The 72089-nt window shown below is 34.5% G+C and overlaps 2 non-coding genes across 2 annotated transcripts; both read left to right on the top strand.

Moving 5' to 3' along the window:
• Positions 1–19852: 19852 nt before the first annotated feature.
• LOC121216642 (small nucleolar RNA R71) lies at positions 19853–19958 on the top strand. The gene has a single exon (XR_005912822.1). It is a non-coding gene; the product is annotated as a small nucleolar RNA R71 (small nucleolar RNA).
• A 17824-nt stretch (positions 19959–37782) lies between these two features.
• Positions 37783–37889, top strand: LOC121216672 (small nucleolar RNA R71). The gene has a single exon (XR_005912852.1). It is a non-coding gene; the product is annotated as a small nucleolar RNA R71 (small nucleolar RNA).
• Positions 37890–72089: the final 34200 nt, after the last annotated feature.

The following is a 72089-nucleotide window of genomic DNA, read 5'->3' as shown; positions in this document are numbered from 1 at the left end:
CTTAAACTTTATTTTCTTTGTTAAACCGAACCTATCCATTCTCCAAACCAAGCCATTTTTGAACCCTTTTAATTACTTCTGCTTAAAACAACTCCATAAAGTTATCTCCATTCGACATCAACCAATACTTCTCGTCGACGATCGGGCAACTTAAGTGAACTCGACTCCATCAACCGAGCCGGATCACATCACATAAGCATATAGTGCTTAGTAAGTTTGTAAATCATGAACATAGCTTACCATTTCAATGAAAAACCTTATAAATTTAACATGAATCAATCCAACATAAGCTTGGCACAAGCCTAAGCATCATCAACAATAAAAGTTAGTGCTTTAACACATAACTCAACAAAATCATCACTTGGTAAGATAGATTTCATGAACATAGTACATTTGAATTTATACTTTCCATAACATAGTTATAGATACTCTGATCATTATCAATCCATACTCTGATAGATTTCATGAACATAGTACATTTGAATTCATACTCTGATCATTATCAGTTCATAACATAGTTAATAGAACGCTTACCATTCTTTCCCTTTTCATGCTCGTTCAACCACTTAGAATAATATCGAATACGCGAGAAGCTCACACCAAATGTGCTAAACATGTGGTCGAAACCATTACTTTCCTTTTCCTTTACATCATTGCTCACTCAAGCCATAAATGGTTTGCTCACACAAGCTGACAAGTATCTGCAACAAATAGCAGAACTCAGCCTTCGGTAGGACATTCAAGACTAGCACCCGAAACATGGTAACCCTAATGACATGCCATTTGTATCCTATATATTCCTAAGGTTCAAACAGGGCTCGATAATTGTCGTACATCATTGGATTTCCATCGTTTCGTGAAATGATACATAACACAATAGCATGCATATATCAAATAACATTAAAATGTTATTTAAACATATGAACTTACCTCGATTACAAAAACGTCGAAATAGGACCACTAATCCGAGACTTTAGCTTTTCCTCGATCTAGATCCGTACAAGGTTTATCTTGATCTAAATAAGAAAATTCAATCTATTTAATCCACATACCATTCAATTTAGTCCAAAATTAATACTTTTGAAAATTTATATTTTTGCGCCTAATATTTTAACTTCTTTACAATTTGGTCCTTAATCTTGTAAATGGAAATTTATGCAATTTGATCCACATATCATGCTAGCCAATTTACCTAAGGACACATACTAACCCAAACAAATCATCATTTCAAAAATTTATCATGATATTTTATGATTTTTACAAATATATCCCTAATTGATAAATTCATCAAAAATCACTTTACAAAAGTTGTTTATTTAACAACAAGGACTCATAATATTTCATTAAACTTCAAAAACCATACAAAAATTTCCATGGAAAAACCCTAATCCTTTAAAAAAATTTCAAATTAGTCTCTAGGCTAGTTAGGTTAAGCTACAACGACTTAAAAAACATAGAAATCATTAAAAAACGGGACAAAAACCGCTTACATGCAAGTAAGGAAAAGTAGTCGAATGTTTAAAGCTCTAAAATGGTGTTCTTGATTCTTCAATTCGGTGGAGAGAAGAAGATGATTGAAAAATGGGATTTAATTTTGTTAAATTTTAACCTTAATTACCTATTTACCAAAATAACCTTTAAAATTATTCATAATTTCAATAATACCAAATTCATAAATGTCCACTACCACATAAATGGTCTAATTACCACTTAAGTAATCTTACATTAAAGTTTTATAGCCATTTAAAACTTTTAGATACTAGAACTCTACTTTTGCACCTCTTACGATTTAGTCCTTTTCACGAAATTAAGCATGTAATCATTAAAATTTCTTAACGAAAATTTTATACGACCTTACTAATATTCCATAGACATTAAAATAATAATAAAATAAATATTTACTTGTCAGATTTTTGGTCCCAAAACCACTATTTTGATTTTACCGAAAACTAGCTATTACAACTCTCTCCTATAAAGAAATTTTTGTCCTTGAAAATCTTACCAGAAAAGAGGTTTGGTATTGTACTTTCATAGCTTCTTTCGAATCCCAAGTAGCCTCTTTTATACCGTGTCGTTGCCAAAGAACTTTCACTAAAGTTATGCTTTTATTTCTCAATTTTTTAACCTCTCAAGCTAGAACTCTGATCAGTTCTTCACTGTACGTCATTCTGGCTTAATCTCAACGTCAATAGGTGAAATCACATGTGATGGATCTTATCGATACCATCGTAACATCGACACCTGAAAAATATTGTGGATCTTTTCTAATTTTGACGACAAAGTTAATCTGTATGCTACTTCTTTCAATAATCTCATATGGCCCAAAAGAGACTGTGGACTTAGCTTTCTTTTACAACCGAATTGAAGAACTTTTTTCTAGGGTGATACTTTCAAGAACACTTTTTCATCGACTTGAAATTCAATGTCTTTTTTTTTTTAATTCGTGTAAGATTTTTGTTGATCTAAAGCTGCTTTTAAACTATCTCAATTACTTTAACATTTTCTTTTGTTTCTTGTATCAAATCAACCCTGTGAAGCTTTTTCTCACTGAGCTTAATCCAATACAATGAAGTTCGACATTTCTGACCATATAAAGCCTCATACGGAGCCATTTTGATGCTCAATTGATAACTGTTATTGTTTGTAAATTCAACTAACGGTAAAAATCTCTCCCAGTTACCTTTAAACTCTAAAACACAACATCGAAGCATATCCTTGAGTATCTAAATCATTCTGTCAAATTGACCATCGATCTGAGGATGAAACATGGTGTTAAAATGCAAAAGAGTACCTAGAGTATCATGTAACTTGCTTCTGAATCGAGATGTAAACTGTGGATCCCTATTAGAAATAATAGAAACTGGAACCCCATGGAATCTGACAATCTCAGCAACATATAACTCTGCTAATCTCTCAAGTGAAAAATTTGTTCGCACTAGAATGAAATGCATGAATTTCATCAAACGATCAATAATGACCCAAACAACATCTTTCCTTCTCAGAGATAGAGGTAGTCCCAATATGAAATCTATCATGACATGTTCCCATTTCCACTCTGGAATCATCACTGGCTGTAGCAAACTAGAAGTTACCTGATGTTCAGCTTTAACTTGCCAACAAACTAAACATCTCGATACGAACTTAGAAATCTCTTATTTCATACCTGGCCACCATTACATTTGTTTCAAATCACCGTACATTTTATTGCTACCAGGATGAATAGGCAAGCTACTACAATGAGCTTCCTACAAAATCTTTTGGATGAGATCAGAATTTCTCGACACACAAATTCTGCCTTTAAAATACAAACTATCATCGGACCCAATCTGAAAGTCTAAATCAGCAGTTGTCTCAATCCATTTTCGTTTAGCTATCAACACATCATCGCATTTTCGAGCTTTACAAATCTCTTGCAACAACATCGGTCTAGCTTTTAACTCAGCTAAAATAGAACCATTATCAATCAACGTTAACTACATGTTCAAAGCTCGCAAAATAAATAGAGATTTTTCACTCAACGCATCCGCAACAACGTTAGCCTTTCCCGAATGATAATCAATGATCAAATCATAGTCTTTTAATAACTCGAGCTATCTGCACTGTCTCAAATTTGAATCTTTCTACGACATTAAGTACTTCAGAATTTTATGATTTGTGAAGATATGAAATTTTTCTCCGTACAAATGATGTCGCCAAATATTCAAAGCAAATACAATTGCTGCAAGCTCTAAATCGTGCGTCGAATAATTCTTTTCGTGTAGTTTCAACTATCTAGAAGCATGCACTATTACTTTTCCCTTTTGCATCAAAATACAGCCCAAACCATTTAATGAAGAATCACTATAAATAACAAATTCTTTATCCGAATCTGACTAAAATAACACTGGTGCCTCAGTTAGCAATTCTTGTAATTGATTAAAGATTTCCTGACATTTCTCAGACCATTCAAACTTAATATCTTTATCCAAAAGTCTCATCAATGGTGTAGTAATCATCAAGAATCCTTTGACGAATCTTCTGTAATATCTGGCTAAACCTAGAAAACTTCTAACTTCAGATACATTTCTCAGAGGCTTCCAATTTACGACAGCTGAGATTTTGCTCGGATCAACTCTAATGCCATCTGCCGATACAATATGTCCCAGAAACGTAACTTCTCGAAACCATAATTCAGATTTGCAAAACTTAGCGAATAATTATTTTTCGCGCAAAGTTTGCAAAACAATTCTCAAGGGCTCAGTATGCTCTGTTTCATCCCATGAATAAATCAAAATGTCTTCAATGAATACCACCACGAATCTATCTAAATACAGTCTAAAAATTATGTTTATAAAATCTATAAGTACTGTAGGTGCATTAGTCAAACCAAACAACATCATAAGAAATTCATAATGCCCATACCTAGTCTTAAATGCGGTTTTCGACACATATGAGTCCTTAACTCGCAACTGATAATAACTAGTATGAAGATCAATATTTGAGAACACTATCACACCTTTCAACTGATCAAATAGGTCGTCAATATGCAACAATGGATACTTATTCTGAATCGTAACTTTGTTGAACTATTGATAGTCAATACATAATCGCATAGATCCATCCTTTATTTTAACAAATAGAAGAGGTGCACCCCTATGTGTCAAATCTTGCAACTACGCTTTCAACTCTTTCAATTCTGTAGGTGCCATTCTGTAAGGAGATATCGATATTAGAGATGTTCCCAACACTAACTCAATAGCAAACTCAACCTCTCTGATCGACGGTAACCCGGGTAACTCCTCCGGAAACAGATTTGAATATTCACGTACCACTGGAATCGATTCTAGCTTCAACTTAGAAACTCTTGAATCAAATATGTAACAAGATACCCTTCACATCCTTTTCTAACATATTTCTGTGCTAACATAGCTAATCTCACATTAGATACATTATCCGATCTATCTGATTCAATCTGAAGATTTTCACAGTTCTAGCACTTTACCACAATAAGCTTTTGTCTATAATTCATAATGGCATCATGCAAAGTTAACCAATTCATACCCAAAATCACGTCATACTCATCAAATGATAGTAACATTAAATCAGTTGGAAAGTTACAACCCCGAATCATCAAAGGACAATTTTTACAAACTTTATCAACTAACAGATACTGACCTTAAGGGTTTGTTACTTTAACCACAAACTCAGTAGACTTGAAAGGCAATTTCTTACTTGACACTAAAGTCGTGCATACATATGAATGTGTTGACCCCGGGTCAGTCAAAGCAATAACATCAGTATCAAAGATAAAAAATGTACCAGTGATAACATCTAGTGTTGATGCTTCCTCTCTTTCACGGATCGCATAAGCTCTAGCTGGCGCTCATGCCTTAGATCTCATAGTAGGGTCTTTTGTCCCACTGAGCTATCTCCGATATTTCTAGTGTTCCTTGGCAGTCTACCTTTCGCAGTAGTGTTGCTGAGTCGAACAGTCTAAGCCTTTTCTTTTTCAGACCTCTCCGATCAATCTCTAATTAAATGTTCATACGAACCACATTAAAAAAATGCCATGTCTTTCATCTTGCACTCACCAAGGTGTCGATGTCCACATTATTGACATTTAGGTTTGTTACTCTTCGCACTACCTACGCTCGCTACAGACGTAGCCTGAGGTTTTGAAGCTGTATGTTGTTTTCCTCGATCTCTACCAGAGTAACCCACTGAAGCTGACGAACGGTTATGATATTCTTTTGGCTTCTTTGATGGAAATTGATATGATTTTACCACAAATCTCTTACTCGAATCACAAGCCTCATAATTAGCGTTTCTTTTAGCTTTAGTTAATTCTTCAACTTTGTGCACTCGGTCAACTAATACAACAAATTCTTTAAATTCTAGAATCTCGACTAACAACTTTATGTCTTAATTCAGCCCATCTTCAAACTGTTTCCACATGGCAATCTCGCTCAATACACATTCTCGGGCATACTTGCTCAATTGAACAAATTCTCTCTCATACTCAGATACTGACATCCGACCCTGTTTAAGCTCGTGAAACTCTTTGCGTTTCTTGTCAAGGAACCCCTGACGCACATACTTCTTTCGAAATTCAATTTGAAAGAATTCCTAGTCTACTCGTTCTCTTTGCACAACATAAATCAATGTGTTCTACCACTGATAGGCTAAGTCTTTCAATAAGAAAACAATACATTTCATGCATTCTGCAGGTGTACAAGATAACTCATCAAAAACCCTAATTATATTTTCTAACCAGAACTCGACTCTCTTCGGATCATCTTTAGACGTAGCTCTAAAATCTTCAGCCCCATATTTACAGATTTTATCGATCGAAGGCTTGCTCAATCGTACTGGATCCAAACCCTGAGGAACTACGGGGATCATTTAGGGGATAGGTGGGAGTGGAGGTTATTGAGCCATCGGATTCGTTCGTATGAACTCGGTTAACCACTCATTCATCATCTGGAAGAAGGTTTCCTTAGCCTCTCCTCCCTAACCCTCAGATATGGGCATACTACAACTTGACGCTACACCATGAATGAAGGCTTGCATGTTACTTTCACCCGCATCGGAATTGGCTCAGTTGGAGGACATTGTCTATATAAAAGCATAGTTCAAATTGAGTTAGGAGTTATCACACTATCATAGGTTATATAATGGCATGTATTTCTAGACTAGTATATGTTACGTTCAATCAGAGAACAAACTAAAGCTAGCTCTGATACCACTAAATGTAACACCCTTAACCCATATTCGTCGTCAAAATAGGGTTACAGAGCATTACCGTAAAATCATAACATAAAACATACATCACCAAACATTGATATATACATAGCATAATTCATTCATAAATATACGTGTCATCCCTTAATCGAGCCATCGAGACCTTAAAAACACTTTAGAAATGATTTGAGACTAAATTAGAAACATTGAGGAAAAAGTTAGCAAAATTCAAACTCCAGGGGTCACACGGTCGTGTGACTCACACAGCTTAGAAACACGCCCGTGTCTCAGGTTGTGTAACATTCAAAATAGGGACACATGGTCGTGTCCTAGCCCGTGTCTGTGCCCGTGTAACTCTCTGACTTGGATCACATGGCCAAGCTACACGCCCGTGTAACTTTCAAAATGTCTCACACGCTTGCGTGTCAGGCCGTGTGTTAGGCCGTGTAACTACCTGACATGCAACCCTGTTTTAGGCCATGTGGATAAGAAATTGCAAAAAATCAAGCCATTTCTTTCACCAATTCAAACACGTACCCACAAGCCATTTGCACATATAACCAAGACCTTAAAACATGCCCAAAACAAATATAAAATGACTAGTTTCCCATACCAATAATTCATACAACCAAGATGCCAATAAGGCACCCCAAATACAATCCACCAAACCTATCTAAACATATGCATACATGGCCATTCATCAACCTTACACATCTAAAATATTTGAACTCAATAAATACCTTAATTGACCACATTGAAAATACACCATCACATACCAAATTGGTCATTCAAAACATGCATCATCTTGACCATAATAACACTAACCATCAAGGCATCAAAATACCATACGTACATCAACCATAATAACACTTATACATGCCATACACAACTAGATCATAACACAAGTCCACCTATACATGCAATTATAACCTTAACCAAAACATCAAAATCTACCGATATAATCGTTGGATAGTGTGATAGGTCTCTGACGAGCTTCTAAACTGATCGAGCTCTCGATAATCTATAAAACATAGGAAAGAAACTACGTAACCATATAATGCTTAGTAAGTTCTTAAATCATGAACATAGCTTACCATTTCAATGCAAAACCTTATAAATTTAACATGAATCAATCCAACATAAGCTTGGCACAAGCCTAAGCATCATCATCAACACTAGTGCTTTAATACATAACTCAACAAAATTATCACATGGTAAGATAGATTTCATGAACATAGTAAATTTGAATTCATAGTTTCCACAACATAGTTATACATACTTTGACCATTATCAATTCATACCTTTCCATAAGTTCATAACATAGTTAATGGTTTCCATTCTTTCTCGTTTCATGCCCGTTGAAACACTTAGAATAATATTGAATACGCGGGAAGCTCACACAAAGTGTGCTAAATATATGGTCGAAATCATTTGTTTCCTTTTCCTTTACATCATTTCTCACTCGAACCATAAATGGGTCTGCTCACACAAGCTGAGGGTCGAAATATAGCTACATGATGCTGCTCACACAAGCTGGCGAGTAACCGCAACAATTGTCAAAAACTTAGCCATTGGTAGGACATTCAGGACCAACACCTGAAACATGGTAACCCTAATGACATGTCATTTGTGTCCTATATATTTCTAAGGTTCAAACAGGGCTTGATAATCATCGTACGTCGTTGGATTTCCATCGTTTCATGACAAGATAAGTAACACAATAGCATGCACATATCAAATAACATTAAAATGTTATTTAAACATACGCACTTACCTCAATTACAAAATCGTTGAAATAGGATAACTAATCCGAGACTTTAGCTTTTCCTCGATCTAAATCTATATGAGGTTTATCTTGATCTAAATAAGAAAATTCAATCTATTTAATACACATACCATTAAATTTAGTCAATAATTAATACATTTGCAAATTTAAATTTTTGCCCCTAATATTTTAACTTATTTACAATTTGGTCCTTAATCTCGTAAATGGAACTTTATGCAATTTGATCCACATAACATACTAGCTCATTTACCTAAGGACTCATATAAACCCAAACAAATCATCACTTCAAAAATTTATCATGATATTTTACGATTTTTACAAATATGTTTCTAATTGATAAATTCATCAAAAATCATTTTACAAAAGTAGTTTATTTAACAATAATGACCCATAATATTTCATTAAACTTCAAAAACCATACAAACATGTTCATGGAAAAACCCTAATCCTTTAACATTTTTACAAAATAGTCCCTGGGCTAGCTAGATTAAGTTACAACGACTTCAAAAACATAGAAATCATTAAAAAAGGAAGAAAAACCACTTAAATGCAAGCAATGAGATGTAGCCGAATGTTTAAAGCCTTAAAATGGTGTTCTTGTCTCTTCAATTCGCTTGAGTGAAGAAGACGAATGGAAAATGGGATTTAATTTTGTTAAATTTTAACCTTAATTAGCTATTTACCAAAATAACCTTTAAAATTATTCATAATTTCAATAATACCAAACTCATAAATGTCCACTACCACATAAATGGTCTAATTACCACCTAAGAACTCTTACATTAATGTTCTATAGCCATTTAATACCTTTAGCTACTAGAACTCTACTTTTGCACCTTTTACGATTTAGTCCTTTTCACAAAATTAAGCTTGCAAAAATTAAAATTTCTTATCAGAAATTTTATACGACCTTACAAATATTCCATAGACATTATAATAATAGAATAAATATTTACTCGTCAATTTTGTGGTCTCGACTACTGTTGATGCAACCTTAGCCCGGGAAATTACTACCGAATCCATTGAGCTGCCACGAGGACCAATAACTCGATCACGAGCTAAGAGATTTCGAAATGCAATAGGAAGCTATGTGGAACGAACTTGGGAAGAGGGAGTGGCCGGATTTGATAGTCGTGCTTCAAACCGTTCAAAAGGCGTTACTTGCAATTTATTGCAAGCTGAATTTGTTTCTTTTAATTAACTTATTTTAGTTTAATAAATAAGTTGCTGATCAATTAATTTAACTTATCTTAAAGTTTTAATACATGAGTTAGTTATTGAACTTTATTAAATAAGATGCTTCTTAATTGATCTAGTTCCTAGGATTATTTATTGATGCATAAATTAAGTTCTTTAAATTATGCTTCTTTAATTAAACTAGTTGCTGGAATAATTATTGCATATATGTTTTAGTTCATTTATTTAAGTAAGTTTAATATGTGTTATGATTAATAAGTGTTTTAATGTGTTTAATAAACTTATTTTAATGTGTTTATTGCAGGTGACTTTTTAGCTTATTGTGGTTACAATTCAAGGCTGTTACACATTTAATAAGTGGCTGTTCAAGTTCTTTTGAGTTACAATTAAAGGGGCTGTTAAAAAAAGGAGCTTAAAGATCATTAAAAGGAGTTTTTAAAGAGCATTTTATGCCCTTTAAAATTCAGCAGCAACTCTTCCACTTCCAGCCGTTTTTGGAGCTTTTAAGAGAAATTAATCAAGCCTTTGAATGTCATTAAGGAGCTGGTAAGAGATGGTGTCTATTCAACTAGCCAAGGACAACTCAAGAGTCATTTTCTAAGCCATTAAAGACATTCAAATCAGCTGAATTAAAGTGATTTTATGGAAGGAGTTATTTGGTTCAAAGAATAAGAAAAGACATCAGTTTTTATGGCACATTAAGTGGATGTTTTTGACCATTCGGTTACCTTGTTCTAGCATTATAAATAGATGTAATCAGCCATAGAGGGAACAACTTTTTGCTGAATATAGATGAAATATTTGAATTGTGAGCTATCCAATTCTCTTTGTTCTTTCGGAATTGATTTGACTTATCAAGCATAGCTTGTGGCGTCTATCTTTTCTTTGTTGCTGAACTTATCACCTTTGGTGTGGCGTTCAATATACCTTTGGTTCCTATCATAGTTGATAGTGAGTCAAGGTTCCTTTCCTGTTTCCTTTAACCGAAAACACTTAAAGACCATTTTGAGATTCGGGTCAACAATTCGTTATTGTTGGTTCATTTTCGGTCTTAGCCAATTAATTTGTTATTGTTTCCTCTTTATTTTGTTTATTACCTTTGTTTGAAGCCATTATCTCTATTTTGTTTCATTTTAAAACCGAAACGAATCCATCCTTACTCAATTCACGATTGGGCAACACATACGACTCAAAACATCATGAGACGAGTTCGTATCAACTGTTCTGATTTTACCGAAAGCGAGCTGTTACAATACATATATGGCCAAAAGACTCAAACTGAAGGTAGTGTAGAACATACAACCAAAGAAACACCCAAATAGAGGAGTATAGAAACTTACTTGCTATCATTCATCCTTGCTAGCTTAGCTTTCCCAAATGCCAAAGTCCCTTTCTTGGTAGTTAAGCATGACAACCCATATACCAATTAAACCCAATGTATTAAAACTTAAAAAAAAACCAAAAATCCAATATTAAGAAGAAGCTTTTTTTTCAAAGATTTCAAAAATCTTTACTTCTTTTTTCTCAAATTCACGAATACAAAGAGATTAAAAAGTTTATCAGCTCACCAAATTCTCTAGTTTTCAGACTCAAACCTTATGCTCGCTGCCCCATGCAGAGTATTCCTCAACTTTCTCTTCTTCAAAGCAACTAAAGAAGATGATGCAGGAGAGAAGAATATAAAATAGAAATGAGAAGAATGCTACTTACATGCACAATCACCAAAGTCCCAAATAAACCATTCTTCATTATTCATTTTGTTTCCCACTAAGGATTTAGCCAGTCCCAATTTAACTGAACCAGTTAAGATCAATCCATGCTCTAGATAGCCTTATGGTTATGTAACGACCCGAAAGTCAGTGGAGTAAAAAACGTTGGTTTTAGAATTTTGTTTTCCAATGATAGAGTGAGTAAATATTATTTATTAATATTTACGATGGTATTATAGTATTACACTAAAGTCTAATAATTTTGGTTATTTGGAAAGTTAGACAAGGTATAAGTGTATCGGTTCTAAATTTAATGGTTTTGAAAATTGAGGTATTGAGACCTAATTTTCGTAAATTATACTCATAAATATTTTTATTAAATATTTACAGAGTTCTATAAGATTTGAATTAAATTTTAGTTAGATAATTTTATCGAATAAGTGATAAATTAATGTACATAGACTAAATTGTAAAAGTATTAAAAGTTCAATTCATATGGAATCTTTAATTATATTAAGACTAAGGACTTGTATAGTAATTAAACCGTCATAATAATAACACTGGATGATAATGCATCTTATTATAAATGAAAATTTGATAATTTATAATAAAATTAACAAAAAAATCAAATGATAAGCAATAAAAGATACATTAGTGGAATGGGAGAGAAAAATAAGTATTCTTTCAACCTTACATACTGCTAAAGTTTGAGGATGTTAACATTGTTGAATAGTTGAAGTTTTAGGGACCAGTTTGATAAATTTCAAGTTTAGTATTAAAAAAGGAGTAAATTGTAAAGTCAATTGATGATTTTGTGCAATAGGGGTTAAATTGCATAAATTTTGAAATTTGTGGTAGAAATGAAAAATAGAAGGTTAAATTGGCCTAGAGTGAAATTGAAAAAAAATTGAGGCTAAATTTGAAAGTTATCTTTATTTTAGGGACTAAATTGAATAAAATGTAAAAGTCACATAAATTAGCAATTGAATGTGAAAATGATTATATATTGATAAGATAAAGTCGTCGACAAATGATTGAATGAGCTTTGTTTATTTGGTTTGTTAGTTTGAATTTATGTTAGTCTCTATTTGGTTTATATGTACCTGAACCTTTTCAATTGCTACAATTATGAACTGTGTTGCATGGTGATAATATAAGGTAAGATGGAAATGATTGAATGAGCTGAATTTAATCAATTTGAATTAGTTGGTTGTGATAATGACTAAATTGAATAGATTTGAAAATATGATATATATTTATATTTGTGTAATTGAATTAAGTTGTTGTTGAATTATGTTGTCACGTATGTGATTTGGTGATTTGGTGATGAAAATATGTTGTGGCATTGAGAATTATGATATAAATGAAATTGGAATAAGGGTGGATAGTGGGTATTAGTTTATAAGCTCGAAATTATGGACTTGACATTGTACGATTGAAATAGGGAAAAAATGTATATGCTACAACTATGACAGCTTGGTTTTAGATACGTAAATAGATTTCATATTTAGGTGATGTATTATGACTTGTAGATTGACATGTTAAAATGCAGTATAAACTTTATATTATGTTTTAATGTTCGATTATAAAAATACCGCTTAGTATACACAACGTACGATTTTGTTTTTGATCGCCTCCGAACGTACCAACGTCTAGAGTAGAAATCCTACACAAAAGATATAAAAGTCAGTATCTGCAAGTATATGGGTCAGGTTGTAATATAGTTACAATAGATAGGTGAGTACTCCGAGGATCATACCCAAGGGAGGCAAACACTAAATTAATTCTCACCTAAACATAAATATATCTAATTATTACTTTAAATGGATTATATTACGATGAATAAAAAGAAAGGTTTTAGTAATCTATACTAATAATAACAATAAGAGAAATAGAATAAAATAAATAAGTAAATCACAAGAAATCAAATAATAAAATATATATCAAATCTGGGCATGGGTGATTAGATCACTTTAGTAATCATAACAAACTGTTATTTTGGGTTTTCTTGTTCAATCAACTAGTCAATACCCCAATAGGATCTTCCGATATTCCACTAAAATACCGAGTCGATAAGAACTATTTATCTCTCAACCTCAAAGTCCAGACCGATTCAGGGTTAAGGCATTTACGGATAAGCCATACCAAATTTGGGTTAATTCCCACATTAATGACTTCTTAGGGTTGTCAAACCTAGGGTTTAGGTTCTTCCTTTCCTGAACAGCTGATCTGCTTAGAAAACCTTACAAAACAATTAATTAGCCATACCTCTACTCCCTAATCTGCAACAGAATGAGTAGTTCCTTATAGATCTCATAAATAATATAAACTTGATAGAAAGTATAGACATGATGAATAATTCAAGAGAATAAAGTTTATAAGAAGCCTAATTTGTATTAGAATTAAGCGTAAAATCCTCACAGAGTTTGGTTGTGTTTCACAAATTTGATTTCCCTCACAAAAGTAAATAATAAGAACTGAAATAAAACCTAAGCCTTAAAAAGAAAGAAAAACTAAAGACTAAATCTAGGAAGAAAATTATACAATATGAAAGTTGTCCATCACATGTGTTAAATGAGCCTATTTATAGACTTTTGAGTGGTCGTTGTTCTTAACCCTAGGTCAGTTGTCATCCTCGTGCATAACATTTGATTGTGTGGGAAAAAATGCCCAGGGATCATAATTATTTCTTGTACAGAGGTGATATCGTGACACACCAAGTCCTATCTCGCGACATCGAGGGCAATATGCTCATCTTTAGGGTATCTTTAGGGTGTGTCGCGACATCCTCAGGCTGTGTCACAACACCAAAAGTAGTCTTGGAATTCTTCTATTCTTCTCACTATGTTGCGATATCCCATGCTCCATGCTAGAACACCACAACAAGTATCGAGTTAGCACGCCTTCTAGTGGTCTCTTGTACACTTATCAAGTATATTAGCTCATCCTTATGCCTCGTTTGGCCCCTAAGGGCAATAAAAGACTCAAATTAAATACTTTATTAAATTTAACTAAACTTAATAAAACATAATTAAAACTTAACTAAAATGTTTATGTTCAAGCTCCTAAAGTGCGAAAACTAGTTTAATCTACTACACTGAATTATGATAGATGAAACTCCCCCACACTTAAGTCATTAATTGTCCTCAAGCAACGCAAACAAAAATAGTAAATGAAAATATCACCCTTGAGCAAGTATGGTACAAATGTTAGCTTTGGAGCATATGAATAATCATTTCATATTCAGACATAATCTTGGCCTGATATATATCTAACTTACCACTTTTCGTACCAAACACCTAAGTTCAATATATTACAAAGCTTACAAGTATTAAAGGTCTCAAATGTAGGAGCTCATTAATAAATTATACCATTAATTTTATTATCCTCGCAGAATACAAATAGTCATAAATACAATTATTCAATATGGTTCCAAATTGTGAATAAGTCCACTTAGATCACATAGGGCTTTTCGACTTGTAATGTTCTGAGGCTTAGGACAGGTATGGAAATCAAGAATAGTAAGCATCAAATGGTTTCAAGTACGAAAATAGTTTGGCACATCAAATTGTCCCCTATTCTCCCCCTTAGCAACCCTTTCCCACTCACCGCCTTATTTCTTATTCCCTCACATTCCTTTTATCTCCTTATAGGAAATCTCAGCATCATTTATTAACTACGGCTAGCTCACGAATTTTTGTTACATTGATGAATGAAGTTTTCTATTGTTGTGGGTTTGTCACTGTTCTTTATTTTTCTACTCGTGTAATTTTCCTTTTTGAATTTTTCTTTTGCAATTTTTAAGCTAACCTATAATCACTATACTCTACTACTCTTTCCTATCACTCTGTTTTTACAAAACCACTGTAATGTATCTACTTAACCCATAATGTGTTTGGCTAAACGTCTATAATCATGCAATTTGGAACCAAAGAAAATGGTAAGCACAAATTATCATTTTTAGTTCGGGTCTTGCCTAGGGGTTCATCAAAAAGTGTTTTCTAGATCAAAATAGGTACTAAGGATGAATAAATAGGGTTAGTTTTTTGGCTCATGGGTGTATACCAAAAAATGCATTAGGTCATCCCTAGGTATCCAATATTCACAATTAGAGTCAACCAAACAATCACAAATTCAACAATTTATCATTCCTACTAGCATGCTCGTTTCCCTGTATTTTCTGTATCATTTGGTACATTCAATTGCTTAATAACTATATACAATGTAATGTATAGAACTTAATAGTCTAATAAAAAAATTAAAATCAACTATCCTCATGCCAAATTTACTATGAATACAATCAATCTATGTACATGCTCCTAACCAATCACTTGTATTTCTACAAGATCAAACACACAATTGACAAGAAAAATCAAAGAAAAGCATACAATTTAAAAAAAAATTCTTTGTTACCCTTCACACTTTAGATAACACATCGTCCTCAATGTGTAGCCCTGTAAAAGATAAGGAGCAAAGTTTCCCAATTGATCATGATAGCGTCCCAAACTATTGGTGGTTGCCTCTTTTTATCATTGAAAGCTCAGAATCACTGTGTTTCTTCCATATGGGGTCCTACACAGAAAATTTAAACACAAAACAGCTACTAGTCTATTATTACTTCTACTCCTAACAATTTAAATAAATTAAAAATCATCATAAATGTAATACAATCTTTAAAAACAAAAACTAAAAGTTCCATAATCCTCTTCAAAATCCATCTCATCATCTTCTTCCCCTCCTCAGTTCATTCTTCTTCTTCACTCTCCTGGTCCACTTCTTTTTGCTCTAGATGTGTCGGCCCAAACATATCCGATGTATAATTACGCACCCTAATATTGCTTTATTTCACAAATTCTTGAAAAATTGGGCCTGACTCCTGCATCCAGTATATCATCCAGTCTAACTTGGGATGACTGCTCTCGCCAATTTCTTGTTAAGTGATCAATTTTACTTTCCTTTGCGATGAAGCTAGAGCGAACATCATCTCTTGCTGGCATTTGTTCCACTCCTTAATTTGTTTAGCCCGAAGTTTGGTGTGCTGTGTATACAGAGTGTCGCCAATTATGCTTCATGATGGCTTTATTGATTACTCTGTAGATGCGATTGGAACACCTACTATTTTGCATAAGGTTGCCACTAAGTGGGGAAATAAGACTCCCACTATCTAGCCACTAACACATCACTTCATATTTTGGTATATCCATGTTCCAATGCATACCTATTTTTTCTGAAAAATAGCGTAAAGTAAAAATGCTCGAAAAATATTGGCATTAAAAACATTCAAAGTAGAAGCTATTTTAGTGCACAGAAATTGAATCCACATTTTTGCTTTAGGAAACATTATTTCTTGCTTAAAGGAGGTTGGAATATCAGTACCTGGGTGACATTTCCATTCACCCCTCCCCTCTATTAGGAAGTTTATAATGTTGTCCATATTTATATCTCAAAAATATTTCAAATAAGTTTCTTCTATAAAATATTTTTCATAAAATGAAACATTATAAAGTTCACAAATAACTCGAGGGTTAATTTGTACATCTTTCCCTCGCACAGGTATTGTTTCCTATGTACGACCTTTAGCCTTTTTAGACTCTTGGACCCGTAAAGATGCATAAAATTCCTGAAGTAAAGGGACTATGGTAGAGTCTTTTAGGATCATACAAAAACGTTTCCATTTATCATATCAAACTAAAGCCATATCTTCTGACAGAAAACCATCGATGGTTCAAATCCTCTCTCTTGAATAAATGTTTTTCCCTCAAGTTCTAGAAAATATTTCTCTATGTTGGGATTTGGGAAATTAGAGGGATTGGAAACTGTGGGAGGTTTTGGTTCATAAGTTCTTCTAACCTTTCGTTGAGGCACTTTGAATGTTGTTTATGTTCAATAACTAATGAACTAACAAGCAAAGTTTCCAATGGAAAAATAAAAATAGGAGTTAGGAACCCTTAACCTTAAATGGAGATTCGTTAGATTCCCTTTAGAAATCTTATTGTTCTATCTATAAATCCTTGCACCGAGTAAGTTTATTCTGAAAATAAGATCTGTAAAACAAAGATTTGGAAACAAAAGGAGATTTGGAGGTTTTAAGAATTTTAGGATTTTCAAAATTTAGAGGATTTTGAGAGAATTAAAGGTTAAAAAGGTTTTAAGTAATGGTTAAGAGTATTTTGAAGTTTGAAAATAAAGATTTTTGAGCTTACAACTTGGTATAATTAGGTTTAGTGATTCGAGCTGCGTAATTGGGTTGGGTCAACCTTGTAGAAAAATGCAACGATGTCACGACACAGGGGTTCTGTGTCACGACACCCCTGGCAGTTTACTATTGTTGTGACATTGGGGTTCGATGTCGCAACACAGTCTAGAATTTTAGAATTCTGGGAATATTGTCTTTGGTGTCGCGATACACAGAGTCCGTGTCATGACATCGAGTTGTTTTTCTCAATTCCATTGATTCTGGCCTTGGTGTTGTGACACAGGGTTACCGTGTGGTGATACTGGCTTTGTTTATACCCATAATTCCAATTTATTGAGTGTCACGATTTCTACAAAATATAAATTTGATAAAAATTAAAATCTAGACTAAAAAATTAGCTAAATATAAAATAATTTACAAAGAGTTAAATATCAATTTAAATAATCAAGTTTTATTATTGGATTTATCTGACAGCACCATTAATTCATATAAGGATGATTCTCTGGTTCTTTTAGTATTAGTCCATCGCCTGTCATGCTACTCCACCTTCTTCCGTTTATCTTTTTCCCTAAACCTGTTCATTTGACCTACATTGATTGTAGGAAGTATGTCCTTTGATTTGAGATTATTAAGGTTAAAGATAGATAATTCATTACAATTCTCCCTAAGTCCCTTTTATTTTTCCCACTCTGTTAGTGACCATATTTAAAAAATTTAGTTTCATCTTAGTCATCATTGTTAACTCATTATTTTCCAGATAAATGGTGTACATTGAAGTGGCTAGAAAAGGTCTACTTAACAGGATTGGTATCTCTCGATCTTCTTCAAAGTATAAAACTACAAAGTCCATCGGAATGATAAAGTTGTGCACTTTGACTAACACATCTTCCAGTGCCCCTTTCGGATGCACTGAAGACCTGTCAGCCAAATATAGTGTAATTTATGTATTCTTGAGGTCCCCTAACCCGAGTTTTTCATAAATAGATAAAGGCATTAGATTGATACTGGCTCCTAAGTCACATAAAGCTCTATTAAATGAATTTTCCTTATCTCTAGGGGAATTGTAAAGCTTCCCAAGTCTTTTAGCTTTTGGGGAACCTATCTAGAAATAATAGTGCTATAGGAACTGCTCATATTAACTTATTCTCCTACCGTAACTTTCTTACGCCTAGACATAATTTCTTTTAAAATTTTGGCATACTTACGAACTTTCTCAATTAGTTCAATTAAAGGTAGGTTAACATTTAATGTTTTGAACAAGTTTGGAAAGCTTACAAACTCGTCTTCATCCCATTTTTGTTTATCTTCCAACCATGAAGGGAACGATCATCAACTTCTAAGGTTTCAACTACCGGTGCCACTACTTCCTTTAGTTCTGGTTCATCATCAGGTTCTAAGGGTTCTTCGTGAAAATCATCAATATTCTCCTTATTTACCTCTTGAGTTGGGTTCTCTGGGCTACTCAATACTTTACCCAATCAAAGAGCAATTTCTTTCACGTGCTCCTTCCCTTCTCTCCGAGGACTATCTTTGGTGTTGCTAGGAATACATATTCTAATTGATCTTTTTATATTACCCATCATGCTCATCAATTGGCTCATCTGATCTTTGAGCTTAGTAAATGTTTTTGCTAAATTGGTGCACTCAGAGTGCACTTACTTCACGTCTATATTCATTGACTTCATTTCCCCCATTAATTTGATCCAACCGTTGAGCACATACATTATGGTCATTTGGGTTGTCCCTTTTCTGAGGTTTCTGTAAGTAAGGAGGTTGATAGTTAGTATTTTTAACCTAATTTGAGGTATTACCTCCTCCTTCATTTCTTCCCCATCTCAAATTTGGGTGATTTCTGTATCCAAGATTATAATAATTCAATAAGGGTTTCCACCCCTATTCCCTGTGTAGTTCACATCCTTAGTAGGATTGTCAATAAAGTGGAAGAACGATTTGTTTCCTCCATATATAGAGTGTACATTTTTCTCAGGCTCTATTCGTTTAATTCTGTCCACTAATTGTTGATATCTATCATCCTTCTGGACGGGCTTTACCGTAGATGGTCTTTGGCCATATGTGTGTCATTCAATTGGCCACTGGTCAGACTTCATTTCCATATTTTCAATTAATTTGTACGCATCCTCGTACGCTCTGTTCATTAAGGAACCTCCTGCTGTACCATCTAATCCTAACCTTGAATGCACATCCAACCCATTCCAAAAAATTTGTAGTCCTAACCATACAAGCAATCCATGGTGTAGGCCTTTCTAAATTAGCATCTTAAAACGCTCCCATGCTTCGTGAAAATTTTCCCCTCCAATTGTTTTATCTTGGAAATTTCCCTTCTTAGTTGGACTGTCTTGCTAATAGGGAAGAACTTTTGTAGGAATTTTCCTACGAGTTCATCCCATGTCGTGATTGATCCTGGTGCCTGCGAATCTAACCATAAAAGGTGTTATCAATGAATGAAAAGGGGAACAATCGAAGAATAATTGCGTCATTAGTGACCTTATTATATTTGATGGTATTACAAAGTTGGAGGAATGGTTTTAGATGTTGACTCGAATCTTATGTCATCGTTCCTTGACACTACAATTTATTCTAAATCATCGTGATCATATCTGGCTTGATCTCAAAATTATTGGTCGTGATGGTCGTCCTCGTTATACTCCTTTAAACCATATCTAGATTTGGAAGGGCATATTTCCTCAGAGTCCTTTCACTATGCGCCATGAAATTGTTTGTAGGTAGTTGTGGCGGTGGTGATGGGTCTTTTAGGTTTTATTGCTAGCTTCGTCGAATAGTGGATTCTCGCGTGGTGTTAAATTACCTTCAGCAGGTAGCTAATTCTGCATTGGCTACTGCTATTTCTGTTGTTGTTGCTGTCGACTATTTCTTTGGATTATTCTTTCTAGCCTTGTGACTGGGTCTATAGGTGTTCCCCTACTACAAGTCATACACTAAACCCAAAGACACAAGATTAGTAGAAAGTAAGAAACATAAATTCGTAGCTATAATCCAAATATTTCCTAATTATTCTATTAATATGCAAAAATTACAATTCATATAGTGACATTGCCTCCCCAGCAACAGCGCCAACAACTTGACTGCCTCTAGATGTAGCAATGTCCAGAGTAGAAATCTTGCAAAAAAGATATAAAAGGAGGTATCCACAAGTTTATGGGTAAGGTTGTAATATAGTTACAATGGAGTAGATGAGTACTACGAGAATTGTACCCAAAGGAGGAGATCACTAAATTAATTCTAACCTAAATATAAATAGATCTAATTAGTACTTTAAATGGACTATATTACGATGAATAAAAAGAAAGGTTTTAGTGATCTATACTAATAATAACAATAAAAGAAAGAAAATAAAATAAAGAAATAAATCAAAAGAAATCAAATAATAAAGTATATATCAAATCTGGGCATGGGTGATTAGCTCGCTTTAGTAATCAAAACCAACTATTGTTTTGGGTTTTCTTGTTCAATCAATTAGCAAATACCCTAACAGGATCTTCCATTGAAATACTGAGTCATCAAAAACTAATTATCTTTCGACCTTACAGTCCAAATCGATTTAGGGTTAGGGTGTTCACGGATAGGCCGTAACAAATTTTGGTTAATTCCTACCTTAATGAATTCCTAGGATTGTTAGGCCTAGGGTTTAGGTTCTTCCTTTCTTGAACAACTAATCTACTAAGAAAATCTTATAAAAAGTTAATTAATCATACATCCACTCGCTAATCCCCTACAGGAGGATTAGTTCCTCATGGATCTCATAAACAATATAAACTTGATAGAAAGAAAAAGACATGATGAATAATTCAAGAGAATAAAGTTTAGAAGAACCCTGATTTGTATTAGAATTAAGCATAGAATCCTCACAGAGTTTGATTGTTTTTCACAAATTTGATTTCCCCCAAAAAAGCAAATAAAAATAATTGGAATACAACATAAGGCTAAGAAAAGAGAAAAAACTAAAGAATAAATCTAGGAAGAAAATTACAGAATATGGAAGTTTTCCATCACATGTGTTAAATAAGTCTATTTATAAACTTTTGAGTGGTTGTCATCCTTTACCCTAGGTCAGCTGCCATCCTTGTGCTTAACATTTGATTGTCCAGACCAAAACGCCTCTGGCTCGTAATTATTTCTCGTATAGAGCTGTTATCGCGACACACCAGGTCTTGTGTCGCGACATCGCGGGTAGTATGCTCATCTATAGGGTATCTTCAGAGGTGAGTCGCAACATCTTTAAGCTGTGTCGTGACATCAAATAAATTATTCTATCTTGCTCCCTATGTTGCGACATCCCATGCTCTGTGTTGCAACACTGCGACAAATATAGAGTTAGCACTCCTTCTAGTGGTCTCCTGGACACTCGTAAAGTATATTAGCTCATCCTTAGGCCTTATTCGACCCCTATGGTCAATAAAAGATTCAAATTACACACTTTATTAAATTTAACTAAACTTACTTAAATGTAATTAAAACTTAACTAAAATGCTTATGTTCAAGCTTCTAAAGTGAGAAAATTAGTTTAATTTGCTACACCAAATTACGACAAATCAATTTTCCATGCGCGAGTTAGGTACTTAAAGAATTTATTGTTGATCCAGCTTCTAGTGACATTCTCGAACTCAAGTGTTGGTGAATTGTTCTTTTTGGCATGTACCTAAGATGTTTTAAACTTAAAATGGCCATTTTGTGGCTTGTTAGCATTTGAAGACTATGTATTTATGTATAAATGTAATGGCTTTAGTCATGTTGTTAATGACTTGATAGGTTGCTTGGATTACATGTCTAAAATCTTTATGGTTGAGGAAGTATCATGCTAAGTGATATCTCTTGAAAAGAGTTATATTTCATGCCTTTAGACCTAGCTAATTGTTTGTATTCAAGTACATTTTGTTGCATTTTTAGACATTTTAGTTATTATTTGTAATATTGCATTAGGACTTGGATTGTGTGGGAATTGGGTGCTTTTTATGGTAGAGTTTTTTGTGTTGGTATGGTAGGACCCGGTTTTGGAACGAGGAAATAAAGGTGTAAAGTTGCGTCAGGCAAAGTGCAGAAAGTTTGCCATCACAGATGCCATGGCAATATCGGGCAGACCAAGTTAACATTTTTTGTGTAGCAGTTCAAACTTAAGTTCAAACTTGTACTAGATAAACCCCTAAAAGTGGAGAAGATAATCACGAGCAGTTAGCCAACCCTAGCCTAATCTTTCTATAAAAATTGATGAAGGAGATCTCACAAAGGGCGACAAACAAGTGGGAGAGATCCTTAGGCGTGAATAAGGGTTAAACTGCGCAAAGGAAGAAAAGTCGAAGGCAGTCCTTCTTAGCTATCACAAGGACGTTGTGCTGCTGAATTGTGGGCTGGGCAAGCGAAAAATGCTTCCTGAAGTTCTTAAATTATTTCCTTTGAAAGATTGAATTGTAATAGTTGAACGCAATGTCAAATAATATTTTGGTTTGGAATTTTATTCCCCAGCCCATGAGCTAAATCTCATTGGGTTGGGATTACTTTCAATGAACCCTTAATTGTTTTATGAATGCCGTATATATCTCATTTACTTCAAGGTTTCATTTGATTTTTCTTATTTCTTAATTAAAATGCAACGATCTCTAGATATAAAAGGCTGTTTGCATTTTAAAAACTAAGTCTAATCCTAGAAGGGTTGGATTGGTTGGATTAAAATTAAATGAAATAAGCAAGTATTCAATAGACACTTGTATTCGACTTTAGAAATAGAGTCACAATTATACAGAAGGAACCCATGCAAGATATCTAAAAAGCCTATAGACACGGGCAAGGTAACTTGAGGTTTTGTCCTTACGAGAGGCAGGCCATTTTAGAACTCTTATGTGCAGTAAAGTAGATATGGTTTTGCCAAGGCATTGTTGACAGTAAAGTTCAATTCTGGGTAATCCCAACCTTTCTAAATTAATATCACTCATCCTTATTCTTTGTCGTAGTAACTTTTCCACAACATATTTTGTTGTTTATTTATTTGTTCACAGTCTATTCAGATAATCACTCTCGTTATTGCCATTAAATTTCTGCTTTCACTGTTTCCATAGCATTTCCAAGTATTCATTAATTCTTCATATTACATGCATCACTATTTCTTTAATTGCCACTACATACTTATCATTGATTTTGCAATTAAGGATGCTCTTGCAGTGGACTCTGTGCTACGTAATTGGCGTATCCTACATTGTCCCTAAATGCAAATAGTAGGACCAGTAAGTATAAGACGTATCCAAGAGTATAAAAGTAAGGTATTTAAAATGATTAAGATTTGTACAGGATATAGGAAATTAAAGAGATATAGCAAAGTAATGAAAATATATTCTTGAAGTGAATGTAAACATAGTATTTTCTAAAGGAAATATCAATCATCTATGTATGGGTCTCTTTCTGAAACCCGATGGAGCCATGGCTTAGTGATTGAAGAATGTAGGTAAGGTCTCAAATATACTAAAGAGATGGAAAAAGGCCTTAGGGTCAGGTATAGAAATGAATATGAGTATAAGAATGGCAATTGAGGAAGTAATTGTAACAACCCGTTTTTCAATGGTGTCGAAAATAGTGGTTTTGGAGCCACCAAATCTGACGAGTAAGTTCTTAAATATTATTATTTAATATTTACGAGTCAAACATGGTTTAAAAAGGCTTTTGATTTGATAATTTATGTTATATAAATGATTTATTAAGTTCAAGTGGTATGACCCTAAGGTCAAGTGATTTCAGAAAATGAGGTATTAGGATCTCGTTTCTATAAATCAAGCCGTAAATATTTTAATAAATATTTACGAAGTGTCATTAAGGTGGTATTAAAGTCTCGTTGAAAAATTTTAACATTTCGATAGTTAATTAATTAAAAAGGACTAAATCGTAAAAGATGTAAAATTTGATCACTATTTGATTGAGTGATTAAATGGTTATTTGAATAAACGAAAAGGGAATTAAATGGTAATTATACCACTCAAGGTGTTAGTGGACAATAATGGACATGAGTTTGATGTTTTATTTAAGTATTAACTAAGGTTAATTTGGTAATTTGATAATTATATTAAAATAAAATAAAACCAAAATGTTTTATCATCATCTTAATGTCTTCTTCACCGGTTTTGAATGGATAAAAACTCCATGGAAGACCTTGAAGCTTCAGCTTACCTTGTAATGTTGCATGTAAGTTCGTTTTAGTCTCGTTTTCAATAATTTTTATGTTTTTGAGATTGTTGCAACTAGGTCAAGCTAGCTCGTACCTTCGATTTTGAAACTATTAAAGATTTTTAATGTTTCCATTGATGAACCTTGTGGTTTTAGATGTTAAATGATGAATTTGAGATATTATTTGTTATTTAAAAGTATTTTATTAAGTGATTTTTTGATAAACTTTTTGATTCGGGACTAAATTGTTAAAATAGTAAAAGTAAAAGGATTTGATGTGAAATTATTGCATGAATGGACTATTTTTGATGCCATAAGTATTCAAATAGGCTCAATTTTGGGTAAAAATGGTTAATTTGCATGTTTTAGGCTCAGGGACTAAATTGAATAAAAGTAAAAGTTTAGGGCCAATTTTGTAAAAATGTCAAAAATGACCAAATTCCATGAAATACATTTTTACTGTCTAAATTGATAAATTGAATGAAATTATTAATTTAGATCAAGTTCGAGTGGAAAAATCAAGGAGAATAGAAAATTACCAAAATCCTCTGAACTTTAGTATTTCTGCAAATTATCCAAGTAAGTTCGTTTGAACTATAAACACTTAAATGTGAGTTAAATTGACTGTTTAGTGTGCTATTCTATTGTACATGAATTAATATATAGATGCTATTATGCAATTTATTATGTCATGAAACGATAGAAATTCAACAATGTACGATGACTACCGAGCTTGTTTGAACCTTAAGAATTCATAGGATACAAATGAACTGTCATTAGGGTTTACATGATTCGGGTGCTGATCTTGAACATCCTACCGATGGCTGAGGCCCGGCATGTGTTGCGGATACTACATAGCTGGTGTGAGCAGTATCGTGTAGCTATGTTCTGACCCATAGCTCGTGTGAGTAGGCCCATTTTCACAGCTCATGTGAGCATTCTGATTCACAGCTCGTGTGAGCATACATGCACAAGAATTGACGGATTACAATTATATGAGTTAGCACACTATGTGTGAGCTATCCCGGGGTATCCAACAGTATTCTAAATGGTTCAACGGGCATGATTTGAAAGAGAATGGTAAGAGTTCCATACAAACTAAGACATGAACACATGTGAATTACATTAAATTGGTGATACATTGTAACACCCCGAACCCGAGACCGACACCGGAGTCGAACACGAGATGTTAACAGACTTTAAACCCTTTATAAAAATATTTCTCAGACACTGCCAATCTGCATACTAGTCGCTTTAAAAATCATATCTTGAGTTTCACAACTCGAAAATCAGTTTCGTGATTTTTCCCTGAAACTAGACTCATATGCCCATCTACATATTTTTTTCTAGAATTTTTGGTCGGGCCAATTAGTACAGTTTATTAGTCAAAGTCCCCCATGTTACAGGGATCGACTACACTGACCTTTGCGCATTACGACCTCGATATCTCCCTGCACAGAGCTTCAATACTGATGACGTTTATTTCTATAGAAACTAGACTCAGAGAGGAATCTATCCATATATGGTATGACTCCTAATTGTCTCTGGTTAATTTATAATGAATTTCCAAAGTCGGAACAGGGAATCCAGAAACCGTTCTGGCCCTGTCTCACGAGAACCTGAATATCTCTTAACATACTGTCCATATGATCTTTTCGTTGCTTCTATATGAAAATAGACTCATCGAGCTTCGAATAAATAATTTATTCATCAATTTATTCCACTCCTACTATTTTTAGTGATTTTTCAATCTCACGTCACTGCTGCTGCCAGCATCTGTTACGAAAGCAACTATGCCCATTTCGTGATTTCTCCTTGATCTAACTAGTAATTCGTCATACATATCACAAATTATGATCATGACTAGCCATGCCAAAGGCTAATCATTGTCAAACATCCCCCTACTACACTATTGCCATATCATGAATTTTAACACCAAAATAATCAACCATGACATATGGCATAAAAAGGTCGAATTATCAAGATTTACGACCTAACGTTATGAAACCAAACCCAACCGAACATTTATGCCATTTTCGCATGGCTAAAAGTTTACATACAAAGTTCAAACACAATATAATAGCCTATACATGCCGAAATGTTCTCCTAAGCCGACTAAGAAGAAAGTACCAAAACTTGCTAGCCGGTGTGATGACTTCGACGACGGCACGATCACGCAAAAAGAGACGAGTCCAAGAAACCTAGAATAGGTGACAAGCAAACACCGAATGAGTATATAACTCAGTAAGCCATAAGCATTCCACAACCATCCATTAATAAAATTATCACAACAGGAAACAATGAAATGAGGTTAAGTACTCCATCCATACCAAACTATACCATAGTTCCTTAAACCCTATGGTTCAATCTCATACCAAGTCCTACATTGGCCTTTCATACATCATTTTATTTTCGTTATAATCATACAATTAAACGAACTTTCACCTATTCCACAATGAACCTTATGTACGTGACTTCAACTATAATCGTCACATAGGTTCAAAACTTACCAAGCTCAACTCCAAATATAAACATAGCGCCTATTAGCCATGAACTCAAGGTACTTACCTTTTCCGCTGTCCAAAATTGACTCGGTAAAGTCGCACCCTTCATGTAAATAATTTATAGAAAATATATATTGGGTTCGCACACATAGTGCTTAATAATTAACCGTGCACACTTAGTGCCATGCACTTTAAACTCACACACTTAGTGCCATGCATTTCAAGTTCGCACACTTACCTTTTCCGCTGTCCAAAATCGACTCAGTAAGGTCGCACCCTTAATGTAAATAATTTATAGAAAATATATATTGGGTTCGCACACATAGTGCTTAATAATCAACCACGCACACTTAGTGCCATGTACTTTAAACTCGCACACTTAGTGCTGTACAATTTAAACCCGCACACTTAGTGCCAATCTCATGACCGTGAACACTTATTGCCCGCACACTTAATGCCGAAAACCAGCCACTCAATAGGCTTCACTTCCTTTTTACATTCGACAAATTTCATCTCTACTTACATATACATTTGTATACATTTCATCTCATTAAACACAATGGTATAGGTATTACGATCCTTTAAATCAATACCAAAGATATGCTTAATGACTTACTTGTGTTGGGTAAGATGGCTCCAACTCGGCTACTCGATGATCTTTTCTTTGCCTTTGCTCGATTCTCCTCCTTTAACTCCTTGAGCTTAATCAATAAATCAACTAGTTTAACCGCCTTGCTAAATATTTACAATCCAATGACACATGCATATGTATGTTAGTATATTCGGCAATCACCCTTACTAATCACCCACTTGATCAATTATGGAGAATCAAAGTTAATATCACAATGTGTACCCTATATGGCCCATTATACATAATCAAATTTAACATCATCTATATATTTACTCATATGGCCGAATATACCTAATCATACATACACCTAAGCAAAAATAATTTCTAAAATCTTTATATCATTTATACACTAGTAAAGCATCCTCTCCCTTTCCATCAATTTAGCACATGCATTACTCATTAACCTACAAAAATTATATTCGGCCTTAGCACACAACTTGCTAGCTGATTCTTCCCCATCTAGCAACCAATGCACATATGTGCTCACTCAAAAATGCTAAAAATAAAGAGATTCAAGAATCATCAATCCACCATCACATGCATCATTAACAAGCTTCATATTTAGCATGCAATGGCATTAACACAAACTCCACCTAGGCCGAATCTTAACTCATCTTCATGCCTCATCACCACAACATCAAACATCAAAATACCAACCAAGAATGTAACATGCATGGCCGAATATCATCTCCATCATTTAACAAAGTTTGAACCATGGCTAGGTAGATTTCAATCTTACAACTTAAAATATACATGAATCTCAAAGAATAATATCAAACATACCTCAATCTAGTTACATGCATGGCCAAACTTCCTCCTAATTCTCTTCCAAACCAAACATGAAGCAAGAACTCCTTCCTCCTCCCTTAGAATTTTCGGTCAAAAGAGGATGAAAAAGGATGAACAAGTTTTTCTTTTCCTTCCTTTAGCTCACGGCAATGGGGGGGGGAAACAGCCACTCATTTTTTGTTTTTCCTTTCTTTATTACCCATACTCCTTATTTTATTTTTTCCTACATACCTCACTAGGCCAACATGTTCCCAACATGTTTCCACCCATAGCATGGCCAACCACTAGCTCAAATTTTGGGTAATTTGACATGCAAACCCATCATTTTCACAACATGCATTAATAGACCATTTTAAATTAGCCTATCATATTTTCACCATGTCTCATATCGATCCCTATTTAATAATTTCTCATACAATTGGCAAAATTGGAGAATGAAACTTCCACATACTCATGTACACACATAATAAGCATAGAATATGGAAATTAATTATTTTTATGACTCGGTTTTGTGGTCCCGAAACCACTTCCCGACTAGGGTCAATTTTGGGCTGTTACATACATGGATAAATGTAAGTGAGATGGATGATATATTCATATGTTACATGTATAAATGTTGTGATCATCCATGAGTAAATTGCCTATGTCTTATTGTTATATTACTAACATGTTTGGTGTGTATGCTTAGGCTTTGGCCAAGCTATTGGATGAATTTTATTATGCTTACTTATAAGTTATGCATTGAAATAGTAAGTGCTCAAATGGAAATATGCTTGTGTTCATGAAAGAGTGGTAAGGTATAAATTATGTAATTTCTTATAAAATGGTTTATCATGTGGTTAATTTCAAAGGAATTATTTAAATAGATTTTAGTAAAATTAAACACAATTTGCAACAAGTATAACATCAATAAACTAGGACAATTACTTTAATTAAACTCAATTTATTATCAACATACTTAATAACATTCGGAAAAACATTCCATGGCAACTCGATCTTTCATGAGTTTGGAAACCACATAAGGTCCTTTCGGAATCCTTTACTTAGTAAATACGCATTTTACTGATCCTTATTTACTAAGGGTTTCTTAGCATTTGTGTGAGGGAACAGGGACGTGTTAGGTTTGAAACAATTTAATCACACAAATCTAAAAACTATGCAGATAACAAAGCTTGGTTAGAGTTGTTATGCAACCTACAATTCAATCGGGTTAGGATCTAAATTGAGCATGCACATTTCAATTATGCGTCCATTAGTCGTCGTCTGGTTAGGATCACTCAGCTAATTCAGGTGCATTTCAATCACGTATGAACGAAATATAAACTTCATTTTAATTGAAAACATGATCGATTGAGGCACAAACATTATAAGCATGAATCAAATAAATATTATTTAATCAAAATAATCATCCTTGCTTAAATAAAATTAAGCTATCATTGTTGTAAACAAGAACAAAGAACACATAGCAAACATCTTGAAATTAAATTTAAAGAAAAGAAGGATTAAACCCAATTCAAAGTGGCTGTCACCCAAGACTCTGACTGACAAGGCTCCTTCGCTTCTTTGCATTGCTCCTTTACTGATGACTCTCCAAGGTGGCTGAACAAGGGTTCTTTAAGAGGCTTAATTGCTAAAATCCTTATGCAAGGATGATGAAGGGGAAAGATAACTAAAAGAGTTGAGAGAATGATGAATGAGTGAGAGATGATGGGATGAGGGATGATTGAAAAAGTGAGAAATGAGCTATTATTTATGGGTGAGGTAAGGGAGCTAGTTTTCTAAAAATAGGAGTGTCGTTCCTTTGAAAGTTCCTCCAAGAGTGGCCAGCCGTGAATTGAGGAAAGGTGGCTGATTTTTCCTTGATTTTTGGTCAAATTGAGTGTCACAACAACTCAGCACTAAGACTCGATCATCAGCAAATCTTCGGGAAAATCTCCAATTTCTTTAACTTTTCAAGGACTTTGTATAACTAAACAAAAAAAGGATTTATGACATACTTGTCCAAAAATAGTAGATAGTTTAGAGGATCAAATAATATAATTTAACCACTTTAAATAATCAATTTTCTTAATTAATTAAAACTTAGTTTATTAATGAAATATTAAAAATGAATTATTAAATATAACTTTATATTTTATTATTTATTTTAATCATGCATGGCCCACTTTATAGATTAAAAATATAATATGCTAAAATTAACATAAAATAAGCCATTTTATGCATGAAAACTATATAATAAAGTATAAAATCACATTTTAATAATTTCTATGTCCTAATTTCATATTTTCGCATATTTCATTAATTTATTAAACAATTACTTGGTTTTAACAACAAATTTAATTAAAAAGGTGATGAATTATATAGGAAAAATCCTATAAATTTGTCAGTTTACACACCCCCAAACTTAAGTCATTGCTCGTCCCGAGTAATGTTCATGCACAGCACAATGTCTTGCTAAGGCAAATTTTGCTAAGAGTGTAAGTAGCATCAATATTTGTCTCATAATCATGCATCAATAAATTCATGCTCATAGATCTTCTTTATTAACAAGCAACTCATATACAAACATTTTGAAAATTTTATTCTAAGTTTCAAGATATGCCAACATGAATCATAGTTTGCATGTATGTCACAGCCATAGATAATATTTTTCATTCAACACAATTTCTCATCAGTCAAACACAACAATCATAAGGCTTATTTATGATCTTCATATGTTGAACTTAATACTTCCTCTCCACTAATGTAGGTGACATAATCATCAAATCAATAGGTCTTTTATAAGGTTGTAATGGAGCTCGGTTAAAGGTGGGGATTTTATGAGATGGGACATTTCGGTTTGAAAATATTAACCTTTAACTTGTCTTGGATTTCTCGAAATTCAACCTTTTTCTTCAAGTGAACTTGTGGAATTCCCCCAAACTTATTTTGAACTCATACTCATACATTTTCTATTTGTAGACTGAGAAAATTTTTCTTCACTCTTTCTTTGTCTTTGTTGTTGTTGTTGTTGTTGTTGTTTTTTAAGCATGAGCACATACATCTTTATGAAAATTTCCTCAAATGTTGATTCCCAAGACAACTTTAATTAAAACAGGTTCAAAAAATCAGGATAATTTTAAAAAGATGGTACTGGCTTATAATGTAGGTTTATTACAATGAAAAGACCTTTAAGCTCAAAATTATAGTTTCAAGGGTCTACTATCATAAGGTGGGCTTAAAAAGGCTCAAACGATCCAAAGAAAAATGGTGCCTATATCATTTTAGATTTTTATGTCCCCTAGGATTTCGCCTAAAGAAAGTTACTAAGTCAATTCTAAAGATATAAACCTTCATGCATGTCTAATCTTAAGAGAAACTAAGTTTTCATGGCAAACATTACCTAAGACTAAGATCATAAAAACATTTCATTTTTCATGATAACATACAATCACTCAGATAAAATCATCACTCATGCTTGCATACAAGCTATCTTATTAAAAACAAAATTTCTCTAAACATTCATTTATTAAAACATACTTATGAAAGAAATTATTTGAAACATACTTGAAAATTTTAAAAATTTTGAGCAATTATTTACCTTACCCCCTTTAAAAAGAAGCAATGTCCTCATTGCAAGAACAAAGTAATGAATGATAACTGAACACTAGGTAGGGTTGTAAAGAAATAGAGGTGAGTCATTAAGACTGCTTAAGTACCAAGTCTTCCCTAATAACCCAATCCTAGACATGTTCATTCCCATTATCACATCACTTAGTCTTATTCTTTTTAAAGAAGTGCTAAGTTTGTTCATGCTTGCTATGTTTTATTCTGCAAAAATTAAATCCTAATTATGAAAGAAATAGATTCCTAAAGACCCAAAAATTATTAAATAAATAACAGGACAAGAATCCCCTTTTTATTATTTTGACTTATTCCCCTTGTCTTCTTTAGCTCCATCTCAGCTTGCATCGTCAGTCTCTTCTATCCATGTCTCAAAGATAGCATCTGGAAACTTAGGAACAAAAGTATTAGAGATATTCTTAAAAGTATTTCGAATTGAATCATCTCTAATTTTTGCATATTTCCAGTAAGTTTGTTGTTGATTGTGCATGAATTTGCACATATCCATCAAAATTGACAACTCTTATTTCCTTGAAGTACTTGTAGAAGTCGGCATGGGAGTTGTATATTTAGGTTCAACACTTAGCTTTCCTGGTTCTTCTTCGGGTTCAACCCTAGGTTTAGGTTTTTCAGCTCCTTTAGCTGGTTGAAGACTATTTGGTTCCTTATCAGATTCTTCTTCTTCAGTGTTTGTAACTGAATCAGCTTTAGTTTCTGTTTTATTTGTTGACTCTTCGGTTTCTGGCTCAGTTGGTTCCTGTTGCTCACCTTGGTTCAACTCATGCACTCTTTCTACTAACCTTTCAAGATCATGACTTGTAATACACCATTAGACATACTGCCCCTTCAGATCTGCTTGTGTTTTAACACGGGTCCTTAAGCAAAGTGAAATGATCAATGATGGGAAATAAGGATTTCCTACCTTCTTTTTAGCACAATCATGAATCTCCTTGAGGATAATTTTCCCAACATTAATGGACTTTTCTGTCAAAATTGCATTTAATAAGATCATTCGTTCCATCGAGATAGTGGAACTGTGTGAGATAGGCATAAAACTATAGCGAACAAATTAAAACCATACCTTTGCTACTGGTTTCAAGTATTCTTTTTGATAAGAATGGATCCCATACTTTCTTATAATCCATTGGGATCCCGGATTTGTCACAACATCAAGTACTTATTGAAGAAAATCTTAATTGATATTACTCATCATAGGGTAGTACTCATCATCTTCAACATTAGGTAAATTAAACAAATCATTGATGGACTTAGAAGTAAGAGGTACCCTTTTCTTTCGAACAATGACTTCAGTAGCATCTTGCGTAGTCACACTAGCATAGAATTCTTGAACTATTTCATCATCGGGAAGTGAACGAGCATTACAGAATTGTTCCCTTTTGAGAGCATTGATTATCTTTCTAATTGGCACAGGAACAACCATCAAATCATTATTCTTTAGATTAAAACTTTTTTCCGGCATCACAGGTTGATGCTTGAAAATTGAATCAAATCGCTCTTTCACTTCTTCATCAACCACAATTGGGATTTCAGGAGTAGTCTTTGACGATCTAGTTCTTTTGTGAGACATGGTACTTTCCCAAAAATTCGGCAGAGTTTCTGCACAAGAGAGAAAAGAGAAATTTACAAAGTTGGTATAACTTTCTACGGCACAAATCTTGAGACAACAAGGATGGTGCGGCGGTGATCTCTTTGCAGTAGCAATAGGGAATTTTGACAGAAAGAAAGAAAAGGACTAGGGTTTCTTTTGGGATTTGAGGTAGATGGAACAAAGAAGAGATTTAGGGATTTTTAAGGTGGAAGCAAATTGCTTTGAGGGATATGAAATTATTAGAATGAAGAGGAGTTTATATAGGGAAAAATTAGGGCAACATGTAGCAAAAATTTACCTACAGTAAAGATACTTGGGCGACAAGTAATGGGTGTGACGACAAGGCATGGATTTTTCCCTTCTTTTTGCTATCTTGGGCCTCAAACTCAGACTATATCTTACTAAAAAAATGATTAGTACTTGGGCCAAATTTGACCCCCTTTATTAACATAAAAATTTAAAATTTAAACTGAACAAAATGAAACTTATAAATTTTAATTAGAAATTTTCTTCTTAACAAATTACATTAAATTAATTCCTATGAAAGGTTGGAGGGATCATAGCGGTCCCGCTTAAGTTCCAATCTCCTTAGACAGAACTAATTAAATGTAATAAATTAAGACAATAAGTTCTAATTATTTATTTATTTACACAATGAGTTCATGAACAAATTAAGGGTCTGTTAAGATGAGCGATGATTCAATTCGCTCAACTTCACTATCCCAGTAGTGTTTGAGACGTTGACCATTAACTTTAAACGTACCTCCATAATTATCGCATAATTCAATAGCTCGGTAAGGATAAACTCAGTAGATGGTATAGGGTCCTTTCCATCAGAATTTCAGCTTCCCAGGAAATAACTTTAGCCTTGAATTAAACAACACCTTCTTACCTTCTTTAAACTCGCGAAGTTGTATATGAGTATCATGCCATCTCTTTGATCTTTCTTTGCATATTTTGTCATTCTCATATGAAAACAACCTCAACTCTTCCATCTTATCAAGTTGTAACATCATTTTCTCATCGGCTTGCTTAAGATCAAAGTTCAACTGCTTAACGCCCATTGAGCTTTATTCTCCAACTCTAATGGCAAATGACATGCCTTTCTAAAGACTAACTGATAAGGAGTCATTCCTAACGGATTCATAAATGATGTTCGATAGGCCTATAACGCATCATCGAGCCTTCAAGATAAATCTTTTCTATTAGGGCGTACTACCTTTTCAAGGATACCTTTGATTTCACGGTTCACTCTTTCAACTTGTCCATTAGACTGAGGGTGATAGGCAGTAGCAATCTTGTGCTTCACATAATATTTATCAAGCAACCACATAAGCCATTTGTTTACAAAGTGAGAACCTTCATCACTAATAATAGCTCTTGGTGTCCCAATTCGTGTAAACACATTCTTATGTAGGAATCACATGACTACCTTAGGATCTAACATCTGATCTGAAAAATGGTCATTCTGAGTGGCTTTGTTCAACTTTTTGTAATCAATACAGATTCTCCAACCGGTAATAGTTCTCGTTGGAATTAACTCGTTACGCTCATTTTCAACAATCATGATTCCACCTTTCTTTGGCACACACTGTACCGAACTTACCCACGAACTATTTGACATAGGATAGATGATTCCCGTATCTAACCATTTGATCACTTCCTTTCTCACAACTTCTTTCATAATAGGATTGAGCCTCATTTGCCCATCAATCCGAGCCTTTTCACCTTCTTCTAAAATAATTTTATGCATGCAAAAAGAAAGGCTTATACCTCGAATGTCAGTTATGGTCCAACCAATTGCTTTCTTAAATCTCTTTAAAACAACAATCAGTTGTTCCTCCTGATCTTTCGTTAGTTCTGCTAAAATAATCACAGGAAAAGTAGAACAGTCACCTAAATAAACGTATTTCAAATGGGAATGAAGTACCTTTAGTTTGAGTTTAGGTGGTTCTTCAATTGACAACTTGGGTTACACAAATTCTCTGAATTCTAACTCCAATGGTTCAAACCGTGTGGATTGAATAAAATTTCTCGGATTTGCTTCCATCAAAGCCATGTTTTTTCCACCTTCTTCATCCTCCAAAGGGTCAAACTCTAAGGCTTTCTCCAATGGATCTTCCTCAAAATTACTTTCCATAGAAACCAAGGTTTCTATCTCTTCCATAACTAAACACTCTTCTGTCGGATCGAGAAATTTCATCACTTTAAGAATGTTAAAAGTTACCTGGTCGTCTTAAACTCGCATGGTGAGTTCGCCTTTCTGCACATCAATTAACGTCTTCCCCATGGCTAGGAAAGGTCTCCCAAGGATAATTGACACTTCCTTATCTACTTCAAAATCTAAAATAATGAAATCAGCAGGAAAAATAAATTTATCAACTCTTACCAAAACATCATCGATCTTTCCTTCGGGATATGCTAACGATCGATCCGCTAGCTGAAGCGTCATAGTTGTAGGGCTTACTTCACCTATCCCTAACATCTTGAAAATAGACTTAGGCATCAAGTTGATACTCCCTCCTAAGTCACACAAAGCTTTACCATAGTAAGACTCACCAATGTTACAGGGTATAGTAAAGCTTCCTGGGTCATTCAGTTTCGGTGGCAGTTTATTCTGCAGGAACGCACTGCATTCCTTTGTCAAGGCAACAGCCTGATATTCACTTAGTTATTTCTTCTTGGACAATATATCCTTCTTAAACTTCACATAATTTGGCATTTGTTCTAAAGCCTCCACCAACGGAATATTAATGTGTAATTGCTTCAGAACATCCAAAAACTTCTTGAATTGCACCTCATGTTTCTGCTTGTTTTGCTGTAATCTTTGTGGATATGGAGGTGATGGAATTTTCGGTTGAACCAAAAAACTTTTCTGAATAGGTAAATCTGCATCCAAAGAAGATGTTAAAATATTTGAATTCACTAAGTCAGGGTTTACCTTGTCAGACTTTGCAGATTCTGATTCCTTTGGTGTAGGAACTTTAACATCTGGTTGACTTTCCTCCTTTTCAACATGCTCATCTTCGACATCAATTAATCGGGGTTCCAGAGTCTTACCACTTCACAATGCCACTACCTTGATATGTTATTTACCCAAATTCCTTGGATTCTCAATATGCTCGGCAAGGTTCCTTGCGGTCTATTACGAAGCTCCGTAGCCAACTGACCCATTTGGTTTTCCAAATCTTTCAGTGTTACTGCTTGGCTTTGGATCAAAGCGTCATTCTTTGCCATGTACACTATCAACAAGTTCTCCAAATTGTTTGATGCCTCAGCTTGAGGTGGTTCTGGAGCTTACTGATTAAACCCTTGAGATTGGTTGGGTATTTGCCGCAATAAGTTGTTGTTTGGACTATTTCTTTGGTTGCTCCAGGAAAAGTTAGGATGATTACGCCATGAAGGATTGTAGAAGTTGGAGTACAGTCCTTGTCCACTCCTATTTTGATATTGGTTCCCCATATAGTACAATGACTCGGGATTTGATGGACAATTCTCAAAAGAATGACCTTTCCCACAGTACACACAGGAAACTACTTCAAACGGACTTGGTGGCTGAGCTGTAAAATTATTATTACTATTAGCAGTTAACTATTTTAACATAGAGGAAATAGACGATACCTGAGCTGATAACAAAGTGAGGGAGTCAACTTCATGAACTCCGGCTACACGTCTTTCTGAAGCTGTTCGATTTGTTGGCCATTGATAGTTATTACTCGCAATCCTCTCGATGATCTCATAAGCCTCATTATAAGACTTAGACAAAATTGCACCATTCGCGAAAGCATCTACCATCAATCTTGTATGTGCATTGAGACCATTATAGAATGTCTCCAACTAGATACAATGAGGAATCTCATGATGAGGACACTTACAAAGTAACTCCTTGAATCGCTCCGAAGCCTCATACAAATACTCATCATCCAATTGTTGGAAAGTTGTGATCTCATTCCTTAACTTAGCATTTTTACTAGGTGGGAAATACTTAACAAAAAATATCTCTGCTAATTCTTGCTATGTAGATATGAAACTTGGTGGCAATGAATTGAGTCATGCTCGTGCTCGATCTCGCAACAAGTATGGTAACAACTTCAACCTCAGTGCGTCTTTAGTCACACTGGCTATCTTGAATGAATCACTCACCTCCATAAACAATCGAAGATGGAGATATGGATCTTCCTTGGGCATACTGCTAAATTGGCCCACCGTTTGTAGCATTTGAAACATCACTAGTTTCAATTCAAATTAGGTTGCCTTAATATCTGACCTTTTAATTCCTGGGTTTAACTCATTGAAAAGGGGCACAGCATATTGTCTGATGCAACGATCCCTATCATCAGCAATGAGGATAGGATTTCGTACATTATCGGCTTCATTACCTTGGTCTTGATTCTGATTTCCAAGGTTCATCTCGACTTATCTTTGATCTGTTCATTCACGTCTTCTTTGTCTAAAAGTTCGCTTAATTTCAGGTCTACAGGGAGTAAATTGATAATTCAATCTATGCTCATAAACACCTAACAAGAAAATCACAAAAATTAAAAAGAATAAGTTAGAAATGTTAGAAATAAATCAAATTGAAAATAAATAATTTCACGAAAAAAATGATTATGGCAACGATTGACAATCCCCGACAACGGTGCCAAAAACTTGTAATAGTGGGGTTTGTGCAAGTGTACACAGTCATTATCAAGTAATAAGTAAGTATCGAGTTATCGTCTCCATAGGGATTGTATTTGTGCTAAGTCACTTAATTTGTAAAATTATATTAACAATTTTGTAAATAAAAACACAATATAGTTTAGAAGTGGTGATTAAAATATATTAAACTAAATGCAATGATCCCTAATGCAAATTATACCAAGTATGCAAACTATATGAATGAAATAGATTTTAGTAAAATTAAACACAATTTGCAATAATTATAACATAAATAAACTCAGACAATTACTTTAATTAAACTCAATTTATTATCAATATGCTTAATAACATTCGAAAAAACATTCCATGTAAACTCAATCTTTCATGGGTTTGGAAACCACATTAGGTCCTTTTGGAATCCTTTACTTAGCAAATACGCATTTTACTAATCCTTATTTACTAAGGGTTTCTTAGCATTCATGTGAGGTAACAGGGACGTGTTAGATTTGAAACAATTTAATCACACAAATCTAAAAACTATGCAAATAACAGAGCTTGGTTAGGTTGTGATGCAACCTACAATTCAATCGGGTTAGGATCTAAATTGAGCATACACATTTCAATTATGCGTCCATTGGCCATCGTCTGGTTAGGGTCACTCAGCTAATTAAGGTGCATTTCAATCACGTATGAACGAAATACAGACTTGATTTTAATTGTAAACATGATCGATTGAGGCAAAAATATTATATGCATGGATCAAATAAATATTATTCAATCAAAATAATCATCCTAGCTTAAATAAAATCAAGCTATCATTGTTGTAAACAAGAACAAAGAACATATAGCAAACATCTTTAAATTAAATTTAAAGAAAGGAAGGATTAAACCCAATTCAAAGTGGCTATCACCCAAGACTTTAACTGACAAGGCTCTTTCACTTCTTTGCGTTGCTCCTTTGCTGATGGCTCTCCAAGGCGGCCGACCAAGGGTTCTTTAAGAGGCTTAATTGCTAAAATCCTTATGCAAGGATGATGAAGGGGAGAGATAGCTACAAGAGTTGAGAGAATGATGAATGAGTGAGAGATGATGGGATGAGGAATGATTGAAAAAGTGAGAAATGAGCTCTTATTTATAGGTGAGGTAAGGGAGCTAGTTTGCTAAAAATAGGAGTATCCATCCTTTGAAACTTCCTCTAAGAGTTGGCGACCATGAATTGTGGAAATGTTGATGATCTTTCCGTGATTTTTGGTCAATTTGAGTGTCACAACAACTCAAAACTAAGACTCAGTCATCAGAAAATCTTTGGGAAAATCTCTAATTTCTTTAACTCTTCAAGGACTTTGTATATTTCAACCAAAAAATGGTTTATGACATCCATGTGCAGCCGAAAATTGGGTTGACTTGGTTCCAAATTTGGATGGTTTTGCAATTAGAAGAAACCTCTCAGACTTGTCCAAAAATTGTAGATAGTTTAGAGGACCAAATAATATAATTTCACCACTTTAATTAATCAATTTACTTAATTAATTAAAACCCAATTTGTTAATTAATTATTAAAATTGAATTATTGAATATAACTTTATATTTTATTATTTAATTTAATCATGCATGGCCCACTTTATCGCTTAAAAATATAATATGCTCAAATTAACATAAAATAAGCCATTTTATGCATGAAAACTATATAATAAAGTATAAAATCACATTTTAATAATTTCTATGTCCTAATTTTATATTTTCACATATTTCATTAATTTATTAAACAATTACTTGGTTTTAACAACAAATTTAAGTAAAAAGGTGATGAATTATATAGGAAAAATCCTATATATTTTTCAATTTACATGTGTCCCTACTTCGAATGCCCACATGGCTTGAGAGACGAGCGTGTGTCTCAATCATGTGACCCTTACAGTTTTAAAATTTTCCTCTTTTGCCAAAAAAATCTTTATGTTCCCGATTTAGTCCCAATGTTTTTCTAATGTGTTTTTAGGGCTTCGAGGGCTTGTATAAAGGAAAATATGTATGTTAGTAATGGAGTTTACTATGATTGATGTTGTGAAATATATTATTTAATTTTTTATTTTTTTTGAAATGTAATCTCTGGAAATGCTCTGTAACCCTATTCTGGTGATAGAAATGGGTTAAGGGTGTTACAGTAATCGTTAAAGGAAAAATGCAAAATAAGGGTGACGAGACGATAATTGAAACATTGAATGTAACCCGTAAGTATGATTCAAGTAAATAAGTGTTTGACTCACTAATTTCTTTCGAACTTACCTCGATGTGTTATGTTTTAGGTGTGTTTTTAGGGTCTTAGTCTAGAGGAACAATGCCAAGACTGTGCTGAAAGAGTGGCGTATTGGGCTATATGTATATAGAGCGAGTTTGATAGCCGGATCGAGTCTGAGTTGATACATTTTTATAGAAACCTTCTTTGCAGGAGAGCTATATTAGGCCAGGGCCTCAATTTGGTCGTATATGTAACAAAATTCTCGATATTTTCTAGCAAGATTTATTCATTGTTTATACTTACTTATTTTATGTAAACCCCTAAACTCGACCTAGATGTTATCGCCGAATCTCGAAGATCACATTGGCCATATTGATGGAATAGAAAATCATTTAGCAATTCTATCTTAAAAATCGTCATTGCTAAAAACATCCTTGTTGATAAATCCAAATTTTGTTTGAAATTTTTTATCTTTAGAAAACTCAAGTTTTTATATTTTTCAGAAAGTGTCGTACTTCAATTAAAACATCGTAGCAGATAATTTGCATATCTAAAACTAGTTTTTCATTTTCAAAACGTAGATTTAATGTCTCATAAAATATCAATTTTGTGAACAGAAAGTGATGAGTTTTGAAAACAATGTATTGAATTTTGAAAACACCCTTGTTGGGCCTTGTTTAACCTAGTTATGAAAATCCATTATAAATTGTGAAATTCACAATCTTTTAAATGATAATTTTAAAACCTAAATCATGCAGAAAAATCCAAAATCAAAATAATCCTAAGTCCAAAAGAAAATCTAAAGAAAAAGTCCACAGTAATAAAAACACACCCCCGAAATGTCGAGTACCAAAGTAATATATTTTTCTAAAAATGACTAAGAGCACCTCCATAAGCCGAGCCCATCCTAACCTCGATTATTGTCTGAAAAGTCAGAATTAAAAATGGGTGAGCTTTAAAATCCTAGTGTGAGATCAACACATATATAATCACATACATATCAAAATATCAATCTCATCATATCAATCATCATAATAATCACAAGTTCTATTATTGATACTTATGCATGAACATGGCGATGCATTCTTTAAAAATGATGCACATTTTATAAAATTTCCTACCCATCTCCAATACACATGATATATCGAGTTCTCTGGAACTCGACCATCCAATAACACACCTTTTGTGGACAAGCCATGACATAAATGTCGATAAACGACCATATAAAACATTATGGACAAACCACCACATATTCGATGATAACGACCACATAATCGCAGGTAAACTACCACAAAACCCCAACCTATGCATGTGATATGACAATTTCGCTTTTTAACACATATTATTCACTTTTACACTTAGGCATGTAAACATGCTCTCATAATCACATCACTTATTGATCACTTATAATCATCTTAACATGTTAAACATGCTTTTCACATTCGATCATAGATCTCAATTTTCACATACACAGATATAAGTCTCACATGCTTAAATCATCACATATATCACATAAGCCATACGTCACATATCATGCGTGTCACATCCTATTTTTTTAATTAATTTAATTTAGTAAAGAGGGTGAATCTGCTAGCTTTTTTGTCCTAAAATTATTCGCACATTATTGTATACAAGGAAGTCTTGTGGCTTAGTGGTAGGAAGCTTATTAGTTATCTTTGAGGTCTCTAGTTCGAACCCCTTTGTGCACATAATTTTCTATTTATTTAATATTTTCATATTTTTAGCATGTGCTAGCTGGACTTGTCGTCCACCTATGTTACCATATAGGCACGATTCTTTTCCTTCATAAGCAAGTCAAACTTACCTTTTTATAATGAAACACATCCCCCTTTTCCCTCATTGTCTCAGTCCCTTTCCAAAAGCTCTTCTATTGCCATAAGCTTGTGAGGCATTGCGCCTGGTCATGGTTGACCAAGCTACACCACCCTTTGTACCATCCATCACCCCCATTTTCACTCTAGTTTCCATTTTTTTTCATTTTTTTCCCCAAATTTTTCTCTCCTTTTGGCCACCACAACCACCACCCATTTCTTTCCACCACCGGGAGTTTATTTACACGACCACCTCACCACCATCCACAACAAAATTCCCTCTCTTTTCCTTTCAGTTTCCCCTCCCCTCTTCCATTGTGCGCCACCGTGAGCTATCGTGTCCACTACCACAACCACTGCGGGTCACCTTCTCCTCTAATTTTCTTCTCTTCCTTTTTTTTCTCTTTCAATTAAAAGTGACTGAACCCTCCTCCCTACTTTTATTTCACACCACCACCGGACAACTGCACCCCCATAGTCGGACCACCACTGAGCCACCACCATCACCGTCGGACCACTGTCACCACTGCCAGTGACCAATTTCTTCCTTTTTGTTTTCTCTTTCTTTTTTTGATTACCTTAGTGACTAAAATTTTTTATTTATTTTCTTTTATTTGATTATTTTAGATTATCCAACCATCGATTTTGCTTCATTTTCATTCCTTCGATCAACTCGTAACAAAATAAGTGTAAATGATGTTTTGGGATTGAAAATCCTTCATTTTAAAATTTTGTGACATGGCCGAATGGTATAGGGTCTAAATAATTTGTATTTTATTTTTATTATTTCAAAAATCATTAGTACTTGTGTTAACATGAAGGACTGATTAACAACCCTTTCAGAAATCAATAGTGAAACATCGCGAGAGTGACAAATCTGAGCATTCAAATTGAGGGTAAGTATTGGTGAGATTTTCACATTAAATCTCGTAATAAAAGCCATTATATTCGAATAGATCATGACTAAAATGGGTTAATCGTTTGTTTAGATTTACGATCAAGACTAGACTTAAATGAAACTTTTACTAGGGTGTAAACAATTTAGATCTACATTAAGGTATGAGATTTAATTCTCGTTTTAAGTGAAGTTTAATATTAATAATTAATTAATTAATGTGTGAGTACCTTATGTACTCGTGTGGAGTTGAAAAACTCAATCAAAGAGGAAACCAAGTAAGTGACCTAAACTATTAAGTGTTGTGAAAATCAATGATTGTGATATGTGATGTATGTAATGTTAATCTCAACTCTATGTTATGTGATTTATGGCTAGATTGATATGTGATGATCTAAACATGTGATATATGTGTATGTGTATTTTAAGATCCATGTTTTAGTATAAATATGTATATTAAAGCATGCTAAAGTGAAAACTATGTGATATGTGAAAATGTGAGCATGATACTTGCATATGCGTAAAAATCGAGAAATATGAATTATGAGCATGACTATGTGAAAAATGTGAAAAGTGAAACATATGTGTTTAAATTGCCATATTACATGCATGTGGTGGGATTGTAAAATGAGGAATCTATGTGGCAGTTTAACTTTAATTATGTGCCTGTTATCTGCAATTATATGGTGGTTTATCCACGATGTGTTATGTGATCGTTCATCAGTACCTATATGGTGGCTTGTCCACCAGCTGGCGTGTTATTGGATGGATGAGTTTTGCTGACCTCGATATTGGTCTGTAGTGGAGATGGGTAGGAAATCCTATATTTCTGCATTGTTCATAAGCTTGCCATGTTTGGTTCAATAAATGAGATAATATGTAAATTTTGTGAAAAATGCCTTGTGATATTTTGATGTGTTATTTTTTAAAATAAGTTTTTGTTTTGATCTCACAACGCTGAGCCTTTTTTCATCCACAACTATGTGTATTGGCAGCTTGTCTGCAAATTTGATGGCTTTGTCCACATATGTGCTAGTGTGTTATGGATGGATGAGTTATAGGGAACTCCTTTTGTTCTGTAGCAGTGATGGGTAGAATGTTTTAAAAAATTATACAGAATCGTTTTTATGAAAAATTTGCATTGACAATATCACATGCATAAAAGTTTGCATATTTGATTAATATGTGCTTGAAAATAATTTTGATATGTTTTAAATGATATTTGATATTTATCTTGATATAAAAATCACACTAAACTTATTAGCTCAACCCTTAGTTTTCATAAAATTTTTAGATAATACACGACCGTAGGACTTAAATGTAGCCTATGGATGAGTCTCTCAGATACAATTTTTAATAAAATACATTTTTGGGTTATTTATACTTTTGATATACTAATTGCTTTGCATGCATAATTGATGAACTTATAAATGTTTTAATTACTGTTTTTAGAACTTATATGTTTTTACCTGTTTTTAAATAAATTCAAACATAAAGTTTTCTAAGTACTTTTAAGTCCGCTACAAATTATTTATGTTTAGATTGTTGTAAGTAATGTTTTGAAATTGATATTGCAAATTTCCTTCTTAAAATGATTAAAAGTGATAATCTGTTTATTAAGAGAACTTTCCCGAAACTAAATATTTTTCGATGATAATAAATTATTTTGAAATAATTCTATATTTTTGAAAGAACGATTGAAACTTAAATTTTTTTAATAAGAAAAAGTTTTACAATGAAATTAATGTGGGTTTCAAAATTTGGTCATAATGTCTAGGCTGGGTTTAGGGGGTTACATAATGTATGTATATTGTTTTTGACCTATGAACTTACTAAGCTCTTTGAAGCTTGCTCATGTCGTTTTTCCTGTTTTCTTGTAGATATCGTTTTGCGAAACCAGGCAATTGGATCAAGTCGAAGATCACACTATCTAGTTATCTTTCGGTAGACTGTGAAAACATTTATTTTGGGATATGTTGTAACACCCTTTACCCAACATGAATCGCTGGATCCAAATATCATTATTTTACCATTCGGACATTATTATTTACAACATGTTACACTTCAAACATAATAAATTTCAACATTTGAACATCCTTTAACTACCTATCGAACATCACGATCAACAACATATAACAATTAACTTCTCACTAATCAATCCCTTTTTAAATTACATAAGCATTTAACAATCTTTTTAACAACAATAAGATTCATTGTGCAACTCATATTAATAGGCTAAAGATATCAACCGTATGCACACAAGTTGCATGCATTTGTAGCTTCCTTGATAACCAAAGGATTTTACCCATATTCTCCTAATACCATCACTCTTAACAACTTAAACATATAGTAAAACAACTAAGGAAGAAAATAGAGAACTTACCAATACTTATTATATCCTGCAAGTAGTGTATATCGATGTAGCATTTTCCAGCAAGCTTGAAACATCTTTAAAACATAGAATTTAAATTTTGAAAATCCAACAATAAAATACCCTATGGACAACATCGAAATGTTATTTTAGGATAGTATAATTAACACAAACTAGAAAACATGTTAAGCTCATTTCGAAATAGCATAAATACCACAAAATGGGAAACATTTTAACAACATTTGGAACGACATGATTATAACAATTTAAACACATTAAAGCAACACATTTACACACTATAATATCAAACTTAAACAACCCAATTAACACCGTAAACTCATTTAAGAAACATAATTTTTCAACTATGTTTGAAAGCATTATATGTAACAACCCGTTTTCAGTGAAATTGAAACAGTCATTTCAGGAACACAAATCTGAGATCAAAATATTTATTTTATTAGTATTTTAATGTCTATAGCATGTTAGTAGTGTTGTATAAAAATTTTGTTAAGAAATTTTTTCGTTTACATGCTAAATTTGATAAAAATGACTAAATTGCATAAGGTGCAAAATTAGAGATCTATAGTAAAAGGTGTCAAATTACTATGAATTTTGAATATGAGTGGCCTTAAATAGTAATTATACCATTAGCATAATTGGTGGATGAATTTGGACATCGTTAATATAATTTATAAGGTTAATGTATAAGGTTAATTTAGTAAATTAATAAAACTACTTAAAATAAAATAAGTAAAAGAAAGATATAATCTTTCTTCTTCTTCATCAACAAAATTTTTTTCGCCTAATGAAGCCATTAAAGACCTTTCAAGGTTCGGCCATAGTCCATCTATGCATGTAAGTGCATTTTTGTTCCGTTTTTAATGATTCTTATGTTTTTGGAATCGTTGTAGCTTAATCTAGCTAGCCCGGGGACTAATTTGCAAAAATGTTAAAAGTATAGGGTTTTACCATGAATGCATATGTATTGTTTGTGATGTTTGATGGAAGAAAATTAATGTTTGTTGTTAGTTAAACAACTTTTGTTAAGAGATTTTTTATGAATATGTCAATTAGGGATTAAATTGAAAAATAGAAAAATATTCATGGTGAAATTGTGAAAAAATGAAATGTAGGGCTTCCTAAGGACTTAATTAAAATTTAGTTATAGTGGGTTGGCACCAAATTGCATGAATTTCATTTTATAAGCTTAGGGACTAAATTGTAAAAAATTCAAAATTATAGGGGCAAAAACATAATTTTACCAAAAATATGATTTTTTGGATTGAATTGAATAGATTTATTTTTGAATGAGTTGAAATTAATTATTTAGATCAAGAAAAGCATCATACGGATTTAGATCAGGGAAAGGAAAGAGTGTTGGATTAGTCGATCGTATTTCTTCGTTTGTGATCAAGGTAAGTTCATATGAACTGAATTCTGTATAATGTTGATTAATTGAATGTTAGCATGTGATTCTATTGTGATTGAATCAATATATATATTATTTAGCAATTTATCTTGTCATGAAACGATGAAAATTCAACGACGTGTGACGATTATTGAGCCCTGTTTGAACCTTAGGAATATATAGGATACAAATCACATGTCATTAGGGTTACCGTGTTTCGGGTGCTGGTCCTGAACATCCTACCGATGGCTGAGTTTTTGACGTGTGTTGCGGTTACTTGACTGCTTGTGTGAGTAGCACCGTGTAGCTACGTTTCGACCGATAACTTGTGTGAGCAGACCCACTTATGGCTCAAGAGAGCATATATATGAGAAAAGAGAAAGTAATGGTTTTGACCATATTTTAGCACATAGTGTGTGAGATTCCCATGTATTCGATATTATTCTAATGGTTCAACAAGTATACAAAGGGAAGGATCAATAAATGCTTCAACTAGTAATGCCATGAAAGCATGAACAAGATATGATATGTTGGTGATTACTGATTTGCTAGCTATGTTCATAATAGTATGAATGCTTATATGCTAAGTACATGAAAGCTTTATTGTTGTATTGATACGAACTCGTCTCGTGATGTTTTGAGTCGTATGTGTTGCCCAATCGTGAATTGAGTAAGGATGGATTCGTTTCGGTTTTAAAATGAAACAAAATAGAGATAATGGCTTCAAACAAAGGTAATAAACAAAATAAAGAGGAAACAATAACAAATTAATTGGCTAAGACCGAAAATGAACCAACAATAACGAATTGTTGACCCGAATCTCAAAATGGTCTTTAGGTGTTTTCGGTTAAAGGAAACAGGAAAGGAACCTTGACCCACTATCAACTATGATAGGAACCAAAGGTATATTGAACGCCACACCAAAGGTGATAAGTTCAGCAACAAAGAAAAGATGGACGCCACAAGCTATGCTTGATAAGTCAAATCAATTCCGAAAGAACAAAGAGAATTGGATAGCTCACAATTCAAATATTTCATCTATATTCAGCAAAAAGTTGTTCCCTCTATGGCTGATTACATCTATTTATAATGCTAGAACAAGGTAACCGAATGGTCAAAAACATCCACTTAATGTGCCATAAAAAACTGATGTCTTTTCTTATTCTTTGAACCAAATAATTCCATAAAATCACTTTAATTCAGCTGATTTGAATGTCTTTAATGGCTTAGAAAATGACTCTTAAGTTGTCCTTGGCTAGTTGAATAGACACCATCTCTTACCAGCTCCTTAATGACATTCAAAGGCTTGATTAATTTCTCTTAAAAGCTCCAAAAACGGCTGGAAGTGGAAGAGTTGCTGCTGAATTTTAAAGGGCATAAAATGCTCTTTAAAAACTCCTTTTAATGATCTTTATGCTCCTTTTTTTAACAACCCCTTTAATTGTAACTCAAAAGAACTTGAACAGCCACTTATTAAATGTGTAACAGCCTTGAATTGTAACCACTATAAGCTAAAAAGTCACTTGCAATAAACACATTAAAATGAGTTTATTAAACACATTAAAACACTTATTAATCATAACACATATTAAACTTACTTAAATAAATGAACTAAAACATATATGCAATAATTATTCCAGCAACTAGTTTAATTAAAGAAGCATAATTTAAAGAACTTAATTTATGCATCAATAAATAATCCTAGGAACTAGATCAATTTAGAAGCATCTTATTTAATAAAGTTCAATAACTAACTCATGTATTAAAACTTTAAGATAAGTTAAATTAATTTATCAGCAACTTATTTATTAAACTAAAACAAGTTAATTAAAAGAAACAAATTCAGCTTGCAATAAATTGCAAGTAACGCCTTTTGAACGGTTTGAAGCACGACTATCAAATCCGGCCACTCCCTCTTCCCAAGCTCGTTCCACATAGCTTGCTATTGCATTTCGAAATCTCTTAGCTCGTGATCGAATTATTGGTCCTCGTGGCAGCTCAATGGATTTGGTAGTAATTTCCCGGGCTAAGGTTGCATCATGTATGATCAACTTGGCTAAGTTATGTGTTTATCACTAATTTGAGTTGTAGTTGGTGCTTAGACTTGTGTCAAGCTATGTTTGATTAATTCAAACTTATTTTTAAGCTTATATATTGAAATGGTAAGCATTGTTTATGATTTACGAACTCACTAAGCATTATATGCTTACTTTGTGTTATTTCTCTCATTTTTTTGACAACCGGAAGCTCGTTCGATTTGGAAGCTTGTCAAAGATCCATCACACTATCCATCGGCTATATCGGTAGATTTTGATGATTTTGAATCAATGTTATAATGACATGTATAGGTGTCTTTGTTTGATGAAATTAGCCGTTATGTGTGTCTTGTAAATTTGTTATTTTGGTTGATGAAATAGTTGATATGATCTCATGTATATATGGTATTTTAAATGGCTGTTATTTTGGCATCTAGGTACTAAAATGATGGTTGTGAAATGGTGATTATAGTGGTTTGCTATAAAATGTTGATTGGTATGGAATGAGGTAGTACATTAAGTTGTTAATGGCTAGTTTTGGTAGCCTTGAATGTTTTTGGCATTTGGTAAATTTATTAAGATAGATGATAGGTATGGAAATGGTCATAATGGTATTTATTGTGCATGGAAATGGTATGTGAACATTATAGTAAATGTAGTATTTAAGTTGTGTTATTGGTTGATTGAATTATGGATGAATTTAGTAAGTGTTTGATCAAGTTTGATTGCTAAGATTGAGGTGCCATTTTGGCATATTGGTTGTAAGGTTAGTTATTATGGTGTTTACACTTGTATATGCATATGTTAGCTGTGTTTTCAATGCATGAATATAGGTACATTTGGGTTGTGTAAGTGGCTAGACTTTTGGTGAGAAAAATGGCTTGGAAATGGCCTACCTTTCATCCACACGGCCAAAGACACGGGTGTGTGTCTCAGCCGTGTGTCCCTTGTAGCTTACAAAGGGTTGCAAGTCAGGCTGTTACATGGCCTAGCACATGGGCATGTGGCTTGGTCATGTGACCCAAGTCAGAGAGGGCACAGACACGAGCTGAGACACGACCGTGTGTCCCTACTACGAATGCCCACATGGCTAGAGACACGGGCATGTGTCTTAGTCGTGTGAGTCACATGGTCTGGTCACACGCCCGTGTAACCCTTTCAATTTCAAATTTTGTATCTTTTTTCAAAAAATTCTATATGTTTTCGATTTCATCCCGACTTGCTTCTAATGTGTTTTTAGGGCCTCGAAGCCTCGAAAAAGGGATTATATGCATGAGTTTGAATAACATTGCTATGTTTTATGTTTTGTTTTGAATAAGGTGAATAATTTTTTATTGCATGATGTTATCTTCCAATAATGCTCCGTAGCCCTAATCTGGCGTGGATACGAGCTAGGGGTCTTACATTATAAGCATAATTGAGTAAACATAATTGGACATCATTAAGTCAAATAGTAGCAGCTTCATTCAACACCAACAAATAGTTTAAAATCGAAATGACCAACTAAATGTGAAGTTGAATCAAGATGCTCTATAATCGAGAGATGCGTGCTAATTAGATAGGGATTTAGGTAGGAAATTGGAGTTAAAACCTCAAAACTTACCTTTAGGTGGTTTTACTTTAACATCTACAAGCTGATACCACAAGTATTCGGTAGCAGTTTTCAGCAACCAAATGAAGCATTTGTTTACCAATTCTTCTTCTTCGTCACTTCTCACAGCAATTGTTAAATGAGAATAACATATTCTTAAACCGTAAAAACTTGGTTTAATAGCATGTATAACCGAACCTTACCAACATACTGTAATAAGAATTATTTAAAGCATGAGAGCTACATAGTTACCACTAGGAAGACTTATCAAAATTGACCCTCAAACCCATCCTAATCTCATGCAATTTCTGCACTTTCTTGTTGCTAGTTTCCTATCATTAACAGTTTACCAAAGTGCTTTTTACACAAAGGTCCTTAGCTTGCTTGAGGGAATAAGTCAAGTTTAATGAATTATACATACAGGGCTGACTCTCACTTAATTGTCATAGGATTGGCTAAACCAAAAGCACTGCTACCAATTAATTGTAACACCCTTTACCCAACCTGAACCACTAGATTCAGATACCAGATGTTACACCCCAAAAACATGACAAAATTCTTACAATTGGCGTGCAAGTATTTTAGAGCAATTATTTATTATTTCTTTTCTAATGTTCTTGAAATGAAAAAATATATTATATAATTACGTCAAAGTTTAAAAGCAATAAACTACTTGACAACTCAACCTTTGTTACAGATAGACTCTATATGACATGGTGAACTAAACGCGATACTTCTTGGCGCCCTCAATATGCATAATATCACAACTCGAACCACTACCTGGCTCACTCCTAACTTGGTCCCTCCTGAAGTACCCATTCGTTAAATAGAACCTGCATCATAACAAACACTTATAAGTTCAAGTGAACTTAGTGAGTCTTAACCCAGATTACCTTGAAACATTTCTAGATGAATTCTTAATCATGAAGGTTTCAAATTTCATTTTTGTCTTTGGTAGATACTTTCTTATATCAGCGAATACATATTCACCAACTTCTATATTTAGACTGATTCTAGATTTCACTAGTCCGTATTTGGACTGATTCTAGATTTCATCAATCACTACATATCTCATTTATTTTTTAGAAAATCAAATGTACTTCTTAGAAGAATATCCATACTGAGCCTACTTTCAATAGATTCTCCTTCAAACAAACATTGAATACCTTTCCCCCAAGATGGGTACTCACAAATACCATTCTTGGAAAATAAATAACTAATTGATCTTTTATGAAGAACTCCATATTGATCTTACCCTCTACGGATCATCATTCAGATGATTGTTAAACAGAGATTTCTCTTGGTGGAGACTCATACTAGCAGATTCTGAAGACAAACTTTATGCGGATTATACCTTTGGCGAATTCTCGTAGTGAAATGATAGTTTTCAAATGTACCAATTAGATCACGTCTTAATTGGCCCAGATCACAACTTATTCTGATGGATGATACATTTTAAATCATTCCAAGGAATCCCAAACAACCATTATACGAATCAAGAGTACGCCCAACTTGGCGAATAGAATAGACTCCAAATAACCTTTATACTTGAGACGTAAAATTCTCATATTTGGAAGATGCTAGATATGATGTAATCTCTCGAACTTGGATTGTTTGAAAAATTACTTGAATTGGAAGGGTCGTCTTGAATGGTTCAACAATGGATGGAAACCTTGACCTGAAGCACTTGAATTCTTTAAGGAACTAAAGTTATAAGAGAACTCGACTCACTTAAACTTGACAAATACTCAAACCTTGGTATAATAGAAGTCGCCACACCCCAGGATGGGTTATGGGATGATAAGACAATTGGTGAACGCCACAAACTCATTAAAGTTTGATAAGTTTGAATTAAGTTCGTTTAAGAACCTTAAAGTGAAAATCTCAAAAAGATAAATTTAATTCAAAAGTATGGTAACCTCACAAATGACCTTTAAAAGATTTTATATAGCACCTAGGATGGCCATTCAAATTCGGCACCTATTGTGTTCACACACATCATAAACATGTTCAAACTTAACATCAATATGTTCACACATAATTAATAAATTTGGTTCATGCTTTTAAGGTCTGGTGCATGCTTTGGTTGAATAGACATATTGTTTCCCTTAGTGCATTCATGCTTTCTTAGTTAAGAAGAAAACTCCATGTTCCTTGAATGTTCAGTGATTAATGCTTTCCATCCCCCCTTGGCTGAGTGCTTCTAGCATGGGACATGCATCCCCCTAATTATGTCTATTACTGATTGGCTTGTTCATGAATTTGCAGCATGTATCATGGAAATTCATCCTCCCTTTTGTTCATGCATATTAACAATTCAATGTGTTGAATTTATGTAGCACTTCCCCCTTGGATGTTCATGAATCCTTCCATCTTAAGAAATGCATGGGACATGAACTTGAGCACCATTTGAACGGTCAAAATGCACCCACAATGAAAGTTGATTCTTGAAGGTTCTAGGAGCTTACTTTGTGCATGAATTTGGCAAATGAACGGTCACTCAATGGTCCATATGAATGGTGACCTACACATATAAATAGAAATTAGTCATTTGCTATAATCACCATCCACAATCGGTTAAGACACTTAACTAAACTAGACATTTGAATTATACTCTAGACACATACACACATGACACACATATGAACGAATGCTAAACTAATTCACATCATACTATAAAATCAATAACATAAGATAAACACTCCATGCGCATGTAAATATGAACACAACTCATGCTAAAACTATGAAACACATAAACATATAATGCATGACAAATATGTGGATAAAACAAAATAATAGTAACTCGACACCTAATCATGTTAAAACATCAAAACATGAAAATATTAGACAAAACACTCGTTTAAAGAATTTCATTTTAACTTTGGGCCTCTCTCGCTTGGGCCAATCTTAAGTCCTTTAATTTGAAACACATGATGTGACCGGAATCACATCAAGATAACTCAAATTACATTCATACATATCATAGGCAAATTCAAATCTGACAACTATTAGACTATTCATGACTTTGAACATGCCGAATCACTTATGTTGATAGACTACTATGGCAGATTCACCCTTCAGATAACGCTCCTGAGAACTCTTTTGGAAGTATCCCTTAGGTCATATTCAAATTCTGCCATAAGACTAACCAAACTGAGATACCTTTACTCTTACTAGATCTTTATCATAGTATCAATTAACTAAAAAGTCTATGAATTTATCTAGATCATGACCCATAAACATTTCTCTAGACTTCGCCTCTAGGGAGTTATAGAATATGTCAAACGAATGTCATAGAATATGCCACACAGACTCCACCATATATGCTAAAAAGGCCTTATAGAACACGCCATAAAGGCATCATAGAGAATTACGTGTTTACTGTCCCATCAGACTAACTTACAAGATTCCATGGGGCTTCTCCCACATGGTCTTATGCATATTTTCATGTTGTGATTTACCAATCTAGTCCACATCTCACTAAAGGCATCACCATGAGTATTTTTGTTGTCGTATAATGTCAGAGGTCTCTGGCACATGGTCTTACACATTTCATCCTCATGTCGTGTTCTACCAGTTCGATTTACATCTCATTAGAGGCTACACGATAATTGTTCTTATTGTCATTGTGATCTTCTTGTCCGGTTAGCAATATAACTTCCATATCGAAGCCATCACAAATGTATGTTTATTTAACTAACACAAAATGCACTTACCCTAATTTCGTCACATGCCTGACTAACAGATTCATACTCTTTCATATCAAAATTTTCATGCCTACCTACCACACATTATCTTATTCTCATTTATAGACATGCAACATCTTTATGATACTACAACCCATATATACTCACCAAATTTTCAAGATGTTATCATCACACAAATTTCTACTTGAACAGTTAACATGCAGGAGACAGAAAAAAGACACACCTAATACTCACCAAATTGTAGCTCGAAGATCAAAACCCGATCGTCGTTCGCAGAAAATAGCAACAACTGCTTAAAGAAACATGGAATAACCATTAAAAACTCATTTACAGAAAAATTGATAACATCTCAATTTCAGACGACCCCTACGCAGGGCCTATTATTCATATCTTATTGTTTATATATTGCTTACATCCTTACTCTTTCAAAATCCTAACTTGTAGAGTTACTAGACTTACCCGGAGGCTGAAACTTTCACTGATAATCCTAGAAACCATAACTTCCAATTTAGCGAAGAAGAAGAGAATATTTAAATCTTTAAGAAAGCTCAAGCGAAGAATGAAAAAAATAAAAATGCAACAGATCGTTTTCCAATGGTTTTGGAACCATAATTTTGACACGTCAGTTCGTAAATTTTATTTATTTATTAATTACGAGGACATTAGTGTCGTGTTAAAAATTGGTTTAGAAATTTTAATGTTTGATATGTTAATTAAAGAAAAATGACAAAATTATAAAAGTTATAAAACTTAATTGTTATTAAGCTATAAGTGTTAAATGAGTATTAAAACATGATTGGGAGGCTTTATATGGAAATTAGCCATATTTTGTAATGGGTGGACGGTTCATGCATGTTTTTAGTGAAATTCTTATTAAATTACAAGGGTAACATGGTACATAAATAAATAAAATCATAAAGAAATAGGAAAAACAAGTTATCATCTTCTCCATTTAGCCTTTCCATCAATCGAAACCCCATTGTTAAAGCTTGAAGATTTGGTCACTTGTCTCTCTTGCATGTAAGTGTATTTAATACCCGTTTTTCACAAATTTTATGTTTTTGAGCTCATTTTAGTCATATCTAGCTAACCCAAGGTCAATTTATAAAATTTTTAAATGTTTTGGTAGATACCATTGATGAATTTAGTGTGTTTTTGAAGTGTACTAGTGAAGTACCATATTTGGTTGTTAAATAGAAATATTTTGTTAAGTAATTTTGAATGATTTTAAGTTTAGGGATTTAATTGAAAATAAAATTAAATTAAGCAAGGTTTTCTTGTGAAATTTTAGGATGGATGAATTGATTTAGTATATTTAAAGATTTGGTTCTAAGGGAATAGGGTTTAATTTTGGAAAATAATATTATTTTGGGTTTAGGGATTAAATCGAATAAAGTGTAAAGTTTGGGGCAAATGTGAAAATTAGTTAATTTGAAATAATTTGTACTAAATTAATACTATATGAAAATTGAGGTTGATAAATTGAAATAAACTATTTTATAGATCAAGATCAAGTAGAGAATTGAGGAAAAGAGAAAGTTGTTGATTAATCACTAAACATTAGTTGTCTCTACATTTTAGCCTTGGTAAGTTCGTCTGGTTTAATTTAGTATAATTTCAAATATTATTAACTGTGGAATTGGTTGTTGAATATTTTTGGCATATTGGTTTTGTTATAGACTGTTATGAGTAGAGAAAGATATTGTTCGAAGGTTGTTAAACAATGATGTGATTTGAGCCAGATGAATGTAGGATAAAGTACAATTGGCATGCCAATAGGTTATATTGCCCGTGGTACAAGATTGGATTGTGATGAAATTATTATTACTGACTTGTTACTATCCACTGAATATATCGATGTCCACCATTTGTTGTGAACTATCGTGTTATATTTACAGTGATTCTAATGTATTATCGGGGTCGATTGTAAAGCCTTCGAGTTTGACACTTGGTGTCTAGGCGTGTTTTCGGAGGGATGATAGCCTATGGGCTAGGCACTTGGTACCAAGGTGTGTTTTCGATTGGATTGGCTTGTTTAAGCTTTCTGGTGTATTTTGGGTGGATGACCGCGTATGCGTATCTGTTATATGTTCATCAGGCAAACTTTCCAATGATCAATGACTTGTTACTGCTTTGCAAAGTGAATTTCATGATTTATCAATATTATCAAAACTTGATATTGGATGATTTCATATGATTTATTATATTATGTTACTTGTGTATGGATATGAATAAACTCACATGTTAAATGACTATGGTTGATAGGAATTAATGTTTGTTAATCTTGTTAATGTAATTTCTATGTTTCTACTGTTAAGTTTTATTATTTTAACTGTTGAACTTACTAAGCTCTATTGAAGCTTACTCATGTATTTTTTCTTATTTTCTTATAGATACGTTTTATGAAATCAGGCGATCGGTTCAACTCAAAGAATCACACTATCTAGATATCTTTTTGGTAGTTTTTTATATGTTTATGTTTGGGTTATAGGGCATGTAATAGGTATGTTTTGTATTGATGTTGAATACATATTTTATTTGTTGCATAGTTGGTTGATGTAAAGTTGCTTAAACTTGGTTTCAAATTACTTATGTATGTGCTTTTGGTGTTTGGAACGAAATGTGTATATAACTATGGTTTTTAGCTAGTTGGTATAAATTTTTTGGAAAGGTTTGAATTATGGTAGGATTGAGTGTGAATAGATTGAATGAAATGGTAAGTTTGGTAAGTGTTTTTATGTATGAATCTATAAGTTTGAATGCAACTTATTTAGTATGAATTGTGGATAAATTTATTAATTGAATTGTGGTGCCAATGAGGGCACATTGGTTAGGCACTTAGGTTGGACGTTTTCGGCATGTTTCAAGCCTGTTTAATTGTGTTTTGAGTATGTTTAATTGCTGGTAAACGAGTTGCTTGATGCCCAAGGAAATTTTTTTTGGTAAACTTGCATCTCAAGGCACATTTGGAGGCACACGACCTGGGACAAGGACTGCCACACGACCGTGTGCTGGACACAGTCTAGTTCACGGCCAGCGACAGGCCGTGTGGAGGTATTTTGAGTATACACATGGTATCTGTCGTCGGAATAAGGTTACGGAAAATTTAAACATAAGTTTCACAGATTACCATAATCATATCATAAACCAACCACTCACATACATGTATTCCCTAAATCGAGCCCTCGAGATCTTAAAAATAGCTTAGAAACAAATCAAGACTAATTTGAAACAATTCGGAAAGTTTAGGAAAAAGATGCAAAATTTGCAAAACAGGGGTCACACGATCGTGTGGCCAGGTTCTGTTCCTCACACAATTGAGACATACGCCCGTGTCTTAGGCCGTGTAACCTTTGAACTAGGGACACACAGTCGTGTCTCAGCCTATGTCCTCACCCGTGTAAGTCTCTAAATAGGGTCACACGGCCGTGTCAGGTCGTGTAACTCTTGAAATTTCCCCACACTCTCGTGTGTCAGGCCATGTGCTAGGCCATGTAACTCACTGACTTGCATACAAAGGAACCTACAGGAGACACATGACCGTGTAGCCAGACACACGGCTAAGTCACACGCCCGTGTGGACCTAAAATTTTCCTATAATTAAGCCATTCCTAACACCAACTAATGCATAATCCTTTAGGCCTTTTTGTGCACATAATTAAGGCGTCAAAACCCTATCAAAACATACATATAATGACTAATTCAAGAGTCCTAAATAGACTAACCAATATGTCATTCAAGGCACCTCAAATGAAATCATCAAGACTTACCTAAACATGCATTTGTTACCAACTTTCTGTAACACCCCGAACCCGAGACCGTCACCGGAGTCGAACACGAGGTGTTGACAGACTTTTAAAAATTTTTCCAGACACTGCCCAGTCTGAGTACTAGTCGCTTCAAAAATCATATCTTGAGTTTCACAACTCAAAAATCAGTTTTGTGATTTTTCCCTGAAACTAGACTCATGTCCCCACCTATGTATTTTTTTCTAGAATTTTTGGTCGGGCCAATTAGTACAGTTTATTAGTCAAAGTCTCCCATGTTACAGGGGTCGACTACACTGCCTTTTCCCATTACGACTTGGATATCTCTCTGCACAGAGCTTCAATACTGATGCCATTTGTTTCTATGGGAACTAGACTCAGAGAGGAATCCATACATATATGGTATGACCCCTAATTATCTCTGGTCAATTTATAGTGAATTTCCAAAGGCGGAACAGGGAATCCAGAAACTGTTCTGGCCCTGTTCCACAAGAACCCGAATATCTCTTACTGTACTGTTCATATGATTGTTTCGTTACTTCCATATGAAAGTAGGTTCATCAAGGTTCGATTACATAATTTATTCACTATTTAATTCCACTCCTACGAATTTTTGTGATTTTTCAAATCTACACCACTGTTGCTGTCAGCATCTGTTTTCAAGGTAAACTTTACCTATTTTGTGGTTACCATGGACCAACTAGGGTTTTGCCATACATAGGTCCACATGTGATCATATTTAGCCATTCCAATGGCTGATCATTAGCCCAACACTTCCATTCCAAACCATAGTCACATCGTTAAACCATATATACATACATAAACACAAATGGTCTAATGCCATACTCCACTTCTACGAGCCATTTTCGCATGGCTTTACACACATACATCACAAAAAGTACTTAAACAACAGGGGGTAGTCCTATACATGCCATATCCAGAGTTCAACTAAAAGAGTACCAAAAGAGCTTTGATAGTGTAGATGACTTCGACTTCGCTGATCCCGAATCCGATAGCTAACGAACAAAATCTATAAAACAGAGAGCCAAAGCAACCGGGTAAGCATTTTAAGCTTAGTAAGTCTCAAGTAATGAAATCGGCTTTGACTACAGTATTACATTCACATAGCTAACTAAGTCACTTTATTAACACACATTCTCATAATCATACTTACTTCACACTTCATCAACATATATACACAAGGTATCAACCTTTCTAAAAGCCGAAAGTTTGTTAGCCGATCGCACGAATACTATTTAAAACGAATCGACTTTTCCAATGCACATGCAAACATACCTTATCGTTCGGGTTGGTCGAGCATATTTATTGAATTAGTTACAGCACAAAACGCTCACATTCAAACCCAAGTTTCTTCGGTATTTAACCGAATATAGCCGCAAACACATTTGCCTTCGGGTCTTAACCCGGACATATCAACTTGCATAATTGCCTTCGGGTCTTAGCCCGGATATATCATCTCGCATAATTGCCTTCGGGTCATAGCCCGGATATATCAACTCGCATAATTGCCTTCGGGTCTTAGCCCGGATATATCAATTCGCATAATTGCCTTCGGGTCTTAGCTCGGATATATCAACTCGCATAATTGCCTTCGGGTCTTAGCCCGGATATATTCCAATGCTCATGCACACATATATCAATAATCATAACACATCCATATCATTTCTTCGTTACTAAGGCTCAAACACAAAACATTTATTAAACCTTTCAAATTTCGGCTCAGTAGCCACACACAAAGAGCATGATTTCAATTGGCTTTATAACATAGTCTCTAAGCACATTCGACTATCCGTCATAGTATGACTATTCATTTCAATATAATTCAAGTAGGGTCATTACTCGAAGACTTACCTCAAATGTCGTCGAACGACTTCAACGGCTATTCAATTACTTTTTCCTTCCCTTTATCGGATCTAGTTCCCCTTTGCTCTTGAGCTTAAGTTCAACAAAATTTAAAATAGTCATTAATCGACTATTCAAGTATTACTTTCAGAATAATATATATATTGATCCGACTTTCACACACATAGATTATAGTAAGCTTTATAATAATCAATAAATAATTCATTGGCAAACTTTCATTAATGTTTACAACAAAATCACATATTCACTACGAGCTGTTTTCCTGAGCAGTAGTTACTAAATTATTTATAACTGGAGCTACTAAACTCCAATTTACTTGCCGTTAATTTTCCCTGAATATAGACTCGTATATCTTCTATCCATAAAATTTTCAGAATTTTAGGCTTGGCCAATCAATACCAGATTTTTCTTAAAGTTTCCCCTGTTTCACTGTTTGACTATTCTGACCACTCTTCACTACAAATCCAATTTCTCATTTTACAGAATTCAAAATGTGTTGTATTTGATCTCATTTGAAACTAGACTCATTAAGGAGTCTAAGCATATAAATTTTATCTTATAATCATTTTTGTACAATTTATAATGATTTTCTAAAAACAGAACAGGGAATCCAGCAGTCATTTTGACTCAGCCCCACAATACTTCAAATATCTCTAGATCGGTAACTCTTTTGTTTTTATAGTTTCTTTTGTAAGAAAATAGACCCTTTAAGCTTTAATGACATAATTCACTCAGCTTCTAATTCAACTCCTACAAATTATGGCGATTTTCCAAAATCACCTTACTGCTGCTGTCCCCAAACAGATTATTACCAAATCAAATACTAACATTAGCATTTCACCTTAATAGCTAGCTTACCAAGCCTTAATTTAACATATAATTCACACATATCACATTCAGCTATATATACATTTATCATATTTATCATTAACAAAATATGCTCATGTCAAATTTACTCCCAATCGCATCTCAAAATTCAGCAAGCTTAGAACACATTTAATAATTAAATTCGGTAGTTTAATCACTTTGCTAACTACTTATACATATAATTCAATTCAACATTATAAACCATTATCACTCATTTAGCCGATTATAGAGAATTAAACATAATATCTCTAGGATATACTCTACATGGCCGAATATACTACATTAATTTTCAACATTACCTATGTAATTACCTATAGGTTCTTATACCTTAAATTCACACATTTAGCCTTTTAATGCCTATTGATCATTCCTTTGGTCTTATCAAGAACCATTTAACATGCAAGGAAAATAATCATAGAGGAAGAAATTTACATTCTAAATAGACTCAATCTTTGACCGAATGTACAAGGCTCCTCTAAGCCACTCATCCAAAAATCTTTACCCCATTCTAGTCATTCCCCCATTGTTCCATACAACATGAAATAACCCCTAATTCCAACACTTAATCATTCGGCATATTGCTCAAATCACCATAAGAAATCTCAACTTTCTTGACATTACCAAGAGTGCATCCACAATTTAACTTAGCATATTATAAAGCCAAATCAACAAATTCAAAGCTTACCTCCTAATAGCTAAAGATGAATGCCGAATTGCTCTAGGTAAGTTTTCCCTTCTTTTTCATCCTTGTTTCGGCTTGAGGGAGGTATGAGAAGAAGATGAACACCATCCTCCTTCTTCTCTTTTATTTAATTCCTTTTATTTCAATTATTAAATCATTTGTTAATACAAAATTATTTTAATTTTGAATTAGTGGAGCATATTCTTTCCTTGGCCGGCCACTATGTTTATCATGGGTAAATTGACATGCAAAACCACTCCTTTCAATGCATGTACTATTAGACCATTGTAAGATTAACCTCTCACTTTCCCACAAAGTTTCATATAAGTCCATATTAATAAATTCACATAAAGATGATCAAATTAATGCATGAAACTTTCACACATGCATTTACTCACATCATAAACACAGAATATAACTTTTAATTATTTATAAGACTCGGTTTCGTGGTCCCGAAACCACTTTTCGACTAGGGTCAACTTTGGGCTATCACAACTCTCCCCCACTTAAGAAATTTTCGTCCCCGAAAATCTTACCGGTAAATAGGTTTGGGTATCGTTCTTTCATCGAGCTGTCGGTCTCCCAAGTAGCTTCCTCGATCCCGTGTTTGAGCCATAACACCTTTACTAGCGGAACTCTTTTGTTTCGCAACTCCTTCACTTCACGAGCTAGGATACGCATCGGTTCTTCTTCATAGCTCATGTCGACTTGAATTTCAACCTCTGATGGGCTAATTATATGCGATGGATCAGATCGATAGCGTCGAAGCATCGAAACATGAAAGACGTCATGAATCTTTTCAAGCTCCGGGGGCAAAATCAATCTATACGCAACCGGACCAACTCGTTCGGAGATTTCGTACGGCCCAATGAATCTTGGGCTCAACTTGCCCTTACGGTCGAACCTGAGTATCTTTTTCCAAGGTGAAACCTTAAGGAACACTTTGTCTCCCACCTGATACTCGATGTCTTTTCGTTTCAAATCTGCGTACGACTTCTGACGATCCGTGGCTACCTTCAGACTTTCACGAATTACCTTTACTTTCTGTTCAGCATCTTTAATCAAATCAACTCCGAAAATTTTACTTTCACCGAGCTCGGTCCAAAACAATGGTGTACGGCATTTACGACCGTACAAAGCCTCGTAAGGTGCCATCTTAATACTTGATTGAAAACTATTGTTGTAAGCGAATTCAATCAAAGGTAAGTACCGTTCCCATGAACTACTGAACTCGAGGATGCAACATCTCAACATATCCTCAAGTATCTGAATTATCCGCTCGGATTGACCATCGGTTTGGGGGTGAAAAGTAGTGCTAAAATGCAGCTTGGTACCCAGAGCTTCTTGCAATTTCTTCCAAAATCGTGAGGTGAATCTCGGATCTCTATCCGACACGATAGAAACAGGTACCTCGTGTAATCTCACAATTTGATAAACGTACAATTCAGCTAGTTTATCCAATGAAAAATCCGTACGTACGGGGATGAAATGAGCCGACTTAGTCAGTCTATCAACAACAACCCATATCGCATCCTTCTTACTTGCTGACAAGGGCAGTCCGGACACAAAGTCCATTGTGACTCGATCCCATTTCCACTCGGGTATCATGATCGGCTGGAGTAATCCTGAAGGCACTTGATGTTCCGCTTTCACTTGTTGACATATTAAACATCTCGAAACAAAGTCGGAGATGTCCCGTTTCATACCATGCCACCAAAATTGACGTTTCAAATCGTTGTACATTTTCGTACTCCCCGGGTGAATTGACATTCGGCTACAATGGGCTTCGTTCAGAATCATCGAAATGAGTTCCGAATTCCTTGGAACACACAAACGATTTCTGAACCTCAAACAATCATCATCATCAATTTGAAACTCCGATCCCTCGTTCGGAAAACACTTAGCCCGTTTTGCAACCAATTCATCATCGACTTTCTGAGCTTCACGAATTTGGTGAGTCAATAATGGTTTAGCTTTTAATTCAGCTACTAACACATTGTCTGGTAGAACAGACAAATGCACGTTCATCGCTCGTAAAGCAAACAATGACTTCCGGCTTAAGGCGTCCGCAACCACGTTAGCCTTTCCCGGGTGGTAATCAATGACAAGCTCGTAATCTTTCAACAACTCAAGCCAACGTCTTTGTCGCAGATTCAAGTCTCGTTGAGTCATCAAATATTTGAGACTTTTGTGGTCCGAAAATACATGGCACTTCTCACCAAACAGATAATGTCGCCATATTTTTAAAGCAAATACGATGGCAGCTAGTTCAAGATCATAGGTCGGATAATTTCTCTCGTGTGGCTTCAATTGTCTCGACGCATAGGCCACGACTCGACCTTCTTGCATCAATACGCAACCCAACCCAAGTAGGGATGCGTCACTATAAATGACAAACTCTTTACCTGATTCGGGTTGCACCAAAATTGGAGCTTCAGTCAAATGAGTTTTCAGTTGGTCGAAACTTTTCTGACATTTCTCCGTCCACTCGAACCTAACATCCTTTTGAAGTAGCTTCGTCATTGGTGTGGCTATCATCGAGAAACCCTTCACAAATCGTCGGTAATAACCGGCGAGCCCCAAAAAGCTCCGAACTTCAGTAACATTTCTCGGAGGTTTCTAGTCAAGTATGGCTGAAATTTTGTTCGGGTCAACTCGAATACCCGACGCGGATACCACATGACCCAAGAAGCTAACCTCTCTTAACCAGAACTCACACTTACTGAACTTAGCATATAACTGCTTATCCCGCAAAATTTGCAGCACTAGCCTCAGATGCTCAGCATGTTCGGTCTCATCTCTTGAATAGACCAAAATGTCATCAATGAACACAACTACGAACCGATCCAAATACGGTCTGAAGATCCGATTCATCAAATCCATAAATACTGCAGGGGCATTAGTGAGCCCAAACGGCATCACTAAGAATTCGTAGTGACCATATCTCGTTCTGAAGGCAGTTTTAGGAATATCGGAATCTCGAATTCGCAACTGATAATAGCCCGATCTCAAATCTATTTTTGAGAACACTGAGGCTCCCTTCAGTTGGTCGAACAAATCATCGATGCGCGGCAACGGATATTTGTTCTTTATCGTCACTTTATTCAGCTGACGATAGTCAATGCACAACCTCATGGTTCCATCCTTCTTTTTCACGAACAATACTGGTGCACCCCAAGGTGAGAAACTTGGTCGAGCGAAACCTCTATCCGTCAGTTCTTGTAACTGAGCTTTCAACTCCTTTAACTCGGTTGGTGCCATACGATACGGAGCTATCAAAATCGGCGTAGTCCCAGGTACAAGCTCAATACCAAACTCTACCTCCCGAACAGGTGGTAAACCCGGTAATTCTTCCGGAAAAACATCCGGGTATTCACAAACCACCGGCACAGATTCGGGTTTCTTTTCTAATTCTTTGTCACCAAGTACATACGCAAGGTATGCTTCGCACCCTTTTCTTACATATTTCTGTGCCAACATTGCTGATATTACAGCTGGCATCCCCTCCAAGTCCGCAGACTCAATTTGGATTACTTCGTTATTTGCGCACCTCAAATCAATAGTCTTGCTCTTGCAATTCACAACCGCATCATGCGCGGTCAACCAATCCAAACCAAGGATAACATCAAATTCATCAAACGGCAAAAGCATCAAGTCCGCCGGAAAACAGGAACCTCGAATTTCCAGGGGACATTTCTTACACACTTTGTCGACAAGCACGTAACGACCCAAGGGATTTGACACCCGAATTATGAACTCAGTAGACTCAATAGGTAAAGTCTTACTGGATGCTAAGGTTTCACATATGTAAGAATGAGTAGAACCGGGGTCAATCAAAGCAATTACATTAGTATCAAAGAGAGTGAATGTACCGGTAATAACATCAGGCGAAGAAGCATCCTCGCGGGCACGTATAGCATATGCTCTAGCAGGTGCACGAGCCTCGGATCTGGTCGTAGCATCTCTAGATCCTCTCTGACCACCACTAGCATTGCCCATATTTCTAGATGGTCTACCTCGAGCAGTGGTAGCACCCGGTTTCCCACTCTGATTTACATTCTGTTCAGACAGCCTCGGGCAATCTTTAATGAAGTGGTCCACTGATCCGCACTTGTAACAGGAGCGGTCATGGAATCTACAACTCCCCAAATGCCATTTACCGCAATGTCGACATTCCGTTCGGCCTCGACGTTCATTCCCAACACTGGCGACCGAAGTGCCTCGTGTACCCACAGGGGGTCGATCACGATCTCGTCTAAAAAGGCCCGAAGTGCCTCTAGACCGGCCCACATCATCTCGAAATTTCTTCGATGCCTGTTGAAGAGACTTTCCCGAGGATCTTTTACGAAACTCCCCAGTTCCCACATCAACTTTTTGTTTTTCCTTTCTAAGCTCTTCGGCTTTACAAGCTCGCTCGACAAGTACTACGAACTCTCGTATTTCAAGAATGCCAACGAACATTTTTATATCTTCATTCAGCCCATCTTCGAAGCGTTTACACATGACAGCCTCGGACGAAACACATTCCCGAGCGTATCTACTAAGTCTAACAAATTTTCGCTCGTAATCAGTAACTGACATAGAACCTTGCTTAAGCTCAAGAAATTCCTTCCGTTTTTATCAACAAATCTCTGACTGATATACTTTTTCCGAAACTCAGTTTGGAAAAACTCCCAAGTTACTTGCTCCCGGGGCACAACAGAAGTCAGAGTACTCCACCAATAGTAGGCAGAATCACGTAGCAAGGAGATAGCACACTTTAGGCATTCATCGGGTGTACAAGATAGCTCATCGAGTACCCGGATAGTGTTGTCCAACCAAAATTCAGCTTGCTCGGCATCGTCGCTATCCGTAGCTTTAAATTCAGTAGCCCCATGTTTTCGGATTCGGTCAACTGGGGGCTTATTTGACCTTATTTGGTCAGTTACCGGAGGTATTGTAGGTGCGGGGGTGGTGTTTGTCGGGAATGGAGGTTGTGGAACAGCCGTATTAGTTCGAATGTATTGGTTGAACCAATCATTCATCACGCTATAGAAAGCTTGTCTAGCTTCATCATTCGGGTTACTAGCATTAGGTTGAGAGTCCACCGGCGCTGTCCCTTGTGCGGGAGCAGGCGCTACACTCTCAAGATCATCAGCTACCGCTCGGTCGGGATTGGGATCCATTACTATAAATAAACACATTTGCAAATGTCAGAAATCACCACACTATCAATTAATCACATAAAATGGCATGTATAGCTAGACCCCAACACATTACGGTAGTCCTAGAATCGACTAAACCGTAGCTCTGATACCAATCAATTGTAACACCCCGAACCCGAGACCGTCACCGGAGTCGAACACGAGGTGTTGACAGACTTTTAAAAATTTTTCCAGACACTGCCCAGTCTGAGTACTAGTCGCTTCAAAAATCATATCTTGAGTTTCACAACTCGAAAATCAGTTTTGTGATTTTTCCCTGAAACTAGACTCATGTCCCCACCTATGTATTTTTTTCTAGAATTTTTGGTCGGGCCAATTAGTACAGTTTATTAGTCAAATTCTCCCATGTTACAGGGGTCGACTACACTGACCTTTTCCCATTACGACTTGGATATCTCTCTGCACAGAGCTTCAATACTGATGCCGTTTGTTTCTATGGGAACTAGACTCAGAGAGGAATCCATACATATATGGTATGACCCCTAATTATCTCTGGTCAATTTATAGTGAATTTCCAAAGGCGGAACAGGGAATCCAGAAACTGTTCTGGCCCTGTTCCACAAGAACCCGAATATCTCTTACTGTACTGTTCATATGATTGTTTCGTTACTTCCATATGAAAGTAGGTTCATCAAGGTTCGATTACATAATTTATTCACTATTTAATTCCACTCCTACGAATTTTTGTGATTTTTCAAATCTACACCACTGTTGCTGTCAGCATCTGTTTTCAAGGTAAACTTTACCTATTTTGTGGTTACCATGGACCAACTAGGGTTTTGCCATACATAGGTCCACATGTGATCATATTTAGCCATTCCAATGGCTGATCATTAGCCCAACACTTCCATTCCAAACCATAGTCACATCGTGAAACCATATATACATACATAAACACAAATGGTCTAATGCCATACTCCACTTCTACGAGCCATTTTCGCATGGCTTTACACACATACATCACAAAAAGTACTTAAACAACAGGGGGTAGTCCTATACATGCCATATCCAGAGTTCAACTAAAAGAGTACCAAAAGAGCTTTGATAGTGTAGATGACTTCGACTTCGCTGATCCCGAATCCGATAGCTAACGAACAAAATCTATAAAACAGAGAGCCAAAGCAACCGGGTAAGCATTTTAAGCTTAGTAAGTCTCAAGTAATGAAATCGGCTTTGACTACAGTATTACATTCACATAGCTAACTAAGTCACTTTATTAACACACATTCTCATAATCATACTTACTTCACACTTCATCAACATATATACACAAGGTATCAACCTTTCTAAAAGCCGAAAGTTTGTTAGCCGATCGCACGAATACTATTTAAAACGAATCGACTTTTCCAATGCACATGCAAACATACCTTATCGTTCGGGTTGGTCGAGCATATTTATTGAATTAGTTACAGCACAAAACGCTCACATTCAAACCCAAGTTTCTTCGGTATTTAACCGAATATAGCCGCAAACACATTTGCCTTCGGGTCTTAACCCGGACATATCAACTTGCATAATTGCCTTCGGGTCTTAGCCCGGATATATCATCTCGCATAATTGCCTTCGGGTCATAGCCCGGATATATCAACTCGCATAATTGCCTTCGGGTCTTAGCCCGGATATATCAATTCGCATAATTGCCTTCGGGTCTTAGCTCGGATATATCAACTCGCATAATTGCCTTCGGGTCTTAGCCCGGATATATTCCAATGCTCATGCACACATATATCAATAATCATAACACATCCATATCATTTCTTCGTTACTAAGGCTCAAACACAAAACATTTATTAAACCTTTCAAATTTCGGCTCAGTAGCCACACACAAAGAGCATGATTTCAATTGGCTTTATAACATAGTCTCTAAGCACATTCGACTATCCGTCATAGTATGACTATTCATTTCAATATAATTCAAGTAGGGTCATTACTCGATGACTTACCTCAAATGTCGTCGAACGACTTCAACGGCTATTCAATTACTTTTTCCTTCCCTTTATCGGATCTAGTTCCCCTTTGCTCTTGAGCTTAAGTTCAACAAAATTTAAAATAGTCATTAATCGACTATTCAAGTATTACTTTCAGAATAATATATATATTGATCCGACTTTCACACACATAGATTATAGTAAGCTTTATAATAATCAATAAATAATTCATTGGCAAACTTTCATTAATGTTTACAACAAAATCACATATTCACTACGAGCTGTTTTCCTGAGCAGTAGTTACTAAATTATTTATAACTGGAGCTACTAAACTCCAATTTACTTGCCGTTAATTTTCCCTGAATATAGACTCGTATATCTTCCATCCATAAAATTTTCAGAATTTTAGGCTTGGCCAATCAATACCAGATTTTTCTTAAAGTTTCCCCTGTTTCACTGTTTGACTATTCTGACCACTCTTCACTACGAATCCAATTTCTCATTTTACAGAATTCAAAATGTGTTGTATTTGATCTCATTTGAAACTAGACTCATTAAGGAGTCTAAGCATATAAATTTTATCTTATAATCATTTTTGTACAATTTATAATGATTTTCTAAAAACAGAACAGGGAATCCAGCAGTCATTTTGACTCAGCCCCACAATACTTCAAATATCTCTAGATCGGTAACTCTTTTGTTTTTATAGTTTCTTTTGTAAGAAAATAGACCCTTGAAGCTTTAATGACATAATTCACTCAGCTTCTAATTCAACTCCTACAAATTATGGCGATTTTCCAAAATCACCTTACTGCTGCTGTCCCCAAACAGATTATTACCAAATCAAATACTAACATTAGCATTTCACCTTAATAGCTAGCTTACCAAGCCTTAATTTAACATATAATTCACACATATCACATTCAGCTATATATACATTTATCATATTTATCATTAACAAAATATGCTCATGTCAAATTTACTCCCAATCGCATCTCAAAATTCAGCAAGCTTAGAACACATTTAATAATTAAATTCGGTAGTTTAATCACTTTGCTAACTACTTATACATATAATTCAATTCAACATTATAAACCATTATCACTCATTTAGCCGATTATAGAGAATTAAACATAATATCTCTAGGATATACTCTACATGGCCGAATATACTACATTAATTTTCAACATTACCTATGTAATTACCTATAGGTTCTTATACCTTAAATTCACACATTTAGCCTTTTAATGCCTATTGATCATTCCTTTGGTCTTATCAAGAACCATTTAACATGCAAGGAAAATAATCATAGAGGAAGAAATTTACATTCTAAATAGACTCAATCTTTGACCGAATGTACAAGGCTCCTCTAAGCCACTCATCCAAAAATCTTTACCCCATTCTAGTCATTCCCCCATTGTTCCATACAACATGAAATAACCCCTAATTCCAACACTTAATCATTCGGCATATTGCTCAAATCACCATAAGAAATCTCAACTTTCTTGACATTACCAAGAGTGCATCCACAATTTAACTTAGCATATTATAAAGCCAAATCAACAAATTCAAAGCTTACCTCCTAATAGCTAAAGATGAATGCCGAATTGCTCTAGGTAAGTTTTCCCTTCTTTTTCATCCTTGTTTCGGCTTGAGGGAGGTATGAGAAGAAGATGAACACCATCCTCCTTCTTCTCTTTTATTTAATTCCTTTTATTTCAATTATTAAATCATTTGTTAATACAAAATTATTTTAATTTTGAATTAGTGGAGCATATTCTTTCCTTGGCCGGCCACTATGTTTATCATGGGTAAATTGACATGCAAAACCACTCCTTTCAATGCATGTACTATTAGACCATTGTAAGATTAACCTCTCACTTTCCCACAAAGTTTCATATAAGTCCATATTAATAAATTCACATAAAGATGATCAAATTAATGCATGAAACTTTCACACATGCATTTACTCACATCATAAACACAGAATATAACTTTTAATTATTTATAAGACTCGGTTTCGTGGTCCCGAAACCACTTTTCGACTAGGGTCAACTTTGGGCTGTCACACTTTCAATCATCAATTACTAGCTCAATGCCTTTCAAAACATACCATAACTTAACCATATTCATGCTACCTCAAACATACCACATAAGCCATTCCAAAACATGCATCATAAGATAGCTATAACAACATAATCTGGCAAGCATCGAATGGTATCAACCAAGACGACATATACATACCCAATCATCAACTAAACATTTAGCTAAATACCATTACAAGTACACCTATGCATGTCATTATAACCTTGGCCAAAACATCAAAAACTACTGATATCATGCTGGATAGTGTGATAGATCTTCGACAGCTTCCAAACCGATCGAGCTTTCGACAATCTATAAAACAGAGGAAAGAAGCAACGTGAGCACATAATGCTTAGTTAGTTCGTAGAACATGAAACATAACTTAACATCTTATTTATATAACATTAAGTGTAAGCATCATGTAACCCAAACCACAAGCCTATGCATCATCATCAATACACAAGTTAGTTCGTTTATACATAACTCACTTGGATTAAACATATGATAAGTCATTTCCATATGAACATGCATCATTTAATTCATTCATCTTTTCATGAGCATATGCATAATTCCATTTGGAAATTACCATTTCAATCAATTTTCTTGCCCGTTGAACCATTTAGAATATCATCGAATACTCGAGAAAGCTCACATGAAGTGTGCTTAAACATATAAGCATAACATTTCCTTTACATCATTGCTCACACGAGCTGTGAAATGGGCCTGCTCACACGAATTGTAGGTCAGAATGGAAGCTACACAATGGTGCTCACACGAGCTGTGGAGAATTCACAACAAATGCAGGACCTCGGCCATTGGTAGGACATTCAAGACCAACACTCAAAACATGAAATCCCTAATGACATGTCATATGTATCCTACGAATTCATATGGTTCAACTGGGACTCGATAGCTGTCATAGCATCATAAAATTCATAAAATTATATACAATTATACGTTAATCCATTTACATTAAAAATAACATAGTAAACATTCAAACTAAACAACATTCATTTGATAACCATT

This window comes from Gossypium hirsutum, chromosome D04 (assembly GCF_007990345.1).
Source record: "Gossypium hirsutum isolate 1008001.06 chromosome D04, Gossypium_hirsutum_v2.1, whole genome shotgun sequence".
Lineage (NCBI taxonomy): Eukaryota > Viridiplantae > Streptophyta > Magnoliopsida > Malvales > Malvaceae > Gossypium > Gossypium hirsutum.
The sequence above is the reverse complement of the archived record's forward strand: the minus strand, read 5'-3'. Positions and strand labels throughout refer to the sequence as shown.